This window comes from Galleria mellonella, unplaced genomic scaffold (assembly GCF_026898425.1).
Source record: "Galleria mellonella isolate WM207_F2 unplaced genomic scaffold, CSIRO_AGI_GalMel_v1 utg312, whole genome shotgun sequence".
In the NCBI taxonomy this organism is placed as follows: Eukaryota; Metazoa; Arthropoda; class Insecta; order Lepidoptera; family Pyralidae; genus Galleria; species Galleria mellonella.
In genome coordinates, this window is record NW_026442074.1 from 488,686 (window position 1) to 560,774 (window position 72,089).

Here is a 72,089-nt window from a genome sequence, read left to right on the forward strand (position 1 = left end):
ACACTTTACAGAAGAATAACACCTTAATCCTCAGGAATGGCCATGGTACTGCTCATGTCTATAAGCGACAGTTACCATTTTCCATCAGGTGGGCCGTCAGCTTGTTTGTAATTCTAAGTTGTATAAGAAAAAATTAAACTTGGAATAAAAACATCTCAATGACCTATTTAATTATACCAATATTTAACTAATTATTAAAGGAACGATGGAAGAAGGATTACGAAAGAGATGTATCAAGCACGAATGAATGGAAATCTCGGTAGGGGTCTCACTAGACGGTATAATAGACGATAGAATAGGATCGCCCCTTCCTTTCCCGTGGGTGTAGTAGAAGGCCACTAAAAGAGCTTATGGTGTAGGGATGGGTAACAGCGTCCCTCTTGAAACATCACCAAAAACTAAATTACAGTTGCCAACCCACATACCAAGCGTGGCAACGACTGGCAAAACCCCCATGGGGAGGCTATGTTCAATAGTGGACAATTGACGACTGATACAAAAAAAACAAAGCCGATGTTTTTATTTTGTTAGTAATTGTTAGTAATAAATAAATGCCTATTCAAGTAAAGCACACATCCGTGCTATCGCCGCAAACTCAACAAAATCATAAAGCCTCCATGACTGCTGACGCAAAATCAAAAGAGGTCAACATTTTCGATTGCAAAACTGACAAGTGAGGTTCGAGCGAGTTACAAACCAAATAGTGTGTGTCCCAAATTGTTAGACTTAGCGGGGGGAAATAGATTAAAATAAATATTAACTTTTATATCATCACCGTCATCGTCATCTCAGCCATTATCTGGCCCTTGCTGAATATAGAACTCCTCCATAAACTGCCATAATGAAAGGCCCTGTGCCACCTGTATCCAATGACAAACTGGACAAATATTTATATATAACACAAGGGGCAAACAAGCATGTAGTTCACCAGATGGTAAGTGACCACCGCCGCCCATGATCACCCACAACACCAACGGCATTGCAGGTGTACTGCCGGCCTTTTAAAAAGGAATATGCTTTTATATGGTTATGTTGTCGTATCGATTCGGAAATACTGCTACTGGAAGTTGATTCCAAAGAGTGATTGTGCGTGGAAGAAAGTGAGAGGAGAGCCTATATAGAGGAGGCCTATGTCCAACAATGGACGGATAATGGGTGAAATGATGATGATGATGATGACGGTAAACGACTACCGCAGCACAGAAATACTTATAACGTTCGGTTTGAATTGTCTCAATGAAATTACAAAGTACAGAAGTATAACATCTTAGTTTTTAAAAATGGCTACGCTGGGTATCATGAGCGACACGGTATACTCTGTTATATCCATGGCACTATTCGTCTAAATATGACGGTTACCACTTTCCATCAGGCGGGCCGTCTACTTGTTTGCCATTCTAAGTTGCGTAAAAAAATCGGAGTAACCTGCTCATTCTTGAACCTTATGACATACTTGTCAATAGTACCTAGTAATTTCATAGTACAATAAATAAGATTGTCTGTCGTACATATATAGTTAACTTTGTACAGTATTTTTATTATAAAGTTTCAAGAATAGAACGGAATGTAACAGAATAAAACGGAATAAAAGAAAAAAAAAATTGAGTTCTAGTCAGGCTTCGCACGGGTAGACAGACTTGTTGAAAGCTTTAGTTAAAAAAAATTGATTGAATAGTTGTTGGTTTTATACATTACAAACAAACTAATAAACAGTCAAGTCTTATTAGTGTACATCTACCAGAGGGAGACTTTGTACAAAAGTCGTCTGCTTGGCTACCTCTGTCCCATTCGTGTTTCAACCGTAAAGCAGTTGTGTTCGCATGGCTGTGTTTCGGTTTGAAGGGTGGGATATGGCGTGAATTTACTGGGTACAGAAGAATAACACCTGAGTCCTCAGGAATGGCGCATCGAGGGTGTCATGGGTGAAACAGTATACTTTGTTATATATCCATGGTACTCTGCTCATGTCTATAGACGACGATTACCACTTTCCATAGGCGGGCCGTCAGATTGTTTGCCATTCTAAGTTGTAAAAAAAAGTTACAAAAAAACCTAATAAACAATCAAGTCTTTTATTATTAGTGTACATCTAAGAGAAATCATGTTTCAAGTGTAATTTTAAGTTCTAAGAGTTAAAATGTATATACAAACACGAAAATGCCTCATACGCCACGCTTTATATCAAAGTCTTGGATATACATAACATAATGTTAAAAACATCAAGTCCTCTTATTTTACAACGACTAAATAAAAATCCAAATACAACCAGCGCTCTCCTTCATTTTTAAACTCTGTTAAAAATAATATACCACCTTCCATCGAATTTCCGCATCTCCCTGATATAGTTTCGTTTCTTTGCGTAATCTTGAGAAAGAGGCAAAGATTACAGCCTCTGACGCGTGTAAGTTCCTGCCCATAACAAGATTCTCTCCGGTTTACCGTAACGCGTTATTGAAAGCTTACCCACCTTTGATGTTGCGCCTGCCAATTTCCTTGTCGTGGCTATTTCCTGCTCTGGAAGTATTGTATTATACATATTTTCAAGAATAGGAACACGTGTGTTAATGACAATAGTTGTGAACCGAAAGGTCTGCCCGCAAAAACGTCAATAGCCTTTTAGAAACTTTAAAAAGCTAAAACCAGCAAGATCTTTCAATAAATCTCAGAGATTCAAGCGAAAAATGGAGGATCCATTAATTAAATATAAAAAAACCAAAAGCAATATAGTGAATTGGGACCAGTAGTGGGAGTTTTGCAATAAATCTCAACAGATCTTTAAAATCAGGAGCAATATTAAGACTCCCCGAAACTCTCCCTACCCCAGCTTCCAGGATCACGGTGTCAATGGACTGTCAACTTCGCCACTGTGAGCTCCAATCCATATGCTGTTCGTATCTATAATTTACTACTTTCCATAAGGCGGGCCATCAGCTTGTTTCACCATTATCATCATTTTAGCCATTCTCCGTCCACTGTTGGACATAAGCCTCCCCCATAGACTATCATAAATAACTGTCCAGAGGCACCTACATACACTGACTCCCTGCAATGAATTTCAGGTCGTAACTCCATCTAGTGGGGGGTCGTCCTACACTTTGCCCGTACGCGGTCGCCACTCAAGAGCCTTTCTTCCACATCGGTTGTCGGTTCTTCAAGCTATGTGACCAGTCTATTGCCACTTCAGCCTGTTTGCTACTGTTAAGTTACATAAAAAAAATGTCCAATTCGATATTGGACGTGTATACAGTTATGGAACTACTAGCAATGTCCGTACAGACGTAAATATTTATAGAAATGTACATATTAATTTTCGTATCGTCTTTCGCAAACAGGGTCCCATGGTCGTATTTACTGAGCTCAGCGAGCCGCGTCTCAGGGCGTACCGTGCAATATGATATTAAATTTGTTTCATACCAGTCTGTTTCATACTGAACGAGCGTAACGATTTGATATTAAAAAGCGTTTTATATTGGAATGCGAATGGAGAAAAAAAAATTACTCACTTCAGCCCGCAAATTCGTATATTTTGGTGTGTAGATTTTGGAGGTAGGCCTCCAAAATCTACGCACCTACCTACCTATAACCACTTCTAGATAATATACTAAGACTCTTTATTCTTTATACACAAAACAACTTTAAACTCATTATAAAAAATTATATCTCTAATAAGAGATTTGTTGCAGAAAATTAATATTTCAGTAATATTTTTAATAAGTTTTTTTATACTATATACTTAGAATGGCAAACAAGCTGACGGCCCACCTGCCTGTCTGCCTGTCGCCTATAGACATGAGCAGTGCCATGGATATAACAGAGTATACTGTTTCGCCCATGATACCCCCCATGCGTTGCCATTCTGAAAGGATATACTTATTACAAATTAGTCCCATAAGAATTTTATCAAAATCGACTTAGTTGTCTAATAACTGGGTTTGCTATAAATATAGCCAAAATTGTTTCAATAATTTCATTATATGTATAGATACATAAAAAAGCACGAACATGTAAAATTTACTAAACTTACCTACATCTATAATTATTTTTCTCAAATTTTCTATCAAATCAAAAACTCAAAAGAATCAAAATTCGTTTTAATAAATAAATAAAATTTCTTCATTTGTATGTTACAAATGACAAAAGCCTATTCTCATTTGGTACGCTTGGCTTAACAGTTCAATTTATAAAATTCGAATATTAAAAATTATTCCTAATTTACAAATCGATTGCAACAATAAATACTAGCATAAAACACTGCAATGAACGTACGGACAAAGTCACACCGTATAGTTTCCTTTCTATATTTTTTTGGTATGGAAGCCTAAAACTAACTTTCTTCCGTCCACTGTGAACCAGCCTCACGTATTTATTTTATTTTTATAAAGAATCAAATTACAGAGCTGGTTGATATAATGACGTGTACCCCGTGTGTGTGTTCCATTAGAAGGACTCCGGTAAATTACAAACGGGTACATTATTTTAGAAATAAATTTCTGACGATACGAAATCTACCTTTGATGTTTTCAGTATTCCGTTGGTATTATTAGATTTTTGTAGCGACTCCGGAAAGGAGGTGTTTCAATTGAAAAACCTGAATATATAAAATACAATTAAATTTTTAAATTATATTTCTAGCGCCAAATACCTACCGTCTTTTGTTTTTTCTCCTCTACCCAAAGGTTGTCTAGGAGAGATGGCTTTAGCGATGAAACTGCTTTTTGTACTGCAAAAATGTAATATATATTTATCATTGTATTATTCTTTAAGTGGTACAATAGACAGTAAATAAATAAATAGTGGTATTCAACTGTTTTTTGGTACCTATACCGCACGATGACGCACAAAAAAACGAGTCAACCGATTTTGATAATCTAGGCTGAATATATTTGAATTTAGAACGCGGAATGGAGATTATTTTGGTGTCAAAACTTTTTTTTTATACAACTTAGAATGGCAAACAAGCTGACGGCCCACCTGATGGAAAGTGGTAACCGTCGCCTATACACATGAGCAATACCATGGACATAACAGAGTATACTGTTTCGCCCATGATGATACCCCCCATGCGTTGCCATTCTTGAGGACTCAGGTATTATTCCTCTGTACCCTGTAAATTCACGCCATATTCCACCCTTCAAACCTAAACACAGCCATGAAAACACAACTGCATCACGGTTGAAACACAAATGGGACAGAGTTACTCAAGTAAACGACTTTTGTACAAACTCTCTCTCTGGTAATATCAAAACTAAACTAGTACCAGAGGGAGACTTTGTACAAAAGTCGATTGCTTTGATATTATCTTTCTCTTTTTTTTCAAAATTCTTTTTTATCTGACAGGATATACTGTAAGTATAAATAAAAAAGAATCATTCAAACTGGTTTAAAGACGACGGAGTTATGGTTACTAACATAAAAAAATACATCCAAACTCAGTACCTCCTTCGTTTTAAAATCGGTTGAAAACAATCACATCACCAGTAATGTGATGATAATTCACATAAATGTTTTTCTATAGAACTACCTCCTTATAATAAAACAACACAAAGATAGGTAAATGTACTGAAATAAATTACGCGCAGTCCATAAATTGAAATTTAACGGCATCGGAAAATAATTTGGACAGTAATTAATTCACCGAGTCCATTAACATTCTGGGCGCATCTGTGAATTGTCCAAACAAACACGTTAATGCAATCGCCAATTTAATGGACCAAATAATGATAATGAGAACAAAAGAGTTTCTCGCTTTGAATTATTTTAATAGATTAATAGATAGATAGATAGATACTTATGGTATTTTTAAAATACAATCGGGACTTAAAAATACAGGTACGTAGGTACTATTTGCTTGTAAAAGCTTTTTCTTCACGTAAAGTCTTTTTTTATACCATTGAGTTTGAATGAACGAATGAATGAATGAATATTTATTTGCAAGAAATATGGTAAATGTATAGATAGATAAAATAATATGAAGTCCACATATTTCGCCGCAATTAGGCATGCAATATTTTAAATACTTAAATATTAAATTAACAATTGTTATAAAAAAAACAATATGTCAATTACAATTTCATGTCAATAAATGTACTTCATCTCATTTGATATTTGTACGTATTAGTAGGTCTGTGATTAGTGTCCACAATGTTATTATAATATTAATTAATTACTCATTTCACATTTAATTTAAAAAAAAATCATTAATTAAATAGAAACAATGGTCAATTAGCCATTTTTGTAATTGGGATTTAAAATAATGAAGTGGTAATTTTTTTAAGTACTGGGGTAATTTAAATTTTAATAGACAAAATAGCAGTTGCTTTGATATAGAGAAGTTTAATATAAATAAGCATACGGTCCACCTGATGGTAAGCGGTTACCTATGAACCTATGTAGCCTATGAACGCCTGCAATACTAGGGGTATTGCCATCTCTAAAGAAACCTTTTTGAAGAACCCCATGCTGTAGTCTCTTGGAAAGATCACGACAGGGAGCTTATTCCATAACCTGAGTGTTGGGGGAAGGGATTGTTAGTAATAGGGTCTAATTTCTCTATAACTAGCAACACCCTATCAGGTCGACCTCCACGCGATTTCCCCTGGAAACTATTGTGATTAATTCTAGTGGAATTTGTCACGATTGGCTTACGGACCTGCTTTCATCCTCACCTATCATCCTTCACTGGTGCCCAACCAGCGTACACCGATAGCGCAGGCGGGGTTACTATTTCATAACCACTCATTAAAAAAAAATAACCTGAGTGTTCTTAGGAGAAAACATTTTTTAAACCGCATTTTACGCTTTATTATTATTAGCAAAGGCATCCCTTTAACTGTAAAAACACGAAAGGCCCTCTTAAGTATCTTAAACCTCTCGCAAAGTGCTGAAACACCCTCCGTGACGGATGAAATTCGAGAAATGTTAATTCTTAATTTGATCCGATAATAGGTATGGATAAAACTTTCCTATCGAAATATCCATTCCTGCGAATTCTGAACTTGGGTCGAATTACAAGTACGGTCAGCAACTAAAGTCGATGGCCACGTACTTATTTCCAAATACTCTAAATATCGTTGCGGAAACAAAAGCAAGACACCAAATCAAATCAAATCAAATTATATTTATTCGCTTGCTACATGGTACAACAAGAAGTTACGTACATATATAGGCACATAACATGCAGCACCCCGCGGAGGTATGCAAATGTTAAACTGTGTTTAGTCTCCACATTATATTACAATTATAAAGCCCAAACATTTTCCAATTTACCAGAGGGAGACTTTGTACAAAAGTCGATTGCTTGGGTACCTCTGTCCCATTCGTGTTTCAACCGTGAAGCAGTTGTGTTTGCATGGCTGTGTTTCGGTTTGAAGGGTGGAATATGGCGTGAATTTACTGGGTACAGAGGAATAACACCTGAGTCCTCAGGAATGGCAATGCATGGGGGATATCATGGGCGAAACAGTATACTCTGTTACGTCCATGGTACTACTCATGTCTATAGGCGACGGTTACCACTTTCCATCAGATGAGCCGTCAGCTTGTTTGCCATTCTTAGTTTTATAAAAAAAAAAAAAAAAATAAGAGAAATACAAAAATTTATGTCAAATTATCATATAAAATTATGGTTTATATTTTAAGTAATTTTTAATACATTACATCTTTTATTACATTTTATATAAAATATTAAATAGTTAAAATATAAAATAGTTAAAATTAGCCTAATATTAAAGACGAGTAATAATATAGCAATATATATATATTGGTCCAATAATGTATATTTTAAAAGACTGTTATACAAAGAATAATATTAGTTAACAGACTTTTAACATATTCGAAAATAGATACCCGACCGATATGGGCGATATCGAAGTGGGCGATAACGTTTTTTCCACTATCAATGTCCGAAGGAATCCAATATATGTAGGGATGTATTAAAACATTACTGCAGCGGCCAGCAACTGAGGTATTGATTGACGAATGCACAAAGATGTAATGTATTAAAAAACGATACGTGAGTCCATCAATGCCTAGTTGTGGCCAAGGCTTGTATAGTACTTTCCTCAAACAATGCGCGGAAATCAAATACACAATTTTACTTTTAAGTTCAGTGACGAATAACGAACAATAATAATTTTTTACGCGCCATAATGTTCCTTTGTTTTTTTTTTTTCAAATAACAGCTTTCTATTTGCAAGCCAGTTCGAAATTTAAATAAAACCTTGTATTAATTTCCTTGGTAGCCATATTTCGAAGGAAAAGGTCATTCTATTTTTAAATTACAGAACAGATATGAGTTTACATAGTAATTTATCTGGCCAGTACGGCAATTTTGATTTATCTCGAAGAAGATTGTCAAAATAATGCTCACATTTCATTATTGCATATATCACATCTCCATATTTAGAAATAATAGGCTCTTCAACGTGCCTCCAATCAAACTGTTTATAATTACTCCTCTCCATCCAAAGGTTGCCTGGAAGAGAGCGCTCTTAGCGATAAGGTCGCCCATTGTTGTCTCATTGTGATTATTTCTTGTAATTGTTTGTATCTATAATAAGTTTACTATTGTAATCTTTTGGAGGAAACAATAAAGAGTATCTATCTATCTATCTATATAGATATCGGATCGGTATCCATATTATGCCTATCGAATATGTGCATATGATGTATTACATATGGAACTTTGTATAAAAAAGTTTTGAAAATTGTTTATAAAAACTAACATCTACAAACTTATTTTAACCGTTTTGACGTTTTTTTTTTTTTCATATTGGGAATTTAGTGTAAAAGAAAGAAACAAAACAGTTAAATAGTTAAACAGTAAAACAAATAAAAAGGTCTGATGAGAGATTTGACGTTTTTATTAATAAAAAAGGTAATGTGTTCTTTTGATGCTGACCGTATTATTTATTTAAATTATATATATATATAATAATTGCGTTAATTATGCGATAATGTTCTAAGAGAGTCGCTGCTGCCCATTCCTTGCCCTCCCTTAGTCGCTTCTTACGACACCCACGGGAAAGCAAGAGCTGGTCCATTCTATGCTGGGACCACACGACTAATTCTTTCGTGTAACCATTAAAAATATAATGAATAAGGGCAGGTGTACTCTATAGCAAACATCCAAACTGACGCCTAATGAAAAGATTATGTTCAGAATAATTAATGGTGTTATCGAGTGAAATGTTTTTAAGTTATTGAAAATGATAAATGGACGTGACTTGCGATAATCAAGCTCCAACTTAAGAACAAAGGCCAGTGAGTTTGGTAACTTGGAATTTATTAGTCACTAGATGGCCCGGTAAACTTCGTATCACTTACAACGCCATCTGTTGAAACTAATCCGGAATTATCGATTTTTCCGTTGCACTTTAGGGTATTTCTAGCTTTCTTTTTATTTCGAAGTACCCTAGTGTTGTAATTAACAAAACATGAAAGGTATAAGCGACATATACGGTACTGCTCATGTCTATAGGCGACAGTTACCACATTCCATCAGGTTCGGAACCGATACGACAACATAACCTTCAAGATAAGAGCATATTCCTTTTTAAAAGGCTGGTAGCACACCTGCAATGCCGTTATTGTTATGGGTGATCATGGGCGGCGGTAGTCACTTACCATCAGGTGAGCCGCATACTCGTGTTGTAAAAAAAAAGCTTGTTTGTCATTCAAAGTTACATTAAAATAAAAAAAAAAATCAGTGAAACATTTTTTAACTTTAGCGAAACATTTAAGCATTGTCCTTCGCAAAAAGAATAATCAAAATCTGTTTTAGATATCGCGTGGAGGTCTACCTGATAGAATAGAATAGAAAATATTTATTGCCAGAAAAACACAATTACAAAATTAAAAACAAAACTATTACATTATATAAGAAGTGTCTCACATTAGGCAAAAGGAACTGGCTCAGCTGATGCTGCGAGTGTCCCAGCACAATGTCTACAGCTGCATAGCGCTGGTTCTCAGACAGGCCCTCTCTTAACAAAAATACAACATAAATACAAATTAAAAGTGCCCGTAACCGGCGAGCGTGTATGAAAAGATTGATGAATGTGGATGAAGCGAAAGAGGTTTGTTTAAATCGAAGCATTTGGCATTCCATTGTTTCTGCCTACCCTAATGGGAGACAGGCGTGACAGATATGTATGTATGTAATACAAACCGGTGCAACTGCATTTGCCTGTTACAAGAATTATTTCTTAAACACCATCTACACTAATATTATAAAGAGGAAAGATTTGTATTTTTGTGTGTATGTTTGTAATGAATAAACTCAAGAACTACTTTGTTGATTTCAAAAATTCTTTCACCATTAGAAAGCTACATTCACCCTGAGTAACATAGGCTATATTTATTGCTAGAAAAGATTAGGGATCCTTACTAAAACTTTAGTAACGTAACTTAAGGTATGAAAAAATGCTACAAAATATCTTTGGTCCATTGCGCTGCGGAAACTATTGGTGATAGAACAAAAGTATGTTCTACAATATTGAAGAAAATATCAATAACTATAGAAAACTTCGCGGTACTATATGTCCAACTATTATCGTTAAGTCACAATAACCACTTTTTAAAATGTAAAAATGTCCACCCGTGCGAAGCCAGGACGGGCCGCTAGTACTAGATAAAAAGGAAAGAAAAGTCATCGGTTGGACTCACATTTGGCACATACATAGAGTACATTGCTAGCAATGGTATTGTTAATCCCAAAAAAAGTTGACATAATTATTAATAATATAAATGCATATGGCAAGACTTGACATAAATTTGTTATTGACATAACATATGGAATGTAATTTGTATTTAATTAATAACAATAATGTAATTGTTAATTTTATTTGACGATACTGAATATGTACTTACACACATTTATTGATTTGACTTGATAATTGTTTGAGAATTGTTTTTTTCTTTTTTTATTATTCTTTAATCTTAATAATCTCTAAGTTAAATTTGTATCCTTATTTAAGCAATAAATTAGATTTGCATGCCTACAAAAAATTGTAAGGCAATTAAACAGATGCCAAAAAGTTTTGTCACATGGCCCTTATAATGTCAAATGTCTGTTTAAAGCAAATAAATATTTAATTTAATTTAATTTCATTTCATTTCAAGCCCCAATACTAACAATTCTCCCCCCTCCCCCTCAAGTAACAGGTAATTAACAGAATAACTTGTGAAACTAGCTGGACAAAGGCCGATCACGTTTGGCTAACATGAAACAAAGTAACAAAAACTTATGTGGGTATAATCCATCTTGTTACGTGTTTATTAAGAACTAGGTTTGGTACGATGGATAACAGATCTAACTTTTACCTTACCTTATTATCATCTCTCATACGTTTAACTTTACCATCGACTTCAAAAATAATACGGTTTTCAAATCGGTTATATTTCTTTTTTTTTTTTTATGTCAATTACCTCGTAACTCCATCCTAAATAAATAAATACAAACAAATTGAAAAGTCGCTAGAAAAAAATACAGATCCCTATAAAATTTCCAACAATATAAGAGGGAGACTTTGTACAATATTCGATTGCTTGGCCACCTCTGTCCCATTCGTGTTTCTACCGTGAAACAGTTGTGTTTACATGGCTGTGTTTCGGTTTTAAGGGTGGGATATGCAAAATTTCAAAATTGACAATTATTTTTAGTCGGCGTCAAAATGCCTCTTTCCTCTGCATTCTCTTTTCTTCTTCTTCTATACTTCTCGACCATACTTTATTTTTCTATATCATTCGATACTAAACTTATTAATTTTGAAGAGATCCTCTTCTGAATGTTGAAATAGCGAATTTGTTCCCAATATTTGTTTGGCGGTAATAAATTAATTTAACTGAGTAAATTGACAGGCCGATGGGCTATTCAGATGTCTTAATTGGCCGATTTAGTTTACGAATTTGAGTTACGTTAAATTGCTGTTGGACGATAAATCGTCGTTAGATTGACGATTTGTTTAGTTAAGCGCTGAATTCGACACTTTTCATAGTATCGTCGTTTGTACAATGTTTCTGTACATATTTCCATTGGACTTTCGACTTAAGAAGGAATGTATTTTTATATATAGGTAGTATTATATATAGGTATTTTTTTATACAACTTAGAATGGCAAACAAGTTGACGGCCCACCTGATGGAAAGTGGTAACCATCGCCTATAGACTTGAGCAGTACTATGAACATAACAGAGTGTACTGTTTCGCCCATGATACCCCCCATGCGTTGCCATTCCTGACGACTCAGGTGTTATTCCTCTGTACCCTGTAAATTCACGCCATATCCAACCCTTCAAACCGAAATACAGCAAACACAACTGCTTCACGGTAGAAACACGAATGGGACAGGTGTGCGCAATTACTTAAATATTTGTATAATGTAATGGGTTAGCAACAGTTGTAGAATTGGTGGGATTTCATTCAACACGTAAAATAATAATAATATTTATTAAATCCAAAAATACGTTACAATTATACATTTGTTCCCAAGACTTCACACTAGAATGGAGGGAAACTTTGTACAAAAGTCGATTGCTTGGGTACCTCTGTCCCATTCGTGTTTCTACCGTGAAGCAGTTGTGTTTGTATGGCTGTGTTTCAGTTTGAAGGGTGGGATATGGCGTGAATTTACAGGGTACAGAGGAATAACACCTGATAACATTATGTCCTATATAAAGTCTTGGTCCCTCTTCTATTTATAAAATTTATTAACTAATATATAAACTTTTTAAATATGTATAAAATCTCATTGAATACATTTTAAAATAATGTAGATGTGGGATGTAGGGGGCGCGCTGTTCGTAATGCTGTTTGTTAGCATTAGGGGGCGAAGTGCGCTTTCACGGAACGTAACCCCTGAAAGTGCTCTTACCCTAATGGTGGAATATCTTGTAGATATTTCTTATCAAACACAAGTTTTACTTCCATTTTTTTTTACTTATCCTCTGACTTATTGATTCAGATTACAAAACAAGTGAACTATATTTGCTACTAGCCTTTTTTTCCATTTTTTTTTTGTGTAATTTGGTGGTATTTTCACAGTCATCCTTTAGATAAACAGACGTATAATATATGTATTTTTATAATTCATAATCAAAATTACATTTATTGTTTGTCTATACAAAATATTTATGATGTAGATAGATATCTCACCAGAGGGAGACTGTACAAAAGTCGATTGCTTGGGTACCTCTGTCCCATTCGGGTTTCTACCGTGAAACAGTTGTGTTTGCATGGCTGTGTTTCGGTTTGAAGGGTGGGATATGGTGTGAATTTACTGGGTACAGAGGAATAACACCTGAATCCTCGGGAATGGCAACGCATGGGGGTATCATGGGCGAAACAGTATACTCTGTTATGTCCATGGTACTGCTCGTGTCTATAGGCAACGGTTACCACTTTCTATCAGGTGGGCCGTTAGCTTGTTTGCCATTCTAAGTTGTATAAAAAAAAATATAAATATATTGCACGTGCACATTTCAGATATATTGTAGTAATGGAAGCGAGACACTAGTTTATTACAGATACAGATCTTTTATTCATAATTTTCAAAATTACAATTCCAGTTTTTATTAATTATGTCATTCCCATTGCAAGTTAATCGTATTAATCTTAGTATATTTATGTAATATTTTATTTAACTGTATATTTGTTTATGTATTAATAGTTGTAGCACTTCAGCTGCCCGCTAACGAAATGCTTTCTCACTGTACTGGGATGACTGGAAGAGATCTCTGTCAGAGATAAGTCCACTCTTGCTCACAACATTTATAAATAGATTATTTTATATGTAACTTACAAGTGTGAAATAAAGAATGTATATATATATATATATATATATATATATATATATACAGTATAGTCAGTTTGTTTGCTATTCTAAGTTGCATAAAAAAATATCTCTCGCCCCTCAAACAACAAATTGTGTGAACGATACATTTTTAGAATTAGTATTTTTATATACTTTAAATATTAGCTATTCTAACCTTAGTGAAGTTTAGCAATTTACGAACGTAAACTAATGGACTAAATACAATTAAAAAAAAATTTGAATTGTATTAACTGTAAGTTTTGACTGTAAATGTACTGTTATTTTAATTTATATTTTTTGTAATAGTATTATGTAGTATCTATACTGTACAATGTATTTTATGCTTTGGATAAATAATGAAATGAAATATTGAATATAGGAAACCCATTGAGTTTCTCTTGTCAAAAATAATTCCAAGAAAAACACTGGATTCGATAAAATCAAGAGCTTCATTATTCGATTTTACAAATTGGATTTCGTTGCCGGATTATGTAGCTCACCGCTAAGTATTCTCCTTTAAAAACAAATTGAAATTGAATTATGGATGCCATAATGTGATTTGGAACTGTCAAATATTATGTTTGACAGCTCCAGTTACAGGATAAACGAGATTGTAACTGTATCTAATATTGTAAAACGTACTTAGTTTTTGCTCGGCAAATAAAGGATTATTTGTTCCAAGAAAAGCGACTTAATTTTTTTTTTTATGGAATCTAGAATGGCAAATAAGCTGACGGCTCACCTAATAGAAAGTGGTAACTGTCAATGAAAGTTGTTTTGATTACAAAACTAAACTACTAAAGCGATTTCCTTATCAGACAAAAAAAGGGTTTTCTAAATTCGGTTAAAACTGACGGAATTATGACGTAACAAACACAAAAAAAATGCAACCGAATTTAAAACATCCTTATTTTGGAAATCACATAAACATGACTTCTTTTATTACAAATACTAGCGACCCTCCCCGGCTTCGTACGGGTGCAATACTGATATTAAGTAGCGCCGTCAGCCCCCCATTACATTACGACATCACATTAGAAACCTCTAAAATTATCAGTGATCCTCTACTACATTATGCATGTATTATACATATAAACCTTCCTCTTGAATCGCTCTATCTCTTAAAAAAAAACACATCAAAATCCGTCGCGTAGTTTTAAAGATCTAAGCATACATAAGAACAGATAGACGGGAATCGACTTTCTTTTATACTATGTAGTGATGATTCATAATTTATAGAAAAATATGCGGGCAAATATTTTCATTTAGAATACAGTATCGTTGATCTGCTAGATTTAAATCTGTAACCGTTTTTTGCCTCTGTATAGGAAAATGACAACTCCATCACCATTTATTTATTATCATTCATTTATTCATTCATTAACGAAATATATACGAGATCAACGGGGGGAAAGGGATTGTTAGCAATGGAGTTTGACAGCCCCATTGCTAGCAATATGCCCTATTAGGTCAACCTCCACGTGGTTCCCCCTGGAAACCATCGTAAACAATTCTTGTTGAAATCGTCACGATGGGCTAACTGAGCTGCTTTATCCTTATTTATCATCCTTCACTGGTGCTCCGCCGGTGTATATCGATAGTGCGGGTGGGGTTACCATTCCATTATCATCCATAAAAAAAATACGAGATCAACATAGATGAAGATCGATTACAAAAGTAATCCGATATTTACAATTTTGTTTTTTCTTAATATACTTTTAAAACGACTTCAGAGAGAAGTCAATTCGAGTTTATTTTTTTTGTTTCTTACCTCATAATAGACAAATTATAAGAAATATTGAGGGCAGAAGAGAAAAAATGTTGGGGCACTTGATACAACAGCACGAACTTATGAACATTATAATAGAAGGTTAGCTAGAAGGAAGAAGGGGAAGAGAGAGACCGAGACATAGTTACATCAGGCAGATCAAGGAAGGAGCTGGTGTCGTGTCGTATCAAGAGGTGAAGAGACTCGCAGAAAATCGTAGTTAGTGGCAAGAGCTCCACCGACAAGAGCGCAGCTCTTAAATTGGGTAGATAGATACCATAACTCTATCCGTTCTAAGTCTATTTGGAAAATTCTTTTTTTATATTTTATTTTATTTTATCTTTATTTGGTCTCCTAGCAATTGTTACACTGATAAAATTTCATATTAAAATTACTATCTATTTATACTTAGTGTACAATCATTTTAAAGGAAACACAGCATGCTAATTGTATGAAATAATGTACTTTTTTTTTCACAACACAGGAGGCAAACGAGCACGCGGCTCACCTGATGGTAAGTGACTACCGCCGCCCATGGTCACCCACAACACCTACGGCATTACAGGTGTGCCGCCGGCCTTTTAAAAAGGAATATGCTCTTTTCTTGAAGGTTATGTTGTCGTATCGGTTCGGAAATACTGCTGCTGGAAGTTGATTCCAAAGAGTGGTTGTTCGTGGGAGAAAGTGCCTTGAAAAACGCACTTAGAAATTTTATTAAAATTAAAACTAATTGAAAGTCAAAGTAACTGATATTGCCATAACTGAAGTTGTTTTTTTAATGGATCAATCTCAAATTGTCGAATTTATATTCTTGCACAATATATTTTGGAAACATTAAGCACTAGTCAGTAACCCACAACGAGAGTATGTTCAATCTGTTATTTTTAACCAGAGAATTGTTAAAATTTACGTATTGTTGTTTTCCACTGATCACGAGTTAGTTATAACACATTTTTTTAATTAAATTCAACATTAAAATGTAATTTGTATTGTATATATTTAATGTAAAATCCGTGTTTCGGTTAGCACGTTTTGCAATTCACAAATTGCAATGTTTCGTTTGCATCAGCGCCCTCTAGCATGTAATTTAAACACGTAGTTTGTTCTCACCAATTTTTGCATTGTAGACACATCATTTTGTTCCCATTAGTCGCCTACCAACAAGCTGAAGAAGGAGCTGGTTTTTACCATTCATTTTGAAATCGGGTTTATTACCGTATTATCATCTCAATTTACTGACTTTTGAAACTGCAGTTTTTCTTTTCTTTTAAAAAAACGGCTTATTGTCAAAATCTACATGTAAATTCACAATATTTACAATGTAGTCAAATTTACAATCCCTTTCCCCCTACACTACATGTTTATTTATTTATTTATTTTTATTTATTTATTTATTTTGTGATACATAGGTAACAATGGATGGTAAAACAATATAAGACCTCTATGATCAACCCCATCAATCGAGGTATACAAACATGTATGGGGGAAAGGGATTGTTAGTAATGGATTCTAATAGCCCCATTGCTGCTAGCAAAAGGGGCTATTTTTTATTTTTTTATAGCCCCATCGTTGCTAGCAATGGAGCTATTTTTCTACTTTTTCATCTATGTATTTCATCTATTTCCACGCCATGTCCCTTACGTGGTATTTACAGATCTCATTTACATTCTCAACTCGTCTCATGCATCCGCACTAGGTTAATTGAAGCGAGCAAACCGTTTTGCAATCATTAACAATACAATATAAGAGTGACACAGTCGGAACAAGACCTTACATTTTAATCCCGTAGAACGGCAGGTGAAGGCACGCTTCTCAAATATTAGGAAACTAGCTGGGATCAGATTTGTATGAATAATTCATGCGGCCCGTTTGTCTGTTAAGACGAGAGTTGAATTTACAAATATATTTCACGTGACAGATATTTCATGTTAGCTCTACCTGTGACTTTGTTTGGATGAAACAAATACAAATAGCTTTATTTCGTTTGAAAATTGGTAAAAAGAGTCGTGCATAATATTGAAAATATTGTTCACAATTTTCACCAGAATCTGACGTACATAACTGATTAATTTTTTTTTATGCAACTTGGAATGGAAAGCATACTGACGGCCCACCTGATGGAAAGTGGTAATTGTCGCCTATGACATGAGCAATACCATAGACATAACAGAGTATGCTGTTTCGCCCATGATACCCCGCATGCGTTGCCATTCCTGAAAACTCAGGTGTTATTCCTCTGTACTCTGTAAATCCACTGTCATATCCCACCCTTCAAACCAAAACACAGCCATGCAAACACAACTGCTTCACGTTTGAAACACGAATAGGACAGAGGTGGCCAAGCAAACGACTTTTGTACAAAGTCTCTCTCTGGTAAATATATATAAACGACTTTATCATGATAAAGATAATATGGGGCTGAACCCCATCGATTGCAAAAAGAATGATTAAAATCGCAAAACAGAAAATACAAGAGAATTGAAAATGCCTTCTTGCTCGAAAGATAATTCTAGCGATAAGGCTGTTCGTTGTTTACACAGTGTGCTGCTTGCTTTGCTGCTTTTTCTGGTGTTATTTTTTTTTTTGTTGTTTTTGCTAAAACGGTAATCTTTTACACGGATCAATGCTGAGCATCTATCTGTGCCATTCTGGAAAATCCTAAGAAAAGATTTCCCAGAAGCGAGGAATACTAATACAGGGAATCCTCGTTCGTTCCGTTATATTCCATTAGTTATTATTATTATTATTGCGGAAATGCCGCAAGTGTCATGAGGACCTTTGGGTCGGGTACGGATCATGAATGGGACTGTTTTTTTTTTAATAGGTGATAATGGATTGGTAACCCCGCCTGCGCTATCGGGATACGCTGGCGGGGCACCAGTGAAGGGTGATAGTTGAGGATGAAGCAGGTCAGTTGAGACAACAAGAAATGTTCACAATGGATTCCAGGGGGAACCACGTAGAGGTCGACCTAATAGGGCATATTGCAATATGCCCTATTAGGTAATGCATAAGCAATGGGGCTGTCAAACTCCATTGCTAACAATCCTTTTCCACCCAAAATGGGACTGATCATTAATTTTTTTTTAATGTATTAAAAGTATGTAAAATTCAAAACAATATATATTCTATTATAATACAGTTTCAGTTTAAATTGTAAAGAAGACAAAATTAAGTTTGTTAAGTAATTAGTCTACTTAGACTTTGCTCTATTGTAAAATCTCTCTTGGTGCAAGTTTACAATCGATTAGTTTAATAGTACATAATACTTAGGGTAGATTTACACTGAAAGAATATAAAACAATAGATAAACGCTGAATTTGTTTAAATTTACACAAAACAAGTGCATGATACATGATAAGATTGCGTTCCACAAAAGATCGACTTCAACTGTGGGAATTTATTTATATTAAAAACAAACCACTAAACTGATTTTGATGAAACTTCTATGGGGCCAATTTGTAAGTATATCCTTTCAGAAAGAAATTTCCAAGCCGGCTTCCAATTGCGGACTTATGAGGTGACAAACATAAAAAATATGTACCGAATTGAGACTTGCTTTTTTTGAAGTCGGTTGAAAACAATAACGAAAATAATAATAGAGGGAGACTTTGTACAAAAGTCGATTGCTTGGGCACCTCTGTCCCATTCGTGTTTCAACCGTGAAGCAGTTGTGTTTCGGTTTGAAGGGTGCGATATGACAATGAATTTACTGGATACAGAAGAATAACACCTGAGTCCTCAGGAATGCCAACGCATGGGGGGTATCACGGGCGAAACAGTATACTCTGTTAGTTCCATGGTACTGCTCGTGTCTATAGGCGACGGTTACCACTTTCCATAAGGTCGGCCGTCAGCCTGTTTGCTATTGTAAGTTGTATATAAAAAAAAAACATAAAAATCAACAAAGAAAATGTCTGAAAAACGTACGTAATAGTGAATAAATGGCAAGATTTGGTCTCTTTTTTTATTATATCCATGCGAAGCTGGGACGGACAGCTAATATATTATATATTTTCTAATATACCTCTCAATATCTATTGTGATATTACCTACGTTCAATAAAGCTGTACAGTAAAGAGACAATAAAATAGTGAAAGCAAACATCCCGAGGCAAGGTCAGGAAAAATTATTTACAACGGAAATTCAAATATTCCTTTGATGTATATTTGTAACTATGATAAATTGTTAGATTAGGTACATTATTAATATAATTTCGAACATTTATAATATTATTAATAAGTAAAAATGAAAAAAAAAAAATTCATAGAATTCTGCCACTCAGTAGCATAAATGAAAACACTAACTTATATATATATATATATATATATAATAGCGATTAATGCTCTTTGCCACACTCTGCATGTTCTACCGCTTGTACAACGGATTGTGCTCAGAGGAATTATTCAATCTGATGCCCACGGCCGCTTTCTACCGTCGTACAGACACATCGTACGACAGGGAGTTCATCCTCATGTTCTACAGCCTCAATGGTCGCATACAACGCGGTTTTAGAGATGTTTTCTCCCAATCAGGTTATGGAATGAGCTCCCTGCCGAGGTTTTCCCAAGAGACTACAGGATAGCGTTCTTCGAAAAAGGGGTAAAGAGGTTTCTTCAGGGTCGGCGACGCGCGTAATACGCCTGGTATTGTAAGCCTTCATAGGCTATGGTGACCGCTTACCATCACGTGGGCCGTATGCTCGATTGCCACCTCAGTGGTATAAAAAAAATAGCTAAGAACAAGGAATTACATAGGAGTGATAAAATGAACATATCAAACATTTTTATACACTAGCCTGCAATAAATTGAGAAAAATAGCAACTGATGGTGTATCTTTCGTCTTCTTTTTCCTAATTATATTTGTATAAGAAGAAAAGAGGCAACCATATGATTTATAGTTTTTATTTTATCATTCCTTCTATGTAATTCCTTATGCTTAGTTCTATACTATGTCAGTAAAAAAAAACACTTTCCTTAATGTACGTGTCGAACGTCCAAACGTCTATAGTCTTAGTAAGGTTACTTATTTTTTTTTAATTTATTTATTAGGCGCACACAACAGAAGTTTACAAATACAAACTTAAATTATAACATGCGAGTACATTAATATATTATTCAGGTAAACTTGCCACGACATGTGCACACAGCGTGATCCAACAATAAATGCGACTGCAACAAAGCCATGCGGTTGCAACTATTAGTGAAAAAATTAAACATAAAAAAGAAATATAAACATAAAGAAAGTTAAATAAAAAATAAAACAAAAGAAAGAAAGAAATTTCTTTCTTTTGTTTTGTTATATATAAAAGTTATATAAGAAATATCTAAATATTACATTATTTTATACAATTGTCAGCGATATTGATTATAACCGAGTCCAAATATGTCAAGGTCATTCTGATGAGCGTCATTACATTATCGATTTCAAGGCGCATTTTTTAAAGCAGTCACTTAATGAAATTAATATAAATTTTAATGATTGTTTAATAAAGAAATTTTAAAATATAAAGAACATCTATAAGAATGGAGTTTCACCTGAGAAAACATGAGAGCCTGCGTCGAAAATCTAAAATTAAAACCGGGGTGATCTCACTTGAATTTGGGTCCCGTGAACCTTTATTTAAATCTTGAGCAATACACACGAGCAATTTTTTAACTTTGGGATATAAAAAGAGATATACAAAAGACCTTTGCGTTCTATAGAAAGAGACCTATGTTCGACTAAGATTAAGATTTAATGGGTCAGTAATAATGCTGATCTATTTATGGCAGCGTTTCCCTTTTTTGTGCCATGTCCCACTTGAACATTTCCAAAATGTTTATGCCTCTATACATCATTTTTCCCGACAAAGTTTACTTGACGACTCTAATCGCCCAATGGATGTTTTGATGATGTCAAACAAAATTATACCTAATATATATTTAAAGCATATTTTTAATTTACTTTTTTTGTTAAATTTGTCACCGATATCTACTCGTAGCATTGCATTTAAATGGCCCGGAGGAAGAGGATTAAAATCACTTCGAGATCGCCATTTTTTATTGCCCCTCCCTTAACTATCTAATTGCCCCCCTGTGGGGCGTGGGTCACACGTTGGAAAACACCTGTATCATAAGTCTCAAATTGGTGTATCAATTTTAAAGCGCATAATTTGAAGGCTATTTTATCATCATCGTGTTTCATCGTCATCATCATCATTTCAAACTTTAACTGTCCACTGCTGAACATAAGCCTCCCTCTTGGAAGGGTTTTGCCAGTATGTGCCATGCTTGGCTAACGCAGTTAGGCTTTAGAGGTGTTTTAAGAGGGACGCTGCTGCCTAACCCTCGCCCTCCCTTAGTCGGTTCTTACGACATCCAAGGGAAAGGAAGGAAGGCCTGTTCTATGCCGGGACCATACGACCATAAACCATGTTTTTTTTTGGTTATACTTATTTTAATCTTTATAGAAATAAAAGCTTCAACTACTTACATTAACATTGGTTAGTCCATTAGTATTGTTTTGTTTAATTCCGCTACCATTAGCATGCATGCGACTGCTAACATTCGAGGATTGACTTCTATTATTATTGGTAGAAGTACTACCACCTTCCATGTTAGTCGTCGATCTCTCTTTCTCTTGACCGTTTGATATCTAAACTGCGACATGGTCAACGTTATACTCCGAATAGCTATCTAATAATATATATAATAGTACATAAGTATATGTATAATAGTACATATACGTGTGTATATTTTATTTTTATTTTATTTTATTTTATTTATTTATAGGATTACCAACATAAGATACAGCTACAATAAAGCTAAATTTTAATACAATACACTGGCAGATCAGATCTAACTGTTCTTACATTTATAGGCATGCCTTGTGTTTGACAAACATTAAAATATAATTAAATTATTAAATGAGTAAAGATATTAACAATACGAATAATAATATAATATAAATAATGGAAATTGTATTCAAATTATTATAAAATATAAATAAATATAATGTAATGGGGAGGTATATCAACACTTTAATTTAGTCATGAATACAGTATCTATATAATATATAATAGTATATAAGTGTATATAATAAGTAAGGATATATATTTACATTATTACATATATCACATCTCCATATTTAAAAATAATAGGGTCTTCATCGTGCCTCCGATCAAACTGTTTATAATTACTCCTCTCCATCCAAAGGTTGCCTGGAAGAGATCGCTCTTAGCGATAAGGTCGCCCATTGTTTTCTCATTGTGATTATTTCCTGTAATTGTTTGTATCTATAATAAGTTTACTATTGTAATCTTTTGGAGGAAACAATAAAGAGTATCTATCTATCTATCTATCAACTGATGATCAACTTAATCATCATCATCGTTTTAGCCATTATTCATCCATTGCTGAACATAGGCCTTCTCCATAGACTACCATAAGGAACGATCCTGAGCCACTTGCAACCATTGTCATCGACTTAATCCATTGATGAAAATTGAATAAATAGATCGAAGACAAATAAGACCTTTGGGTCCAGGGACCATTTTTCTTTCTCTTTAACCCTTCTTTGCATAATGGTGGAAATTTTATAATGGAAATTTCCATTATATTCAATGCCCAAAAATTATATAAAAGTACAATTTCGCTTTAATTTGATCGTGTCTAAATACCTTTTTAAAATCTATTGCAGAAAAAAAAACATAGCTGTCAAATTTATTTTTTTAACAAATTTTCTTTTAATTTTGTACATGAATTATATCACCTTGATTTATATCACCAATAAAAAAATCATGCAAAAAAAGGGTTAATTCACGATTATGGGGATCTGAAAATATTAATAAACTTTCTATTCCACTTCCATCCACTGAAAATCCACAAAAATGGGCGATTTGGAATTACCTAAAACGCGTGAAACAAATTTCGTTGCATTACAATCGCTCGTCTACCAGCGCCTCCTTTTAAATTAATGTCGACAGCGCAGGGTTAATTAAGCTATCCTTTATTATAATCGCGGGCCCGGTGGGCCCTCGCTTGGCGGCGTCTAAGATCCCGGCGAGAGGGTTAATTCGCAAAAATTCTATATAAACTTATATTAATCGCGTCACATAAAAAGGGTCACCTGTACCGACATAATGAATACAGGGTTAATAGAAATTTAACTAAGTCAGACGTAGATTAATATATTTCTTTTTTTAATAACACCTGACTTTTCAATTTAAAATGCGTTTACAGGGAAATAACCTTATAATAGAGTCTTCAGTTTGATTTATAAATACAGTATCACACACACACACACACACGCACGCATGCACGCACGCACGCACGCACGCACGCACACACACACACACGCACACACGCAAGCACGCACGCACGCACGCACGCACGCACTCACACACTTTTTTTTTTAAGTTAACATGTATGTAGGCTACTGTATTTAAATTATCAATTTTTTTAATTATTGTAGTTTATTAGTATTGTAGTTGGTTGCTAGATATGACAAAATGTCTTCGTTGATGTAACTAGCTACCATACGTTTTAAATGTCTGCTTTAGAATCCTGCAATGAGGAGGACAGCGTTGATATTCGCGACACAGTTTTATACTTCTGCGGATATCATCGTTTTTCAATAATATTGTAACCAATGTTTTTGTTCCAAATAAAGAATAAAGAATTAAAAAGTTCTTTTTCTTCCTTACACGTAATCTTATGTGAATGGGAGATAGTTAAGAAGATATTTTATTTATTTTTAAAATGTTTAATTATACAGAAAGATTGACTAACTTGCATGACAAGCTCAATCTATTGTAATATCTCTGCTCCAGGTCGACCTCCACATGAACCCCCAGAAAATCGTCGTTGGCGATTCTTGTAGCATTCATCACAATGGTCTAATTGGCCTACCCTTATTAATTTATAGGATACTAGCTTTCGCCCGCGGCTTCGCCCGCGTGGATCTTGGTTATCGCAATATGCAATTTTTGGAAATAACTCGATAGATTCATTTGAATAAGGATTAATACTGGAGTATGAAAATACCACCCAGACGGCGAGCAGCGTGGTTATCGTAATTTTAAATCGTAATTTTAGAATGAAAAGTGTTTATTGTGACCTAACCGTAATAGTTAGACATATGCTATCGCGGACTTATTTGTAAATCCCAATTACTACTTTAAAAGCTTTTGAATGGTGAAAGAATTTTTAAAAACGGTCCAGTAGTTTTTGAGCCTATTCATTACAACCAAACAAACAAAGTTTTCCTCTTTATAATATTAGTGTAGATATCGATAGTGCAGGCGTCGTTACCATTCCATTGTCACAATTTAACAAAATAACAAAAATCTTAATTAGAAGACGAGGAGAACAGACAGAGACAATAATACCTCTCAGGTGAGTCATCCCATCCATCCAGATGGTTGGGATGACTTTAGTTTATGGAGGGTTGTAAGGTGGTGAAAATCTGAGACATATAGTATCCTCAGGTAAATATGACATAATGATAATGCAAGAAACGAAATACTTCCAAGAGCCTACAGCATGGGGTTCTTCAAAAGGGGGGTAAAGAGGTTTCTTTAGGGTCGGCAACGCGCGCGTAATACCTCTGGTATTGCAGGTATTCATAGCCTACGGTAACCGCTGACCATCAGGTGGGCCGTATGCTTGTTTGCTACCTCAGTGGTATAAAAAAAAAACTTCAAGCAAAACCTTATATTCTAAACTGAGCATTTCTTTTTACAAGCACCAAAACGCAAACCAAGCCGTCACTAGAGGGAGCAGTTTATTGAATATGAACAGTACAGAGTAGGAAGAGTATCCAGAGACAAATCCAGTCCAATATAAACAGGGCAAAATGTATTGGGCGCAACACAATTGGTGTGCCCATTCGATGGGACCCACTAATTCGATTACAGACACTCGAGAGGGACTCAACGGCGGTGGTCTTTAACCGCACGAGTTAATGCTGAATTACGATACTATTCCGAGATATAAACGATAATAGAACGATAGTAGAACGATAATAGAATTATAATAGAGTAATAATAAAAACAAGGGGGAAAAGGGATTGTTAGTAATGGAAACTGAGAATCCTATTGCTAGCAATATACCCAACCAGGTCGACCTCCTCGCGGTTCCCCCTGGGAACTATCATGGTTAATTACTGATGAATTCATCATGATGGGCTAACTGGCCTGTTTTCATTCTCATCTATCACCCTTCACTGGTGCTCCGCCAGCGTATCCCGTTAGCGCAGGCGGGGTTACCGTACCATTTTCATCCATCAAAAAAAAACCATGATGATAGTTTCCAGGGGGAACCACGAGGAAGTTGACCTGATTGGGTATGAGCAATGGGATTTTTAGTCTCCATTACTAACAATCCCTTTCCCCCCAAAAAAGAGTACTAATATTATATATAACCTCAGAACAGAACTTCGACTTCATTTGTGTTAATGTATATTTAAATGCAAACAGCGCACCATGCCTGCCGTGAGTTAGCACTTGTTTAGCTGTCATACATATTTTATAACCATTAATACGGCCCTCAAAAGTACGCAAATCATGAATGGACGTAACATGTCGACTTTATTCCATTGCAATAAGAGTTATTTTACTGGCCCACAAATAACTGCATGTACAGCTTGTGTCGTAGAAGGAAACAAGCGTCAAACAAACGTCAAAGCTAATGTATCACTTACATGTGTACTTTAACTTAAAACAAACCTACTTACTACTGCAAGAACAGATATATTGTATAGATCGTTGAAACCAATCCATTTTGTTTGATATTCATCTCAAAATAATCATTTCAAAATAAGACAGTGACTCCAAACAATGTGATGTAGATAATTCATCTATGTGTCTAGGCAATCATTACCATTTTACATATTTGCTATTCTAAGTTTTATATATATATATATATATATATATATATATATATATATATATATATATATATATATATATATATATATATATATATATATATATATATATATATATATATATATATATATATATATTACCAGAGAGGGACCCTGTATAAAAGTAGTTTGCTTGGGTACCTTTATCCTATTCTTATCCTTTATATATATATATATTCCCCGTTTGTCAACAAATGTTTACGAGAACCTCAAGAGTTATCATTTTTTTTTCATTTAAGAGTTTCCTCTTGTCGGTGCAACTAATACATGCATCTTCTACCAAATGTTAAAATTTTGCTAACCTGTTAACATAGAAAATGGTATTAGAAAAACTTATATTACTCATAATAACCTACCCTTTACACATTAATCAAGCAATCAAGCTGACGACCCGCCTGATGGTGTGGTAACCGTCGCCTGTAGACACGAATAGTACCATGGACGTCTCTATCTTTTCATTTAAGAGTTTCCTCTTGTCGGTGCAACTAATTCATGCATTCTCTTCCAGCCAGTTCTATCCCAGGCCATATCCTTGATCTCCCTATACGACGTGACACCTAGTGTTTCCTTTATCTGTCCCATGTAGTTATTCCTCGGTCTTCCTCTTCCTCTTTTGCCCTCTATTTTTCCTTCTACTATGCTTATCATACTTTTAATTATTTTTTTTTTATTTTGTTTTTTCAGGTGATCAGAAAATGGTAAACGCTCTTTATTTGTACACTATTGTTTTCTTCTTTAATTTATTTTGTTCTTGCTTTGTGTATTACTATGTGAGTCGTATGATTCTTTGAATTAATTATTTCTTTTTTATTTAAGTCACGTAGCAAATTGTATTTTTTTATACATTTCAGAATGGCAAACAAGCTGACGGCCCACCTGATGGAAAGCGGTAACCGTCGCCTATAGACATGAGCAGTACCATGGACATAACAGAGTATACTGTTTCGTCCATGATACCCCCCATGCGTTGCCATTCCTGAGAACTCAGGTATTATTCCTCTGTACCCTGTAAATTCACACCATAGCCCTTCAAACCGAAACACAGCCATGCAAACACAACTGCTTCACGGTTGAAACACGAATAGGACAGAGGTACCCAAGCAATCGACTTTTGTACAAAGTCTCCCTCTGATCATACATCATTGCATTCAACTGTATTATACTAGTTTTTGTCTACGATTTCGCTCACGTGCGGTATTCGATTTCTCGCCAATTTTGTTTCGCTATCTTTAATAAGAAAATATCATTTGACTTGAGCCGTTAATTGGTCCACCGTTCTCGTTTGTCAGCATGTGTACACGGGCTCGCCACGTAAGTGCGCGGCTTACGTCGGGTCACGTTATGCGTTAAGTGTTATATCGTACCCGACTCGCCCTTATCTACCCTCCCCCGACAACCCTGATACGATCGTCTCGAGACCCCGGACCACTATGCATCGATGGCACTTGTTTATACATACTACACGTAATGTCGGAGGTCCTTCAGAAAATGATATCCGTTCATAGGTCGAAATAGTATAATCATTGGTATAGGACATTTCTTGCCATTCGCCTATTGATAGATAGATAGATAGATAGATAATTTATTTGCATTACTTACAGCACACAAATTACAATACAAACATACACATAATACACAGTAAAAGAGATAAAAGAATGAAAAACTAAAAAAGCATTATATATATAAAAAAAACAAACAAAAAAATTCCTTTTTTTCATGCGTGTGCCATAGTAACACAAAATGGTCACAACTCAGTTTATTGCTTTACCCTTAAAAGAGCAAGAAATAATCACAGTGAGAAAACAATGGGCGACCTTATCGCTAAAAGCGATCTCTTCCAGGCCTTCCTTGACCAGTAGTGGTTTTACCATTTCCTCTCTTACTCTCTGTAGTAAGAGTTAGCGATATGATCTGACAAGAGGAGGGAGACTTTGTACAAAAGTCGATTGCTTGGGTACCTCTGTCCCATTCGTGTTTCAACCGTGAAGCAGTTGTGTTTGCATGGCTGTGTTTCGGCACAGACAATATAATACTATATTGAAGGGTGGGATATGGCGTGAATTTACTGGGCACGGAGGAATAACATCTGAGTCCTCAGGAATGGAATGGGGGGTATCATGGGCGAAACAGTATACTCTGTTATGTCTATGGTACTGCTCATGTCTATAGGCGACGGTTACCACTTTCCATCAGGTGGGCCGTCAGCTTGTTTGCCATTCTAATGTATAAAAAAAAAAACATGAGAGTACGAAAACAACTCCATTCTAAAAGAGAGTATCGTGGCTTAATTGTGTACATAAGTCGGAAGGTAAGACTAGGAATGTTTTGAGTTCGATCCAGAAAACAAGAAATCGTGTGTGTGAATTTAAATTTCCGACAATTTAATGCACCGGTAATGAAAAACGATTGCGAAGCAAAAATTGATGAAATTTATCAAACAACAATTTCGTCAATCTATAATATATATTATATATTAGATACACGCATATACACACATACATACACGCACACACACCCATAATTCCCAGGTTAAATTGTAATAAATTATCACTTCCTATAAATAATATATTTATTACATTGAATTCATTTGTTATATTAACAAATTTTACTTAGTCGAATCTCCACATATGTATCGTAGATTAGGTTGTATAGTAGGTTAAATTATAATAAATTATCTCTTCCTATAAATTATATTTATTACATTGAATTCACTTGTTATATTACAAGTACTTAGTAAGTCTCAGGCACCTGTCTCTATTCTTATTTTATTTATAATTTGATTACTTTAATATAAACGTGTCTCATTGTATTTCACTGATTTATTTGAGCACCTCAATTCCATTCGTCTTTCTATCATGATGCAGCTGCACGTGCATAGCTTAGGATATGGCATTGAAATTACATAGCATGGATGCATAACACTCTAACCCTGTAGGAAAGGGATTGCTGATAATGGAGTCTAACAGCCCCATTTGTTATTATGTCAGCCATTACCTGTTTACTGCTGAACAAGGCCTCCTCTATAAGGGGGGCAGTAGTTGCCACGGTTGGCAAGCGGGTTGACAACCGTAGTTAAGTTTAGGTGACGTTCTAAGAGGTGCTGCTGTTATTATATAAGAAATCTTCATCATTTAGTTGCAAATTCTGTATTTTCTGTATTTAGAATAAACTAGCGGCCCGTCCCAGCGTCGCACGCGTGGACATTTTTACATTTTAAAAAGTGGCCATTAAGGCTGCACACGCGACGGAAGCTTCAAAATGGAGTGACTTCTCCCGTTTTCCCAACATTTCCCTTCACTGCTCTGCTCCTATTAATCGTAGCGTGATGAAAAGTATACTATAACCTGCCCAGGAGTATGAAGAATAATTGTACCAAGTTTCGATAAAATCCGTCGAGTAGTTTTTGTTTCTATAACGAACATACAGACAGACAGACAAAAATTTTACTGATTGCATTTTTGGCATCAGTATCGATCATTAATCACCCGCTGCTAGTTATTTTGGACATATATTTCATGTACAGAATTGACCTCTCTACAGATTTATAATAAGTATAGATATAGATAAACCATACCAGCACATTGTCCATTTCACGATAAGGGCACGGTAAATTAACTAACATACTCTGATGAAGTGGCCAACCCTTTTATTACCCCACGCAGCTAAAACAATCAGCAGAAAACAAAACAACAATAAAAAAGGACTGAAAACATTAGCTTTCTGGTTTAACTGTTCATTCAATTCGCTTCCATTTCACACTTCCCTGGAAGCTTATATGAGTTTTGTTTACGCATTCACGCCTCTCGTGCCCACAGGGACCGGCAGTATACGTATTTGGCGTTGATCACGGCAGCTGTGTAAGTATAACCTCAGTTTAATTATCTATGTTCAAGACAGGTCCCTCGCGGTGTAGGCAGTTCACGTATCGGTTTAATAACTTCATTAATAATTCGTGAATTTGCCTCCGTGCACGTACTGTAAGCTTCTGCGCACTACGCACAGTCATGTGCGTGAAATTATTTCACGATCATTTCACGGACGGTAAATTTAAAAATTAACTCTTGTGTTTAATATATTCCGTTGATACGCACGGAATGTTTTGCATCTTCTTTCGTTATGTGTACGACAAAGGCTTGAAGCAATCTCTTTGCATTTTTCCAACCATAATTTTCATCATCATTTCCCATCACGTGAACTCGAGGCAAATTGCGAGACCTTTTAACGTTAAAAAAGAACTTCATGAAATTATCTCGGTTCCTTCTGGGTCAATGTCTAGATTACTTATTAGTTGTAAACAAAGTGTTAAGACGAGGTGACCTGTGCAACTATTTGACAATTAGATTTTTTTATGCAACTTAAAAAGGCGAACAAGCTGACGGCCCACCTGATGGAGGGTGGTAACCATCGCCTATAGACATAAGCAGTACCATGCACAACAGAGTATACTGTTTCACCCATGATACCCCCCATGCGTTGCTATTCCTGAGGACTCAGGTATTATTCCTTTGTACCCTGCAAATTCACGCCATATGCCACCCTTCAAACCGAAATACAGCCATGCAAACACAACTGCTTCACGGTAGAAACACACATGGGACAGAGGTGTCCAAGCAAACGGTTTTTGTACAGTCTCCCTCTAGTATATAAAAGCGTTCTAGTATGACAACCTTATTCACGTATTTTTCGGAATCATTCCCATAAGATCGAATAACGATCTCTAAATGTTGGAATCTTTAGTGCATACAGATTTCTGAGAGCGACACCAGTTCTTACTAAACACTGGTCATTTCTCTTAAAAGAAGTAGGATAAGTATATTATCCAAATGTACCTTCTCATAAAAAGATTACCCGGAAAAGAAAGTTGAAATTTTAAACATAGAATACTCATTAAAACAGGTTATTGCCACGTTTTTATGTATTTTTTTATTTTTTTTTTTCTTTGATATAGAATCAGAAGTCTAAATTTTCTTAATTTTTTTTTTAATTTAAAGCTATTTTAAAATTTCACTTTTTTTTTAAATAGCTATATCGATTCTCAAATAACGTGTTGCGGATGGCTTTCTTAACATTTGAGCTTTATTACTGACAATGTTGCTTTAGTTTTTAATAGTATTGTTTAATTTTTTGTTCCCTTTACTTGCATTATACATTTGTGCAAATTTTAATGGCTGTTAAATTATTATTTATGTGTCATTACGTATTGTTAAACCGTCTGTTTGTTTTAAATAAATAAATATGTGGATTACCTTCTATTTCACATGCCTATAAACACGCCTTTATTACAACCGTCGTACAATTTCGTATACAAATAATATTTTTATTCGGATATGAAGAGGCCTTACTCGAGAAGCCACTAAAGACATCGTTGGAAATAAAAAAAAATCCAATTTTTATAATAGAATAAAGTCATTGGATGTGCAGAATTTGCAGCGCCGCGCCGCCGTCGCCGCCGCCGCCGCCTACGCCAAGGAAATTAGGTTGGAACATCAAGGGACCAAGTGGAAAATACTGTTAATGCAGCGCCGCCGAGGAAATGGTCGGATTACGACCGACACAAATGGATTTCTTTTATCGATCCTCTTTTATTGATTCTTATCAGTTTCAAAACGAAAACGTATAAAATATATATATATATATATATATATATATATATATATATATATATATATATATATAGCATTAAGTCCGCCATGTACACATATTTGTACTAATGAATAAATAAATAATAATAATAATAATAATAATAATAATAAACTCTTTATTGCGCACAGTAAAGATGTATACAAGGAGTATTTATACAGAACGTGCATATACAAAAGGCGGCCTTATCGCTACAAGCAATCTCTTACAGACAACCTGGCATAAAGAATGGATAAGTACAGAGAGAGAGCGCAAATCAGACACAGTAAATGCATAAAAGGAATCAGACAAAGTGCAAAAAATTCTAAATATAAAAATAAGATTACATAACCTAAATAAACATACATATATAATAAAAATAATAATACATAAACATACATATATAATATAAATAATAATACATAAACATACATATATATAATATAAATAATAATACATAAACATAAATATACTAAATAGATCAAGATAAATCACACATAGTAAACGTCAAAGCAAATTAGAGAGATAGGAAATGAGATTTTACCTGCCTCTTGAACGAGGCAAGAGATTGCGCTGATCTAATAGAAAGATATCTAAATAAATACATAAAATGTATTATTATAATTTGCCAGAGGAAGACTTTCTACCCGTAACCGGCGTATACGTAGTGTGTATGAAAAAATTGATGAATGTGGAGGAAGCGAAAGAGGTTTGTTTGAATCGAAGCCTTTGGCGTTCCATTGTTTCTGCCTACCCTAATGGGAGACAGGCGTGACAGATATGTTTGTATGTAGGAAGACTTTCTCCAAAATTAAATTCGCACGGATTTTAAGCAAAAACAAAATCACTAAGTGCGGAGATATAATAGACCTTAGGAATAACGTCTTAGTTATATATATATATATATATATATATATATGTGTTAGTATATATATATATATATATATGTGTGTGTGTAATATGTGGAGGGGGGGGGAGAAAAGATTGTTAGTAATGGGGTTAAGTAGCCCAATTGCTAGCAATATACTATATCAGGTCGACCTCCTCGTGGTTCCCCCTGAAAACCATCGTGATTGATTTATGGTTAGATTCATCACGGTGGGCTAACCGACCTGCTTCATTCTCACCTATCATCCTTCACTGGTGCCCCGCCGGTGTATACCGATAGCGCAGATACTATTACATTATCATCCATGAAAAAAAATTAATATAATATTCATATATATATATATATATATATATATATATATATATATCACGCCATATCGCACCCTTTAAACCGAAACACAGCCATGCAAACACAACTGCTTCACGATTGAAACACGAATGGGACAGAAGTACCCAAGCAATCGACTTTCGTACAAAGTCTCCCTTTGGTATATAATGCTTATTACTTACCTTCAGATGGGCCATTATCTTGTTTACCATTTTAAGTACCATAAACCATTGTACATAAGGAAGCATAAACATTTCTTTTTAATCATTAAAAATGCAATGGTAACCCCGCTTGTGTTACACACTGGCGGGGCACAGTGATGTGAAAGTGAAAAAAAATATACTTGTACATTTTTCCCGTAGAAATTTTATCAAAATCGGTTCAGTATTTTAAATTTTTAACAAAATTAATTGTTTCGTTAAAATTGAAGCAGTTATGTTTGCATATCTGTGTTTCGGTTTGAAGGGCAGTAAATTTACAGGGTACAGAGGAATAACATCTGAGTCCTCAGGAATGGCAACGCATGGCGGGTATCATGGGCGAAACAGTATACTCTGTTATGTCCATGGTACTGCTCATGTCTATAGGCGACGGTTACCACTCTCCATCAGGTGGGCCGTCAGCTTGTTTGCCATTCTAAGTTGTATAAAAAAAAATTATCGGTTTTTTGTGGGACACAATCTTTAATTATTGTCGAATGAAATAGTAATTGTTAAAAAATAAAACACATCATGTACATGGACTAAATGGTTTAATTAAGTACATATACAACATTACAATCCCTCTTCGTAAAGTTTATACATTATTTAACAATGATAACCTAATAAAAATAGGGGGGAAAGGGATTGTTAGTAATGGAGACTGAGAATCCCATTGCTAGCAATATACCCGACCAAGTCGACTTCTCGCGGTTCCCCCTGGAAACTATCATGGTTAATTCCAGATGAATTCATCATGACGGGCTAACTGGCCTGTTTTCATTCTCATCTATCACCCTTCACCGGTGCCCCGCCAGCGTATCCCGTTAGCGCAGGCGGGGTTACCATACCTAATCACCCATCAAAAAAAATACCTGATAAGAATAACACTTGTAATTCTTAACATCGAAAGAGATTCTCCTTTTAATCATTGTTTGCATCTATCTATCTATCCTATTTAAGAGCTGCGCTCTTGTTGATGGAGCACTTGCCACTCGAACACCTTTGCACCTACTCCAACATAATAATTTTTGGCACATTTGCATTCTAATTCTAACAAAATTTTCTTAATTATTTTCAAATGGTTTAAATTTACACATTAGTAGTTGTGAAAAAAAAATATGCGTAATTAAATGAATAAACATTTTCAATTTAATTTAATTTTTTTATGTCATACACATGGATACCATTTTGAGTATTTTTTTTTTACGTTTAAACCCATTGTTTTGCTCTTTACGTTGAAAATATCAATGACATAATTATAGGTAATGGTATATAATTCATTTTATATATTTTGCAATGTGGATATTCTCAAATACTGATCAGAATATATGACACTCTCTTATTGATAATTTAGTAATCAGAAATCAAATAAATAATATTTACATATATTATATTTACATTGATTTGGAATGCTCAATGGAATATATTTCATATTAAATGTAGAATTTAAATTACATAATTTTATTATGGAGTGAATTGGAATTCTCTTACTATATATTAAATAATCAAACACATAATCATATGCACCATTTTATATCTTCTATGTAACTTTCAGTACGTTGTAAATTGTATTCATATAAATCTCATAATCGTAAGGTCTATTTTGTATACACCTATTATGTTACAGTTAGAATACTAATCAAAATATGACATTCCGTTATTGAATATTGAATTATTAATCTCATAATCATAAGGTTTATTTTGTATACACCTATTATGTTAGAGTTAGAATACTAATCAGAATATGACATTCCGTTATTGAATATTGTATTGTCAATCTCATAATCATAAGGTCTATTTTGTATACACCTATTATGTTAGAGTTAGAATACTGATCAGAACATAACATTTAGTTATTGAATTTTGAATTATCAATCTCATAATCATAAGGTCTATTTTGTATTCACCTATTATTTTATAGTTAGAATGCTAATCAGAATAAGACATTCCGTTATTGAATATTGAATTATCAATCTCATAATCGTAAGGTCTATTTTGTATACACCTATTATTTTATAGTTAGAATACTAATCAGAATATGACATTCCGTTATTGAATATTGAATTATCAATTACATAATCATAAGGTTTATTTTGTATACACCTATTATGTTAGAGTTAGAATACTAATCAGAATATGACATTCCATTATTGAATATTGAATTATTAATCTCGTAATCGTAATTTTTATTATTATTCCCTTGTTAAATTTAATCATCAATAAAATAATCATGTAGTTAAATTTCGTATTTATACACCTGTTATGTTAAAGTTGCAATACTGATCTAAATATGACAGTCTCTTATTGAATATTGAATTATAAATCTCATAATCATAAAGTTTATTTTGTTTACACCTATTATCTTAGAATACTGTTCAAAATATGACATTCCGTTATTGAATATTGAATTATTAATGTCATAATCAGACGGTCTATTTTGTATCCGGCGTGCTTGTAAGCGGCGTCATCTCCACGGCGGGTGGTGCCGAAGGTAGCGGAGGTGGTGGCAACAGTAACACCATCCCCCCTCTAGGTTTACCAGCTCTCATGTATCCACGTTTAGCTGCTATCACCAGCAACAGGATTGCCGATATGGAAAACGATAATACCTGGAAAAATTAATTGGTCTTGTAATTACTAAATAATTTACTAACTGTATTACTTTGTATAGTTTCCATCGCTTATCTCAATTCGCTTAATGTCACTAATATAATAAAATTGTAATTGCACGGTGTCTGTGTATTAAAGAAGTTTAAACATATATATATATATATATATATATATATATATATATATATATATATATATATATTAAAATAATCATATCAGCCTTTAACTGTCCACTGCAGAACATAAGCCTCCCTGTTAAAGGGTTTTGGCAGCAGTTACCACGCGTAGCAGGCGAATTGACAACCGCAGTTACCCTTTACAGATATTTTAAGTGAGACGCTGCTGCCCGACACCTACGGGAAAGGAAGGGGTCGCCTATTCTATGCCGGAACCACTCGGTAATATTCATAATTAGGGGGGAAAAGGGATTGTTAGTATTGGAAACTGAGAATCCCATTGCTAGCTGCTCTCGGTTCCCCTTGGAAACTATCATGATTAATTCCTGATGAATTAAACATGATGGGCTAACTGAACCTGCTTACATTCTCATCGATCACCCTTCACTGGTGCTCCGCCGGCGTATCCCGTTAGCGCAGGCGGGGTTACCATACAATTTTCACCCATCAAAAAAAAATATTCATAATTATATAGGTATCTACATATTTGTGTTTCAAATGCACAACGTAATAAACAGATGTTGTAATTCAATACATTCTGATAGTGGAACTAATAACATTAGGTAACCAGACACCATAATTATCATTAGTGGATGGCATAGTATATTTCCGGGCAAAGTCCATAAACTAATATAACATTGCACAATAAGAAATACTTCTAATAATTATGATTAATGAGATTATTAAAATTGATATTTTTATTTTTATATTGATATACTAGCGGCCCGTCCCGGCGTCGCACGGGTAGACTTTTTTACGTTTTAAAAAGTGGCCATAATAATAAGGCTGCGCACGCGACGGTAGCTTAAAAATGGAGTAGCTTCTCCCGTTTTCCCAACATTTCCCTTCACTGCTCTGCTCCTATTGATCGTAGCGTGATGAAAAGTATACTATAACCTGCCCAGGAGTATGAAGAATAATTGTACCAAGTTTCGTTAAAATCCGTCGAGTAGTTTTTGTTTCTATAACGAACATACAAAAAGACAGACAAAAATTTTACTGATTACATTTTTGGCATCAGTATCGATCACTAATCACCCGCTGATAGTTATTTTGGAAATATATTCCATGTACAGAATTGACCTCTCTACAGATTTATTATAAGTATAGATTATTTTTTTATAATTACGAGTCACATTATTTTTTATAAAACTAATGAAATGATAACTGAGTCGTTAAGTACATTTAGATGCGTTTGTCAATTCAATTAACATACCTACATATCAACAATTTACATCTACATCTACACGAATATTATAAAGAGGAAAGATTTGTATTTTTGTGTGTATGTTTGTAATGAATAAACTCAAAAACTACTTTGCCGATTTCAAAAATTCTTTCACCATTAGAAAACTACATTCACCCTGAGTAACATAGGCTATATTTATTGCTAGAAAAGATTAGGGATCATTACTAAAACTTTAGTAACGTAACTCAAGGTGTAAAAAAAATGCTATAAAATATCTTTCGTCGCGTGAGCTGAGGAAACTATTGGTGATAGAACAAAATTATGTACTACATATACTATATGTCCAACTATTATCGTTATGTCACAATAACCACTTTTTAATCTTAAATGTTGTAAAAATGTCCACCCGTGCGAAGCCGGGACGGGCCGCTAGTCAATGATAAAGTTAAAAAGAATCCTGAAACGTCATAAAACATAACCTTAATTCATTTATCACTAACCAGTTCTGAGAAAATGGTGAATAAACCTTTGTTTTCACCATACATTTTTATTGCGTTTTTGATTTTTTTATATAGAACCTAATAGATAGGAAATTTATAAGGCAAACAATACAATAATGACTTCTGGGTGTTTTTACAATTTACTTGAAAGTAGGTTCGTAATCTAAACATCCCACACTACACTTATAAGTACTTTATTTATAATAAATTTATAAAAACTTACCGCTGAAATGGCGAAAACAGTCAAAACTTCATGGGAAACAAACATTTTGCTATTTATCACGTCTAATATGAATGACAGATGAATATAAAAAATGTAAACAGTAGACAAAGAGAGAGCTCTCGCAAGTGTGCAAGAGAGAAACGGTCGCTTTACCTAACCGCGCAACGTGCGACTGATACGGACAGCATAAGGCCGTCTACATACAATGCTACACAAAATGGCCCTTGATTCTAACTAATATTATAAACTAGCTATATCCCAGGGTTTCGCCCACATAAATCAATATATATGTAATCCTTTACACTTCAAATGTAACCCCCATGTGTATCAAATTTTAATCAAATCTGTTCTTTTTTTTTATACAACTTAGAATGGCAAACAAGCTGACGGCTCACCTGATAGAAAGAACTCAGATGTTATTCCTCTGTACCCTGTAAACTCACGCCATATCCCACCCTTCAAACCGAAACACAGCCATGCAAACACAACTGCTTCACGGTAGAAATACGAATGGGACGGAGGTACCCAAGCAATCGATTTTTGTAGAAAGTCTCCCTCTGTAAATTCAATATTACGTGAAACAGTAACAGACTTACATCATTCCACCCTTACAAACTTTTGCATTTATAAAAGATCTAATTTCTTTGTTACCTTTTGGCATCTTACAGCTCAACAGTAAAGTATACAGATAATATTTAGATGGAAAAAGGCATAGACAGATTTTGTGCAAAATTATTTCATTCTATTCTTATGAATTTTGGCTGAGCGTAAGTGCTGTCATTACCTGGATTCATTTATTTCATAATAATAATAAGAAAAAAGTGCCACACAATTGCATCAACCGCCTAGTCCTCAAACTAGAAACATCTGACCGTACTAACTAGATTTTTTTTTATCAGCAGAGATTTAGTTAGATATTTAAATTGCATCTCCTGTAATTACAGTGTTATATCTCAAACTGATATATAAATTAGCAGGAATAGCTGCTTCACGTGTTTGATTTTCTGATGCCACTGAATAATGTAGTTAAATTCAAATATCTAATAATGGAATCAAATGGGATGGAGAAGAATGCAAAATTCCTTCTGAGATCTTGAGGTTAAAATCTTTGTCTATTTATTCAGTTTTCGTCTATTGTATTAGTACTTTATAAGCCAAATCAACTTAAATTAGTTAAAGGAAAGGGAGGGGGTAACAAGAACTATTGGTCCTATTGCAAGTAGCATATATCTTCTCAGACTAGCCTTCATGCGGTCGGTGTTTAATTCTTGATAAATACATCATGTTAGTCTAATTTACCTAACTTCATCCTCATCTAGATTCACTCCAATAATACCTTGCCAGCATATATCGTTAACGCAGGCAGTTTTACCATTCTATTGTCATCTATTAAAAAAGTTGTTCCGTTTGCGTTGGCCCTAAATAACATACTGTCTGCCATACTCGGAAAGCAGGTGAGTGACGTACCTACTGATATTCGGAACGGCAACGTCGCGTCACGTTGTCATGCTACCTGCGGTCCGGTTTTGCAAGCGCGCGCGCACACCTGTCATTCGATTGTCTCGCTCTAGATGCTGTGTTGCTAGCATTAATTTTTTATCATAATTTTTGTGTTGCCAGAACTAAAATAGATTTTATATTTTGTTGAAATTAAATAGTATCACAATAATGTATCGCGTATTTTAAGTAAGTACTAATTATATATATGCATAGTCTGTTTCAATGTAATTTAAAGAAAATATAAACAAATAAATGGCCCTACCATTTGTTAAGAAAATCTATCGCTGTCCAATAGTAGTCAAAAATCAATTAATAAATTAAATATTTTGATTCGTTACTTTAAGAGGTGTTTCTCTAATAATTAAAAAAAAAACAGAATTACTTTTTCGTTAAGACTATATTTAAAAAAAAAACTAGCTCAGTAGATGTTGCGAGTATCCCAGTACAAAAATCCAAAAATTAATATTTGATTAATATTAAAAAATAGATATAAACTACATCAAAATGGGTGATGACCTTTTTTCCGCCATCAATGTCCAGATAATCCCATATATATATATATATATATATATATATATATATATATATATATATATATATATATATATATATATATATATATATATATATATATATATATATATATATATATATATCGGAACAGTATCCATATTCCTAATGCCTAGTGTACTTTACACATGAAATACGTCACAGATATAGCAAGTAATAAATGAAAGATTATATTTATATAAATGAAATATAAATTATATTTGCTGGTAATATGTTTATTTTTTAATAAAAATAATTATACATTCTTTTTTCTGTCATTGTAATACAATCTGGAGAGTCGGGCGCTGACCGCTATTCCTTCCCAGGTCTCAAAGTTGATCTGGTCAATGTACTCTGGTGGTACTTGGAATCCCCTCCCGTATCCTGGCAGCTCCAAGGTATAAGAGAAAGGTATACCTACGGCCTGATAAAAAAATTTAATTATTTATTATAGAACATTGTTTTTTTTATATATAAAAATATCTTTACAATTAAATAAAAAAATATTGATATATATTAATTATATACAAAATTTTATAAATCATAAATCATCCTGATTAGTTATTGATGAATGCGTCATGATGGACCAACTGACCTACTTTATCTTTACTTATCATCACACACTGGTGCCTCGCCAGTGTACCATATACCGACAACGCAGGCGGGGTTCACCATTACCATTTCATTATCATCCATCCATATATATATATATATATATATATATATATATATATATATATATGTTCGTATTCTTATTTTGCATCTCCTTTCCTTATATACGGCTTCAAATATTAATATTAATAATATATATTTATTATCTCTATTGCCGTGTGGTCCCGGCATAGAATAAGCTATCTATTCCCGTGGATCTCAAGATAGGACAATAATATGTTTCTTCTTCTCTCTCTCAAGAAAGAGAGAAGAAGAAACTTAGTATTGTCAAGAGATGGATAGCAGCATTCCTCTTTAAACATCACCAAAAGTCAAATGGCAGTTGCCAACCCGCTTGCTAAGCCTGGCATATATGAGCATAATCCCCCAATAGTAAACTGCCATAAGGAAGAGCTCCATTCCTTATGACAATCTATGCGAGAGGCCTATGTTTCGCAGTGGACAAATAACAGCTAATATTGGGGGAAAAAGAATAGTAATGCGGACTACCAGTCCCATTGCAAACAATTTATAAACAAATTGCAAACGGTCTTATAATAATGTTCAGCGTGGTGGTGCTCATCAGGATGGTGAAAAGCTTGATATATTTGGTCAGAAGTTCAGTAATTTTCGTCACGACGTTTACGTATTATTTTCCTCTGTAATTAGTAGATAGTTTCTTTTGTTGTAACATATATATGAACGTAATATGTACACCGTGGTATGTGTGTTTCTGTGTGTGTGTGCGCGCGCGCGTGCGTGTTTGTGTGTGTGTGTGTGTGTGTGTGTGTCTGTGTTTGTATGTGTGTATATATATATATATATATATATATATATATATATATATATATATATATATATATATATATATATATATATATATATATATATATATATATATATATTATCCATTTTTTGTTGTTTAAATTATATTGTGTTTACAGACTTTAGCTGTGTGTTTATGTTTTGATCATGCCGTGTACGCAAAGTTTTGGAGGATTAGCTTGAACAAAACATAATTGTACTGTATAAATTAATGTAACTATGTTAATTCTCTGTAATGTGTACCTATTGAAATAAAAATAAAAAAATAAAAATTTCCGCCCTCCACGTGATCCCACCTGGAAACCACAATGCTGAATTCCAGATGTATTCATCACGATTGGCTAACCTCCCTTTTTTTCTTACCTGTAATCCCTCATTGGTACCTCGTCAGTGTATACCGTTACTATGCCATTATGACCTTTTTATTATTTAAGCCAATAATTGATAAGTAGAGCCATACCTGACCATAATCCTGAGCGCTGCCAGAGGTAGAATAAAGAACCATGCCACTATTCCCTACTCTATAGAATCCTGCTTCAGGTAATTTGAGAGAATCTATCTTGGCGCCCATAGTAGCTCCCACGTGGTATAACTGCAAACAGTATTCAGTTTAAAATATATTATGCTTAAAAACTAATAAATGGAAATATTTAAGAATATAGTTATAAAACAATGAGACTAAGCTTATAAAAAGAGATATCAGTATGATTGTTCAAAGAATAACACTTTATGACCACGACACTTTAATATCAAATGAAATCAAAAGCAAAAGATCTAAAATAATAGACATAGCCAGAAGGATAAGCAAGCTGAAGTGGCGATGGACTAGTCGCACAGCTCGAAGAACTGACTGATGGGGAAGAAAGGTTTTTAAACGGTGACCCTTCTACCTAGCTCAAATGCATTGCAGTGGATGCAGATGGCTCAGGACCGTTCCTTATAATAGTCTATAATTGGAGACCAAAGTCCAACAATGGACAGATAATGGCTAAGATGAGATGACGATATGTTTTGGAATGCAATTAAAAATACAATAAATGTATATAATAAAATAAAAAAATACCTGTGCAGAATTTGCTGGAAGCGTAAGATTTCCATAACCGTACAATATGTAATAGCCGTGACTGTGGATGTTTAAGTATATTTGAATACGGTCCACGTATTCAAGCATGATGTCGCGGACGATTCGCGTCTCTGGCTCAGAGAAGGCGGCATGGCTGGGATACGTGTCACTGCAAGGATTACTCGATACTCCCAACGTGTTGAAGGAGACGTCGAAGTTTCTGTTTGCGTCCACTCCGTAGCAGGTCGTGTTGACTTGCGGGTAGTACGAACGAGTTCTTCGCCACAAACGTGTCTAAAAACATATGTTTTTTTTATTTTTATGTAACTTGGATTGGCAAACAAGTTAACGGCCCACCTAGAGAAAAGTGATAATTCGACCGAAGACATAAAATAGTACCACGAACATCAAAGAGTATACTGTTGGCAGTATACAAGCATGGGCTTGAAGCTTCTCATACATTACCACTGCAAACAGCTATATAAATACAACTGTTATACGAGGTCTGTCCGGAAAGTTCGTATAAAAGTGTTCTGGAATGCGAGAAAGAGGAGTGGGGAGGCCAGGTAAGCGCAGGACCCCTTCCTTATGTCCCTAACAATGCTTCAGTTCTGGTCTGACCGCCGTGCGGTGCGAACTGGCTTGTCACGCCATCTGTGAAATTACCTCTTAACGAAACCCCGTCGGCATGGAGCCCGCTTCCGTTGAAGAGCAGCGCGTCGTAATCAAGTTTCTCTCGAAACTCGGCAAGAATGGCCGTGAAATTTTTGCCGATCTAATTCGATAAGACATCCGGGGAACCACGAACAAAAAAATCAAGAAAATCCCGCTCAAATGTCAAGACAATGTTGATTGTTTTTTTCGATGTTCGGGGGATTGTCCATCAAGAATTCGTCCCTCCAGGCCAGACAGTTGATGGAAAATTCTACGTCGATGTGCTCAGACGCCTCAAAGCTCGTGTGGCACGAGTTCGTCCAGAATTGGCGCGAGAGGGGCGTTGGATTCTTCACCACGACAATGCCCCTGCCCACACCTCTCTTGTTGTCCGTGAGTTTTTGAGTAAAAATTCCATTACGGTGACCGAACACCCCCCTATTCGCCGGATTTGGCCCCGTGTGACTTCTTCTTGTTCCCAAAAACCAAATTGGTACTTCGGGGGCGGCATTTGGGGGACATAAATGAGATAAAAAAAGCTACGACGGGGCAGCTGAGAAACCTACAACCAGAGGACTTTCAAGGAGCCTTCTCACAGTGGAAACGGCGTTGGCACAAGTGCATTATTTCACAGGGGGAGTACTTTGAAGGGGATAAAATTGATTTACCTGAATAATTGTAAAATAAAATTTTTAAAAAACTTTTATACGTACTTTCCGGACAAACCTCGTTAAGAATACCTATGCAAACGATTTTTATATAAAGTTTCCCTATGGTAAGAAATTCCGTTATGTAGGTACCATTTACATATGCTTCTAAATTTTCTTTAGCAAAGGATACAAAATCATTAAAAAATAAAAAAAGTTATTATTTTGTCTGTACTGTTTTGCGAACTTTCTTTTAGCAAACATCACCTTTCTTACTTTCCTTTTTTTCTATACTCTTTTTTATTTTCTTTTTCTTTATTATAATGTCTCTGTGGCCTGTAATTTTACAGTTACATCTCATTCTTAAACCAGACTTTTCTCATCCATTTGCTTTTCTATTTATTCTTCTAGAGGTTTCATTTCCAAATTATCATGTTAGTAAGTGTATTTTAATATTTATTTAATTCTAATTTTGAAACATCAAATAAAGCATCAAAATTAACCACTATCAAATTAAGACTTACATTTGTATGTGTGTATTCGAAACCATCAGGATTCACCACAGGTAATACGATCCAATCGATGCCCTCTCTCAGATCCCTGTCCTCATCTCGTAAGTTCTCCACCAGTCGATATATGGAGAACAGCGCCACTGGAGTCGTGACCCATTCTCGGGCGTGGATCGTCGCGTCCAGGAAATAAATTGGTTTACTACTATCTGTGAAGTTGGTTGTTGATATCTATAACAATTTGATAATCATTCATTATGCTACAACTACCTACATTTTACTCTGCGTACTGGTCACGCTTCTCACTGTACAACTGTGAACCGCGCCCATGAATAAGGGTTCCTATAGAGTTCGAATCTAGTCGGGCATCCCCGAATTTAAAACGTGAGTTAAGCCGACATAAATAATTACAATACAGTATGATTCGTGGTAGTTAATAGAATGGAACTATTTTCAAAAAAACCTTATAGCCAGTGTCTCCTGAAATGCCGTGAGGATTTTAACATACCTCCAAATCTGTTCAGGCATTAGGAAATTATGATGATATGAAGAAACTCATTTGGGAAATTGTATAATAAATAATATCAAGTATTTATGTGAACACATTATGAGTGCAGAGTGGTTTTATAACAATGTCAGAATAGGTATTACTTTATAATAAGATTTTCAACCAATTGTGTTTGTGACTTCAAAAGAAGTATTTGGTAAAAAATACAACCTTTACTCAAAAGAAGTAAAGGTTGTATTTTTTATGTTTGTTACTTCATAATTTTGAAGGTTTTAATGTTTTAATATAACTTTTAATGTAATAATGGTGCAGAGTTCGTTCCATACTTTGATTTTATCACGATTGAAGCCAATGTATTATTTGTGGAACCAAATCTATTTTAACGTGTTTTTACATTTTACATTACATTCCGTTTTATGCATGTGTTGTACTCGTAATTTTAAACTTAATTGTAATTGTAGGAACAAAACTACAAAGGTGCCTGCCTAGCATCAACAGTAGTTTCAAAGTCGCCACCTATTTTCTATATTTATTTATCATATTTGGAAAACACAACAGATAACAATAAAAAAATTACATAGTTAATTATAAACATACAAGACAAAACTAATATCCTAAAACGTGTTCACAAAACATGAATGAGATGCAGTTTAATTGAAGTTAACTATGACAAGTGTTAAAAAAAACAAACACGAGTAACTGTACAGCTTTTGCTGGAATAATACATTCTAGATTTAATTACCTTAACGTATTTAATGGTACGGTTTTCGAAGCTCAGTCCAGCGTCAACTAAAGTCACCAAATCGGGATATGCCTCTGCAATACTTTCCAAATAGTCGTTCACCTGAAACGTAAATCAAAGAAATATATATTTCTATACTAGCTGACTCGGTAAACGTTGTTTTACCATATACATTATTTCTAGTTATATATTATATAATAGTCATTATTACTATACATGAAAATATATCGTAGTACAACCATTATATTCGATTGTCATCTTGCAACCATATAGCGGAATTTAAAAATTGCGATTAAACAACAGGAGTTGATCGTAAAAGCGTGAAAATTATAATTTGTATGTATTTTTCAATGCTAAATCATAATAAAATAAAAATTTAAAAAAATTGTCAAAAAAATAAAAAAATATATCTAGAGGTGGGTCATTCTTATCATTGAGGGGTATGAAAAATAGATATTGGCCAATTCTCAAATCTACCTAATATGCACACAAAATTTCATAAAAATCGGTAAAGCCGTTTCGGAGGAGTTTGGTAACAAACACCGTGACACGAGAATTTTATATATTAGATGTATAAATATAAAAATGAACGTTTGTGAAAACTTTTGTTAATGAGCTAATTTTAAATGACTGTACAAATTTACATGTAATTTAGTACAATGATGTAGCATAATCTAGATATACGTGTTTTTTTGAAGTAGTTATTTATTTATTTATTTTATCGTATGTGAATATAAATGGCAAATCAAGTAGTAAGTCAATTTTATAATTTAAAATTATCAATTAAATACTTGCCTCACCATGACGTGGATAATTTTCAAACACCTTCCTCTGGCGGCTTCTTCTCCACAAATCCATTTTCGCGTCAAATTCCTCAAATTCTCTAGAACATAGGTACTATAATATACAAACATGCCGCAGTCATTTATTATTAAAATAGGGTAAATTAGCGTGTACGTAAAATTGATAAATACTTCCCCAATATATAAATAAAAACTACTATTGACTAATAATAATACTAAAAATAAACTCACTTGGGTATGTCTTCAATATCAACAGAGTGCGGTATTTCATTTTTGTCTAATTGGTTTAAAAATTCATCTTTATTTTGCGGTGAAACCATAACGATGGAGTCCACATCTCCGGGGAAGCCGTGCTGCCACACGTCTAAGTCTAGCTTCAGCTCCAAGTCGTGAAGTATATCCTGGTCTGATCTGTCCCGGAGTGATACTTTATGGGTTGTGTAGCTGTAAACACAGCAATTGCTAATTAATTGTCTTCATCATTATTATTATATTTTTTTATCTACAAAATGTGGGGGAAAAGGGATTGTTAGGAATAGGTCCCCATTACTAACAATCCCTTTCCCCCTGACTCACCAACGAATATGTTAAATATTAACCATCCAATATTAAATATGGCAATGAAGAATCCGATTGAAATTAATGTAACTAGGTAATATAATAGGTAGACATCTGACCGGTATGGGCGATATCGGAATGGGTGATGAACTTTTCCCCACTATCAATGTCCAAATAATCCCAATATATATATATATATATATATATATATATATATATATATATATATATATATATATATATATATATATATATATATATATATATATATATATTGAAGCGGTACTAAAACGAGGCCTATAAAATCAAAGACAGCTAAATCCAAGTCTGTCAAAAGTTCAGGGAACTACAAAAACTAACATTTTGTCAAGGATATGGAACGATATTCTATATTTTAAACCAGATTCAAGAAAATTAGAATATTAGTAATAATTTGAAATCAAATTAATAGAACTTTTAATTAAGAGAAATATTTGAGTACAGAGTTAAAATAAAATCGATCTTATGGCACTTAGCTGCCTTAGATTTTATAGTCCTCTATAATGCATGTCACTTCCTTTCAAATTGAGAATATAACGCGAAAGACTAAAACAAAAAGACTTCAATAGCTAAAATTGGGAGGAAAGGGATTGTTAGTAATGGAGACTAAGAATCCCATTGCTAGCAATATACCCAACCAAGTCGACCTCCTCGCGGTTCCCCCTGGAAACTATCATGGTTAATTCTTGATGAATTCATCATGATGGGCTAACTGGCCTGTTTTCATTCTCATCTATCACCCTTCACTGGTGCACCGCCAGCGTATCCCGTTAGCGCAGGCGGGGTTACCATTCATTACATATTGGACCTTTTTACATATAAGGGAATATCTTTATACGTAATTTTATTATATAAGATATGAAAGAATTACCCAGAATAAATGTCATGTTTTCCCGCGCTGACTGCTCCGAGACACAGCGCAATCACGATCGGGAGTAAATTCCTCGCAGCCATGTTTACTCTTCATAAGATACGACCATTATAAACGTACACCCAGATGTTATATTTTATCGTCTAATACTTAATATATATACATATATATATCTTATCATAATCGTTCAATATTACAAAAAATGAATCGTCTGCAAGATAATATTTATCGATTTACAGATTTTCCGTTTAATGACCGTGATTTAAAATTTTTAATTCTGAAACGTAATACGAATCAAATTTGTTAATGTTATCGGCTAATGGTGGACACTAATTCCAATTACACGACCTTGTAATTAATATAAATTGTACTATAAGATATTATATATGATGTTCGAGAAAAAATACAATGTGTTTATGACAGTTTTTTATGGGACTCCCAAAAGAAAAACTCTCAATTTGAACTGTATTTACGACTGACTTCAAAAAGAACAAGGTTCTCAATTTGAGCGTATTTTTTTTATGTTTGATACCCTACAATTCTTTCAATTGAAAACCAATTTGAAAAAATATTTTTTTAATCTGAAAGGATAACCAGAGGGACTGCACAAAAGTCAATTGCTTGGATACCTCTGTCCCATTCGTGTTTCAACCGTGAAGCAGTTGTGTTGGCATGGCTGTGTTTCGGTTTGAAGGGTGGGATATGGCGTGAATTTACTGGGTACAGAGGAATAACACCTGAGTCCTCAGGAATGGTAACGCATGGGGGGTATCATGAGCGAAACAGTATACTCTGTTATGGCCATGGTACTGCTCATGTCTATAGGCGACGGTTACCACTTTCCATCAGGTGGGCCGTCAGCTTGTTTGCCATTCTAAGTTGTATAAAATATATATATATATATAGTACTTACAGATTGGTCTCATAGAAATTTGATCATATTCACAGTCCAGTAAATTATTTTTAAGTTATGCAATTTTTACAATTTTTTTTTTTTGTGTAATACAATATTAATTGATGTATTTTCTGCTATTACCAATTCTAAACCTGTTTTGGTTATTTTACCTGAGGAAAAACTGTAAACAGTCGTCTACATGGGTAAGACTGTCCCACTACTATATCTGCCGTACTGGCATAGCTGTGTTTTGGTTTAAAAGTAAAATACGACTGTAAAATGACAAAGTATGAAAATAGAGATCGGCCGCGTGGTCCCGGCATAGAATAGACCACCCCATGCTTTCCCGTGGGTGTCGTAAGAGGCGACTAAGGGAGGCCGAGGGATAGGCAGCGGCGTCGCTCCTAAACATCTCTAAAGCCTGACTGCGGTTGCCAATCCGCCTGCCAAGCGTGGCTAAACCCCCCAAGGGGGAGACTTATGTTCAATAGTGGACGATGATAAGTGGACGATGATTTGATGATGAAGATGTAGGTATAAAATCTTAATCCTCAGGAATAGCAATGCATGAGATGTACCATGAGCGTCACAGTATAATTAGTGGTGAACGACCACGATCAATCAATATTTTACTACTATATCACAATGATAACGCTAACATTTTGCAGAAATTTTTAATCAAACTAATTAATATAATTAATAGCTACGTACCTATGTAATAATATTAAAAACTATATCGCAAAATCAACCATTATAAAACACATACCTAATGATAAGAAGTTGTAGTTTTTTTTTTTTATTGGATCGACGGAGCTCAGTGAGGGTTTTTTTTTATAACACAAGTGGCAAACGAGCATGCGGCTCACCTGATGGTAAGTGACTACTGCCGCCCATGATTACCCGCAACACCAGAGGCATCGCAGGTGTGCCGTCGGCCTCTTAAAAGGAATATGTTCTTTTTTTGAAAGTTATGATGACGTATCGGTTCGAAAATACTGCTGATGGAAGTTGGTTCCAAAGAGTGGTTGTGAAAAAGAAAGTCCTTGAAAAACACACATAAAGGACTGCCACTCATCCAAATAGTTGGGATGGAACTTTAGTTTGTTACAGGACGTACGGTTGCGAAAATTAGCAGCAGATTTTAATTCGAACATGATGATAGGTGAGGATGAAGCACATCAGTTTGCCCATCGTGACGAATAAATACTACGAGAAATCAATCACGATGGTTTCCAGCAGGAACCGCGTGGAGGTCGACCTGATAAGGTATATTACTAGCAATAAAGATGCTTATATCAATTATTAACAATCCCTTCTCCCCCAAAATTGTAAAGTTACAATGCGATTATGGATAAAAGTAACATGACATTATAAATTATATTAGTTTGTGAACCAACAATAGAAAAGTTTTGGGGAAAGGATTGCTTGTATTGCGGACTGTCAGTTCTATTGCTAGCAATATATCCTGTCAGGTCGACCTCCACGTGGTCCCCCTGGAAGCCATCATGCTAAATTCCATGTGTATTAATTACGAAGGACTAACTAAATTGCCTTTTCATTCAAAGCTATCATTCCTCCCTGGTGCCCCGCTAACGTTTACCATTAGCGCAGACTAATTACCATACGAGTTACCATTCCATTAAAAAAATAGAAAAGGTTTTTTTATGCAACTTAGAATGGCAAACAAGCTGATGGCCCACTTGATGGAAAGTGGTAACCGTCGCCTATAAATATGAGCAGTACCATGGACATAACAGAGTATACTGTTTCGCCCATGAACAAAATAAAATTGTTGAATATTAAATTAAAATTTTTAATGTTAGTAGGTTCGATTCTGGGACGCCATTTCTCTAAATTTATTTATTAATTAAACCTAATATTTTATTCGATAATATCGTAAAATTATTATTTTATAAAACTAATGTAAATTTATAATAATTTTGACCTAAATCTATTAGACATTTACTTCATATTGGTCTACATATGCAATAAAAATGTTGCTACTATTTCAAATTGAATTTTAATTTTAGTTTAAGAAATATATATTTATTAGTAACTGACGCCAGCCACTTTATGTGCGTAGTACAAAATTTTATATTCCTAAGAAATAATTGATTATCCATACAAAATCTCATCCCTTATTTCACTCCTTTCAAGTTTTAATTTAGCAACAAAAAGTAACTTATGCCCATTTAAAAGATGAATATCATTGAAGATATGTTGTGAAGCTGCGGTGACAATATGTGCTTCTTTAAATTTATCTCTCAGTGTTTCACGAATTCTCATGGAATAAATCGCGTAAATTACACGTTTTTAAAATACAAATATGCTTTGGATGTCGGCTGCTTTACCCCATAATAATATTCCATAGGACAGTATACTTTTTTTTTATACAACTTAGAATGGCAAACAAGCTGACGGCCCACCTGATGGAAAATGGTAACCGTCGCCTATAAACATGAGCAGTATCATGAACATAACAGAGTATACTGTTTCGCCCATGATACTCTCCCTCCCCATGCGTTGCCATTCCTGAGGACTCATATGTTACTCCTCTGTACCCTGTAAATTCACGCCGTATCCCACAACTGCTTCACGGTAGAAACACGAATGGGTCAGAGGTACGCAAGCAATCGACTTTTGTACAAAGTCTCTCTCTGGTACTATGGACATAACTGAAATAAACTAATCTGGCAGTCTCAATATTAGTATACTGTTAAACCCTGCGTACAGCATACACCGCAAAACTTAATTTAGTTGCAAGGTTTTGGATGTAAGGGCTAACTAAGTTTTATTATCAAGAGTGATTCCAAGAAAGGCAGTTGGACGTTTTAACTAAAATATATACTACACTCACTATTATACTCCTAACTACTTAACTCATGGCCGTAGCTAGAGGGAGGGTGTCGAGGGGCAATGCCCTATCTTAAAACGAAATACCCCAAGAAAATTAACCAGATTCGCTTAATTATGGCTTCTGCCCTACCAAAAACTTATTTTTCCCTACCTTAAACATGGGTACCTACAGCCTTGACTTAACTACATACGACCACTCTCTGTTATGTCCACGGTACTGCTCATGTCTATAGGCGACGATTACCACTTTCCATCAGGTGGGCCGTTAGCTTGTTTGCCATTCTAAGTTGTATAAAAAAGAAAACATATCTTCACATGTTCAACCATTACTTGCTTCTGCAGTAGTGACAATCACGGATCATGATGTTTTTGTTCGAAGTGGAGAGGTATGCCAAAACATAACAGAGTTTCTTGCGGGTTCTTCCCAGCAGATAACAACATCTGAACCCAGCAGTACAATAATAAAACATTGACGATTTAAAAGAGCTTGTAAACAAAACTATTTGAGTAGAGATCGTTTCTATTTTAATTTATACTATAACCATACATATACAGTTGTGCATAGGAAGTAGCTACTTCACAGCAGAAATTTCAGGATAAAGGTATCCAGTAGTATATTTATTTCAGAGAATACATATGGGGTTTTTCAAAAAGGGTGTATTAAGGAATCTTCAGGGTCGGCAACATGCATATGACTACAGTGACCGTTTACCATTAGACAAGCTGTAAACTTGTTTACCACCTACGTAGGAAAGATATTAAAAGGCAATATGTGTGACATAAAAGAATAAAAAAATAAACAATACAAAATTTGAAAACCTTATCCCTTTTTATTGGTGATTGAAAATTAATTTTATTTCAACTATAACAAAGCATAAAATTAAATACTAATTTTGAATTGTTAAATTAACAAAGTATTAATTACTTATTAAAATTACAAAGTTTGCTTTCATACATTAGTTTTTGTTCTAGCCTCGTAATATAGTTTGGAGAGTCGAGCGCTGGCTGCAATCCCTTCCCAGGTTTCAAAGTTGATCTGGTTGATATACTCTGGTGGTACTTGATGTCCGAATCCATATCCTGGCAGCTCCAAGGTATATGAAAAAGGTATACCTACGGCCTAATAAAAAACAATCAATTAAAATTACCTGCAACTTTTTTAATAGTGGCCTAGGTCCTACTCTGTACCAAATAATACATTTATACCAAGTCCTGGTTATACAGACGAAATCGCAGGTAAAATCTAGTTTATGGTATTATAAGTAACTAATATTCTGACACTAGTTAGAATACAAAGACATTTTCTTTTTGTTACATAAACACCTTTGCAAGAACCATTTTATCAAACACTTTTTACAAACCAATCTAGGATCAAGAGGCGTTGATATTTTTCTTATATTTCTCCCAGTCTTTTCGTAACATTATAAAATTAAAAATCCAATATTTACATTTAATTATTTTTCGAGTAAAGGAGAAAAAATACAAACTTCGTTGTTTTTTTTTTTTTATCTAAAAAGCGATTAATAGAATAATGCAAAACATGGATAGATGGAGTATTCGAAATAAAACCTCTATACCAAACCAAATAAGCAATGTAGAAATAACAAATTATATCCTCTACTTAAGGAGAAAACTCATGCCTACTAGTAAGTCATTAGTTGTACATCAGTAAGGGTCCTTAAATAAATCATCATCATTATCACCATTTCAGCCTGTATCTATTTACGGATAGGTATAGTCCTTCTCCAATGCCTTCCAACATATGCAAATGAACTGAGGGTCATACATAGTCCCTTTCATTGGAGAGTTTATGACCATAAATCAAGTAGATAAATCATACCTGACCATAATCTTGAGCGCTACCAGAAGAGGTATAAAGAAGCATCGCACTGTTTCCTACTCTATAGAATCCTGCCTCAGGTAATTTGTGAGCATCTATGGCAGCTCCCATAGTTGATCCAACGTGGAATATCTGGAAACAACCCTTAGTTATTCCATTATATGATGTATGATCTAAATTATTTTTTTATTTCGTTTCCAAATCTATCGTGTATTATATTATTACTGCATTATGAGTAGCTGACCATACCACCATGGTACGATCTTACTACATAGTCGTTCTTCGGACGTAAACCATGATTATTCCATTATTCCACCATATGATTGATTTCGGTACATTAACACCATTAAATGATTTGGAAACTCTTAGAATAAGACCAAGATTAACAGACCACAAAGAATTAATTTTTGTTACCAGGTTATTATTATTATTTATTATCAGGTATTGATTTCAAGTGTACTAACCTGTATAGAATTTTCCGGTAAAGTAAGATTTCCATAACCATACAATATTAAATAACCTTGACTGTGAACATTCAAATATAACTGAATACGATCCAAATATTCAAACATTATATCCCGAACTATTCTCGTCTCTGGATCGGAGAAAGCTAAATGACCAGGGTACGTATTACCACAGGGATCGCTCGATATCCCCACAGTGTTAAAATTGACATCAAAGTTCCTGTTTGCGTCAACTCCGTAGCAAGTCTCATTGATTTCTGGATAGTATGACCTAGTTCTACGCCATAGGCGCTCCTGAAACAGATTCATTCATTTATTTACACAGTGGATAAAATTATATAAACGCAATATTGTTAGACTAGACCAGAGGGAGCCTTTGTACAAAAGTCGTCTGATTGGCTACCTCTGTCTCATTCGTGTTTCTGCCTTGAAACAATTGTGTTTGCATGGTTATGTTTCGGTTTGCAAGGTGTGATATAGCAATTGAATTACAAGGTGCAGGGGCATAACACCATAGTCCTCAAGAATGGCAACGCATGAGGAGTATCGTGGGCGACACAATATACTCAGTTATATCCATGGTACTGTTCATGTCTATACATGACGATTAGCACCTTTCATCAGGTGGACCATCTGATTGTTTGACATTCTAAGTTGCATAAAAAAAGGCAGTTCTTGTGTCTAAAATGAAAGATTTTACAAGATTCAAAACAAGAAGTTTGTAAATTCTTTTGGAATAAGTACATTTTCAATTCAGAATTAATTTTCACAGTTCTTAACACAATTGATAATTTACTCCCTCTTGGTTCTATTTAAATTACATGACGATTAAAGCTGTCGTTTTTCTTTGCTGAACAAAAAACTGTTGGTTGCGAAGTAAAATCTTTAACGTTTAATAAATATAAAGATTTAAAAAATCTTAATATCTTTATATAGTTAAACATCGGTATACTCATATGCATGTGTTCACGATAGTCATTTCTTTTTACAAGTAAAATGTACTTAATTTTCCATGTTTGTTTTATTACATCCATTATAAAATTAAATCTTACAGTTGTGTGAGTGTACTCATAACCATCAGGATTCACTATGGGCAGTATGATCCAGTCGATGTCCTCTCTCAGATCCCTGTCCTCATCTCGTAAGTCCTCCACCAGCCGATAAATGGAGTACAACGCCACTGGAGTCGTAACCCATTCTCGGGCGTGGATCGTCGCGTCCAGGAAATAAATTGGCTTACTGTTGTCCGTAAAATTTGTTGTTGATATCTGCAGTTATGTATTAATTAAGTTTACTAGATAGTTCAAGTATATATACAAATAAACCTATTATAAGATACACTGATTTTGAGAAGGTTTCAAATATATTTATGACAAGACTCTAAAATAATGTTTTTATTATATTTATATTATATCTAAAATCTGATGACATGGTGAATAATAAAATGAATATCTTAGAATATGTTATAATACTCATGACTCTTGTTAGCGGCGAAGATGATCTTTGAGATCAAAAAACAAAAATGCATGCATTGCTGTATCAACTTAAAAATTGCTAAAACTGTAGTTACTGTCAGCAAAATATAAGAGTTTTACTATAATTTACAATTACTATTTGAAAATACAGTATTGTCATATAGAAAATACATTTTAAAATATTGTTTTGTTGTAATCGCTTATCGTTATAAATATTTACAGAGCATACCTTGCATTCTATTTTGCATACTTCGTGGTTAGCATTCGAACCTATATTACATTATAATTGCCCATCTAACTTTTTGCATGTTTGACTCTATTTTCTTAAATACTATTTCTTTCCACTAAAAACTAATTACCTTACCTTAAGATACTTAATAGAACGATTTTCAAAACTTAATCCAGCATCGACTATAGTCACCAAATCGGGATACTGTTCTGCAATATTTATTAAGTACTCGTCCACCTAGCAACATAAAATAAAAAAAAAAATTAACCTGTTTGTCCATTTCTTGTCCAATTCATATTTATTTATAACATAAATAATATAATGAGACAATTATAAAAAAAAAACCACTTGCCTCAGAATAACGTGGGTAGTCTTCAAACACCTTTCTCTCCTTTCGGGTTTTTCTCCATGACTCCATTTTTGCGTCATGTTCCTCGAATGCTCTAGAAAATTCCATAATTTGGAAATATACGTTATATTTGATAACATTATGGCTCGAATAAAACTTATCACTAAAATATACCTATCGTCGACACAGCGATGATAAAAGGATCAACCAAATATAAAGAGTAAATTTACAAAAAGAATTAAAACTAAATATAAGTTGGTTTATAATTTTATGGAGAATAATAATGACAAAAGCTTACACATAGAAGAAAATTTAATATTATATTAAAATAACTATCTCAGCCTAAATAACGTTAAACTTACTTAGCAATATCTTCAAGGTGTACAGAGTGCGGTATTTCATTTTCGTCTAACTGATTTATAAAGTCATCCTTGTTTTGTGGAGAAACCATAACAATGGCATCCACGTTTCCAGGTAAGCCGTGCTGCCACACGTCTAAGTCTAGCTTTAACTCCAAGTCGTGAAGTATATCCTGGTCTGATCTGTCCCGGAGTGATACTTTATAGGTTGTGTAGCTGTAAAAATCCAAATAACATTATAATGTATGATTAATATAGTGATAGAACTCGGGTTATAACAAGAAACCGAAAAGACTGTAACTTTTGGAACGATTTAGACTGACTATATCTTAGATTATACAGATAGAGTGTCTCCATAGAAATGGTTCGAGAAAAACGGGTCAACTTTTTCATACAATTTTGCATGATAAATAGTTATGAGTGATTCCTTTATAACTCCTATATTTTTTTTTTTGGTCCTATAAATACTGCACCTTTGTAATGCGTAAAAACTTATTTTATTTATATATAATTAAATATAGATACATTGTGTGTGTGTAAGTATATAAAAAAAAGTCAAAAAATCGTTTTTGAGGCTCAATGCTCTATTTATGTAATCTAAGGACTATATATGTATATCGTGACCTTATTATGGATATAAATTTTGAAGGAGACACGGAAACAACGTGCTTTTTGATATCACAATTAGATATACCAGTTTTCTGGAGAATGCATGATATTATTTGTGAATTAAAGCATCAGATAATGTTGTTGTAATATTTAAATCCATCTTATAGCATTTCTAGTTTCAACAACATCGTTTTTAATTGTATATCAATATATTAAATTACCAAAAACATGTATACAACCTTGGTGTTCTTCAGGGCGCGATACTCAGCCCCACCTTTCTGACATTAAACAGTTTTAAAATCATCACTCTAAATACCGTTATCTGCTATATCTTATTATCTATACTATTATAAAAGATATAGAAAAGAATTACCCAGAATAAATATCATGTTTTCCCGCGCTAACTACTCCAAGACACAATGCAATCACAATCGGGAATATTTTCATCGCGGCCATGTTGACACTTCATCGGTACTTCAATAAATGTAAATATACCATACAAAATTCCAATATTTTATCAGTTATTTCTTATCATGTTAATCCAAAAATGAAATCATTTGTCTGCGAGATAAAGATTTTCAAGATCTGAAGTAGACTTTATATTTACCTACTTGTAACAAGCGAACTTGGGAATGTTGATGTTAAATGGTTTTTTTTTTTATTTACAACACAGGGGGCAAACGAGCATGCGGCTCACCTGGTGATAAGTGACTACCGCCACCCATGATCACCCACAACACTAACGGCATTGCAGGTGTGCTGCCGGCCGTTTAAAAAGGAATATGCTCTTTTCTTGAAGGTTATGTTGTCGTATCGGTTCTGAAATACTGCTGCTGGAAGTATGATTCCAAAGAGTGGTTGTGCGTGGAAGAAAGTGCCTTGAAAAACGCACGGTGGAGGACCGCCACTCGTCCAGATGGTTGGGATGAAATTTTAGTTTATGGCGGGTTGTACGATGGTGAAAATCTGCAGCATGTATCAATCCGAACAATTCCTCAGAGCACTCCCCATGATAAATTCGATAGAAGATGCACAGAGATGCAACATCTCTACGCAGTTTCAGTGGGTCGAGCCGGACAGTAAGGCGCCGATCGTCGACAATTGTCAATGAAAAAAAAATTAAAAGGCTATCGATCCGTTGGTTAGATCATTTCATGTTCTATGACTTTTATCTATACCAATGGGAGCTAGGTGTGCATGTTATATTTCCATGAAATTGACACAGATAAAATTCCGTAAAGTTAATGCACTCCTATCATTTATATATTGGTCAATTTATAATCAAAGTCCACGTGGATTATGTGTGTATAATAATTATGATACTTCATTACATAGTATAAAACAAAGTCACTGTCGCCGTCTGTCCGTCCCTATGTATGCTTAAATTTTTAAAACTACGCAACGGATTTTGAAGCGGTTTTTTTAATAGACAGTGATTCAAGACTTGTATTGCATGTGTTATACTTATAAACCTTCAGTTTATATGTATAATATATGCATAATATTGTAGAAAAACAATGATATATTTAGAGATTTCTAATGTCATGTCGTAAATAAAAACATTTTTTGCGCTTACATTGCAAACGATAGTTGAACCCCACAAGATACATCAAAATAATGTACTACAGTATTGTACGTCTTAAAACAGTCAATAAAAAAGTCCGCGATGGTATATGTCTATCTCTTAAGGTTAACCCCCAATAAGCATTTTTTATCCTTTACATTTTACGGGAAAAAATTGCTTATTTACGAAATGATTTAAAGCACTACAGCATTAATTTTTACCCAATTAAGTATCTTAAATACATTGTCCATTTAATATAGATCAATGTGGCCTTGTAACCATGTAATAATGTTGTAAACATGTAATTTAAATAAATATTTCCGAAAATATTACAGATTTAAAATGCAGGGACATAGCGGTGCGGCATTGTATCCGTGTGAAGCCGGGGCGGGTCGCTAGTACTCATATAAAGAGTAGCCAGTTTGTCTCTGTGTTTGTAATTTTTTGAAACTATTTATTTATTTACGCAATATAAAATGACATACAAGCTAACGGCCACGTGATTGAAACTGATAACTGTCGCCTATTAACCATGGACATCATGGAATACAGTGTGTTGTCCAAGAATGGTAATGCTTGAGTAATGGCCACGAACACTCACTTATTGCCATTCGTTAGACTAAAGGATTAAGTGACAGTACCGTGTAATTTTACTAAAAAATCTCACCTTTTCATCAGCTGCTTCGTTGCAGGCCTACGTAGAAAAACATTTTTTGAAACCACTGCGGTGGCAAACAAGACCCGTCTGATGGTAATCGGGGTTACTAAATCTTTGAACGAACACTAGAGATGTAACGCCTGCTTTGTCGATCCTTAAGATTCTTTAATATACACTTTTTAAAGAAACCCATAGTGTAGTCTCTAAGTAAAGCCTTGGCAGGAAAATCATCCCACAACTGGATTATTCGTGGGAGGAAACTTCTCTGAAACCGCACTGTGCGTGACCATTCTAGTTTCAAGGTGTGAGGATATATTTCCTGCTGATGGTGAACGGTACGATAGTGAAAGATGTAGATATCATATTTACCAGAGGGAGACTTTGTACAAAAGTCGATTGCTTGGTTACCTCTGTTCCATTCGTGTTCCAACCGTGAAGCAGTTGTGTTTGCATGGCTTTATTTCGGTTTGAAGGGTGGGATATGGCGTGAATTTACAGGGTACAGAGGAATAACATCTGAGTCTTCAGGAATGGCAACGCATAGGGGGTATCATGGGCGTAACAGTATACTCTGTTATGTCCATGGTACTGCTCATGTCTATAGGCAACGGTTACCACTTTCCATCAGGTGGGCCGTTAGCTTGTTTGCCATTCTAAGTTGAATAAAAAAAAAATATTGAAGAGTTCTTTAGAATACAGTTCGTTAAACCCAAGTAGATGACTTTTTCAAAAAGTCTTCCTTTGCTAACTATAATAGTATAGAATAGAACAATAAAACAGTAAAACTAAATAATTAAAAATATTTTTATTCAAGTGTATCCTGTGTGGTCTCGGCATAGAATAAGCCACCCCTTCTTTTCCCGTGGATGTAGAATGCGAGTAAGTGAGGGCGAGGGTTGAACATCAGCGTCCATTTTAATACATATCCAAAACCTAGTTGCGGTTGCCAATCCGTCTGCGAAGCGTGACAAGTACTGGCATAACCTCCCTAGGAAGGGTTTTATTCTGCAGTGGACAATTAAAAGATGATATGATGATGATGATGAAACATAATTATAAGCATTTTAGAATAGTCATTTTTTTATCTACCGTCCAATTCGTAATGCAATTTCAGTTACGAACATCAAGCAAGAAACTCAGCTGTGGCCTTTTGTTCAAAAACTAAATTTAAAAAAAAATGCGAGTGAATAACAATCACAATGAACATAGCAATATTATACAATTAATTACAATATTCTTGAACGAACCAGTTTTACTAAACTATAACAAGTAAAAACAAACAAACAACAACAAAATAACTTGATAAAAATAACAAACAAAAAATTAACCCGACTATAAGGCAGTCTACTGTTGACCTAGATTTGTGATAGATAACAAATCAAAAAAACAATTAATTGATTGAATATTTTGTTTCGTCACTAGTCTTATTCGAGAAGTACAATATTTCTTTAATAAATTCAACAAACGGTTACCTTTTCATTAATTACCAGAGGGAGACTTTTTACAAAGGTCGTTTGCTTGGGCACCTCTGTACCATTCGTGTTTCAACCGTAAAGCAGATGTTTTTTTTAATGGGTGATAATGAAATGGTAACCCCACCCGCGCTAACGGTATACACCGGCGGGGCACCAGTGAAGGATGATAGGTGAGAATGAAGCAGGTCAGTTAGCCCATCGTGACGAATTCAATAAGAATTGTTCATGATGGCTTCCAGGGGGAACCACGTGGAGGTCGACCTAATAGGGAAATTGCTAACAATGGGTCGTCGAAAGCTGTCGAACTCCATTGCTAACAATACCTTTCCCCCCAACAGTTGTGTTTGCTTGCAGTATACTGTTTCGCCCATGATACTCACCATGCGTTACCATTCCTGAAGACTCAGGTGTTATTCCTCTGTACCCAGTAAATTCACGCCATATCCCACCCTTTAAACCGAAACACAGCCATGCAAACACAACTGTTTCACGGTTAAAACACGAATGGGACAGAGGTACCCAAGCAATCGACTTTTGTACAAAGTCTCCCTCTGGTAGAACGGTTGCCAATCCGCCTACCAAATATGGAAACTACTGGCAAAACCCTTTTTATGGAGCAAGGACCATGCTCAGCAGTGGACAATTAACAGCCGATATAATAACATAGTAACTGAAGTGGCAATGGGCTGGTCACATAGCTCGAAGAACCGACAACCGATGTGGAAAAAACGTTCTTGAGTGACGACCGCGTACGGGCAAACGCAGTGTAGGACAACCCCCCACTAAATGTAGCTCGGGCGGCTCGAATTATCGATAGTCAACACCTTACTGTCCGACTTGACCTTCCAGCAACAGTATTTCCGAACCGATACGACAACATAACCTTCAAGAAAAGAGTATATTCATTTTTAAAAGGCCGGCACTGAAACTGCGCAGAGATGTTGCATCTCTGTGCATCTTCTACCGAATTTATCATGGGGAGTGTTCTGAGGAATTGTTCGGATTGATACCTGCTGCTGATTTTCACCACCGTACAACCCGCCACATACTGAAGTTTCATCCCAATCATCTGGACGAGTGGCAGTCTTCCACCGTGCGTTTTTCAAGGCACTTTCTACCACGCACAACCATTCCATTCATGGAATCAACTTCCAGCAGCAGTATTTCCGAACCGATACGACAACATAACCTTCATATATATATATATATATATATATATATATATATATATATATATATATATATATATATAGTTAATATAAAGAGTATATTCATTTTTAAAAGGCCGGCAGCACACCTGCAATGCCGCTGGTGTTGTGGGTGATCATGGGCGGCGGTAGTCACTTACCATCAGGTGAGCTACATGCTCGTTTGCCCCCTGTGTTTATATATATTATAGATTTATTTATATATAAAGTGACGACCTGTACAAAAATCAAAGTTGTGTTTGCATGGCTGTGTTTCGGTTTAAAAAAAATGGGATATTGCAGTGAATTTACTGGGTACAGAGGAATAACACCTGAGTGTTCAACAATGGCAACGCATTAGGGTACCATGGGCGGAACAGTATACTCTGTTATGTCCACGGTACTGCTCATGTTACAGGCGACGGTTACCACTTTCCATCAGGTGGGCCGTCAGCTTGTTTGCCATTATTATAGTATAGTCATTATTATATAGCCAGTATGGATAAGTATGACTGCAAATTATTATGCACAGTTTATGTTGTTCTTTCAATTATATTTGTAAGAATTTAATAGAGTTTTTATTTTTCAATTAAACCGTTCTTTACGGCAGTCTATTTTCGCACACATGGGGGAGGCATATATATATATATATATATATATATATATATATATATATATATATATATATATATATATATATATATATATATATATATATATATATATATATATATATATAATATAATATAAAGTAAAAAGAATGTATAAATGCGATTAGTATTTCTAGAGAATAATGCGTACAAACAAACAAACCCTCTATTTATTATATCAGTTCGAAAAAGGCTGTCATATTTTTACTCAATCAACTCACGATGTCATAAAATCGATTATATAATAAGTCAATAATTGTATTAAATCTATTGACGCCATTGATTGATTAATCCATAATCTTCTCTTATATAATACTAATTTATATTTATATTGTTTTAATCATTAATAAATTCTTATCTTACAGATATTTCAATGTGAAGTCACGTGTAATGTTTGTATGACGCATACGAATGCTTGAACTTCTTTGCGTCTATTTTTAAAAGACTTCCCAAAGGAGCAGCTTTGCAATTCGTCCATTTTTTGTATATATCACAAGAATAGAATAGAATACTGTATTTGTTTTGAATAGGTTGTAAGGATTTAGTGAAACCAGCCCGATGTTAGACGATAACTATTTTAATAATATAATTAAACTACCTTCAAACTAACTATACATGCCATCTTTACCTATTTAAAAAAGAAGACACAATGGCTTGTTTACATCTCCAACCAAAATACATTTATTATTTACCAGAGGGAGACTGTACAAAAGTCGATTGCTTGTGTACCTCTGTCCCATTCGTGTTTCAACCGTGAAGCAGTTGTGTTTGCATGGCTGTGTTTCGATTTGAAGGGTGGGATATGGCGTGAATTTACAGGGTACAGAGGAATAACACCTGAGTCCTAAGGAATAACAACGCATGGGGGGATATCATGGGCGAAACAGTATACTCTGTTATGTCCATAGTACTGCTCGTGTCTATAGGCGACGGTTACCACTTTCCATCAAGTGGCCGTCAGCTTGTTTGCCATTCTAAGTTGTATAAAAAAAAAATAAAAAAAAAATTAGAGGGTTAGATGTTTTTGTTTTTGAAATGATTCATAATGGTCGCCATTTTGGTTAACACGTGACGTGAATATTTATTCCTAAGCAACGTGTATAAATTTACATTATTTAAAAAAAAAGTTTCAAATTTAAATTAAAAAACTCGAATGGATTTGGGAAATTTTTAATCCAATTACTTGCAGCATTGAAAAAATCGCGTTTTGTTTTGATTAAAAAAAATTAACATTTTGTTAGGCGTTTGGCTGTTTAATTAGCCGACGAAATTTTGATACGTTTTTTATACTCGTTCCTCCATCTATATTATCTAAGTCTATGACATAAATCATACGCGCCGCCCTAAATTATTCATAATTCATTTCAACAAAACACTATCACGTCCATTTAGATGACGAACAGCTCTCATAGAGGGAGCCACAAATCACACGCACGCCGGATACTAACTTGAATTTGTAGTGTTCATATTCCAATTGGCACAGGATTAGAAAAAAAAAAAATGTTAACAGCGAGTATTTTTATGCAACTTAGAATGGAACCCATGTCCACTTTCCATCGGGTGGGCCGTCAGCTTGATTGCCATTCTAAGTTGTATGAAAACAAAACTTGTTAAATTACAAATCGAAACATTTTAATCACTATTCCAAAGTTATAAGTAAAGTTACATAACTACAGACGCCTTTATGGGCACCGTCAACCATGTAATGTAAACGTCCGCTTCGACCGCACAGTCTGATACGACCCTTCCACGTCTACAGAGGTTAATAATGATATAGATGAACGAAAATATGAAGCGTTTCAACTTTTACTTGATAAATTCTCAATTGTCCATAAAATTAGCTGAGAGCAATCCCAGTTCTGTGACTACATTCGGATTACCTCCGGATAGCGACATTTATCATCTGTGAGTTCCACAGATGTAGGTAGATATAGATGACGCAAGTGTCCCTCTATAACAACCCATTTTAGGGTGAAATTGATTTGACATTTAGAAACGAGCAATTGGAAACAAGCAATCAGTAGTTCTGAGGGTGATGTGATAAAATATACCGTGACACCCATGGTATCTACAATGTGTTACACTTTCTAAAGACTAGGTTATCATTATACTCAATTCCCATACAATTCGTTGCAATAAATAAACAGCGTCCCTCTTAAAATATCATCAAAAGCCAAATTACGGCTAAAAACCCGCCTGCTAGGGGGGAGAAGGGATTGTTAGTAATAAGGTTCAGTAGTCCCATTGCTAGCAATATACCCTGTCAGGTCGACCTCCTCGTGGTTCCATTTGGAAACCATCGTGATTGATTTATTGTTAAATTCGTCATGGTGGGCTAATTGATCTGCTTCATCCTTACCTATCATCCCTCACTGGTGCCCCGCGGTGCATAACTGTTATGTTAAAATAAACTGTACCTAATACACACCCATAAAAACACTATAGCTAGATGCAAAAATCACGCACGCGACAGAGATACCCATGTAGATCACTATTATCCTAATCTCGTGGGGAAAGGGATGGTTAGTAATGGGATCTAAGAACACTATTGCAGGAGGGAGGGGAAGAGATTATTATTAATGTAAACTATCAGTTTCATTGCTAGCAATATGCTACGCGAAATCGACCTCCACGTAGTCCCCCCTGGAAAACATCGTGCTGAATTCCAGGTGTATTTATTACGATAAGCTAAGTGACCTGCCTTTGCATTCTCACCTATTATCCCTCATTGGCGCCCCGCCATCGTATACCGTTAGCGCAAGTGGGGTTGCCATTCCATTATCATTCATAAAAAAGGCAACCCTATCGCTAACGATGTAACTTACCACCTCGACCTTCATTTGGTTCCTTCTGGAAACCAGCGTGTTTAATTTTAATTGAATTCGTTAGGGGCTGACTGACCTGTTTTCATCCTCACCTGTCGTCTGTCGGGGGGAAAAGGGATTGTTAGTAATGGAGACTAAGAATCCCATTGCTAGCAATATATCCAACCAGGTCGACCTCCTCGCGGTTCCCCCTGGAAACTATCATGATTAATTCCTTATGAATTCATCATGATGGGCTAACTGGCCTGTTTTCATCCTCATCGATCACCCTTCACTGGTGCCCCGCCAGCGTATGCCATTAGCGCAGGCGGGGTTACCACTCCATTTTCATCCAATAAAAAAAAACCTGTCGTCTATCACTGGTGCCCTGTTAACGTACATCGATAGTGTAAGCAAGGTAGTCACTGCATTCTCGCCTACTAAAAGAAAATCCCTCTGCGACATCTATAATATTTGAAGTCATGTCCATAGCGACGTTATAATATACTTCAGCTTCATTATATTTTTGAGGGAACTTTCAAATTGTACTCTGAACACTTTAAATCAGGATTTGTTATCCCTCTTTAGCGTATCATTAATTTCATATATCCATCTCTTTCTCTCGTCGCCCGTCGAAATTGGTCCAATTTGAAAAGTTTACTCGCTTTGTGATTGCTTTGATTTTTGCGAGCTGGTTTTGAAATTATGTCTCAAATAAAAGTTTATTTTCATTTATATTCATATACTAGCTACGCCCTCGACATCGTTCGCCTAAACTTCGGCCGTTTTGTTTATCTAAAGGAACGCAATATCAGGATAAGATGTCGATTACAAAATATCCCGAGAATAGAAAGGACATATTATTTCTGATATAAAAATATCTTAGTTAGCATTATCTTAGTAGTTTTACCATATTTTCTACACAGACAGTCAAACATTTAAAGCTTTTATTTCACTAGATATTTCAATTGGACCAGAATGGGGCCTATAGTCTCCTATAGACACAATTTAATATTTTCTATTTCACATTTTTATATCTGTGCCTACGTCGGCGGCCATTTTGACATTAATTAAAAAATAAAATAGTTAAATGTAATATTTAAGTTTTTTTTTTTTATAAAACTTAAAATAGCAGACAAACTGACGACCAATATAATGGAAAATACTAACCGTCGCCTATAGTCTTGAACAGTACCATGGCCATAACAGAGTATACTGTGTCGCTCATGACACCCTTCTTATATTGTCATTCCTAAGAATTAAGGTATTATGCCTCTGTACCCAGTAATTTCACTGTTATACAGCCATGCAAGCGAAATTGCTTCAGGGCAGAAACATGGATGGGACAGAGGCGCCCACGTACATGACTTTAATATATTTTTTTTTTATACAACTTAGAATGGCAAACAAGATGACGGCCCACCTGATGGAAAGTGATAACCGTCGCCTATAGACATGAGCAGTACCATGCACATAACAGAGTATACTGTTTCGCCCATGATACCCCCCATGCGTTGCCTTTCCTGAGGACTCAGGAGTTATTCCTCTATACCCTGTAAATTTACTGCCATATCCCTTCAAACCGAAACACAGCCATGCAAACACAACTGCTTCACGGTAGAAACACGAATGGAACAGAGGCACCCAAGCAATTGACTTTTGTACAAAATCTCCCTCTGATAAAGGAAGAGGGTTTTAGGGATGGGAATGGAATGGTAACCCCGCCTGCGCTATCGGTTTACGCTAGCGGGCACTAGTGAGGCCATTGTGACGGTTCCAACAAGAATTAATCACGATGGAAGCGCGTGGAGGTCGATTCGACAGGGTATATTGCTAGAAATGGGAATTAACGTTCCTATTGCTATATCATGGGCGAAACAGTATACTCTGTTATGTCCATGGCACTGCTCATGTCTATAGGCGACGGTTACCACTTTCCGTCAGGTGGACCGTCATCTTGTTTGCCATTGTAAGTTGTATAAAAACAAAAGACATAAATCCAACTTGCTACAGAGAATTTCCATATCACAAATTCTGTTTGTCACAAGGAAATATATATAATATAAAAAACAGATGAGCCCTATTCCTCAAACTCGCACAGCGAGGCCAATAAACACTGCGCCTGTATTGGTAAAACTCAATTTGTCGAGCCATTAGCTCGTGCACATGAATTACTCGGGATCGATTGCGGCACGTTCACGACCTTACGCGACCGTTATGGACATTCGTACACTACGCTGCAATTTTAATTAATTATTTAATTTATTTACTTAAAAAAAACCGACAGCGCTTTACTAATAAAATAAAAAAACATTTTATAACAGAATATTATGGGCAATAACAGGTTTTTCTTATTTAAATTATGAAAAATATATAGTTGACAATTGTTAAAGGAAAAGTAAAAAAAAAATAAACGAATCGAGCAATCGTTGAAGTCACAATAATATTTATACACAATTTATCTATACTTATAATAACTCTGTAGAGAGGTCAATTCTGTACATGAAATATATTTACAAAATAACTATCAGGCGGTGATTAGTGATCGATACTGATGCCAAAAATGCAATCAGTAAATTTTTTGTCTGTCTGCCTGTCAACAAAAACTACTCGATGGATTTTAACGAAACTTGGTAGGTACAGTTATTCTCCATACTCCTGGGCAGCTTATAGTATACTTTTCATCACGCTACGATCAATAGGAGCAGAGCAGTGAAGGGAAATGTTGGAAAAACGGGAGAAGTTACTCCATTTTTAATCTTCCGTCGCGTGTGCAGCCTTAATGGCGTCTTTTTAAAATGTAAAAATGTCTACCCGTGCGACGCCGGGACGGGCAACTAGTATTATAATATTTATATACATACGCAACAGATATATACATTCAATAATAAAAATATACATACGCACAAATGCACAAATATACACATATACGCATACATACATACATACATACATATATATATATAGGCACAGTATTTGTCAATAAAAATGTATGGATTTGATACTTATAATACATACAGGTTAATAATTAGAGAGTAGGGAATGGCAAAATATTATTACATATGAAGGGGGCCGCGCCAGGAAAATTTTTGAAAAACACTCGTTTAACACAAAAATAAACCAATATTTTATTGCACGAATGTACACATACAAAAGATGAAAGTAATAATAATATCATGATACATTAACGTGGAATCAAAATCTATTATTCTACATTCTTTTAATACCAGAGGGAGACTTTGTACAAAAGTCATTTCCTTGAGCACCTCTGTCCCCATCGTGTTTCAACCGTGAAGCAGTTATGTTTGCATAGCTGTGTTTCGGTTTGAAGGGTGGGATATAACAGTGAATTTACAGGGTACAGAGGAATAACACCTGAGTCCTCCAAAATGTAACGCATGGGAGGTATCATGGGCGAAACAGTATACTCTGTTATGTCCATGGTACTGCTCATGTCTATAGACGACGGTTACCACTTTCCATCAGGTGGACCGTCAGCTTGTTTGCCAATGTAAGTTAAATAAAAAGAATTTGCCATAACAGCATTTACAATTACTAAAAGAATTATCAAAATCGATTTAGAATTAGCGAGGACATCGTTTGAAATATCTCCAATATAAAAATCGGTAAAAAAACTTTTAAGTTAAACGGTTTTATTTTATGTGCACTGAAAACTACAAAATAAATAAATAGTTACTTACCTATCAACCTACGTAGGTGATCTCGGTCATTAATATCTCTGATGGTAGTGGTTGTCATAACATGAACCATGTCAGCGGCCGAAAGGCAGTTCATGAGAGAACACTAACACCAGGGTTTGCTTGGTAGGTAAACTAAGCAGCCCGCACTATAACAAGTAGGTATTTTGACCTTCTAGTTCAGAAATATTTTAGTACTAGGCAGAATAGCTTTTAGGCATATTAGACTAAAATAAAAACGTGGGGCCCATTAACTATTTCTGTATTACTTTCTACTATACTAAGTGTGGATTGCATCGACTTATTATAATCGTCATCATCATCATCCTAGCGGTTTATCCTGGTCGCATCCGAAACCTCATAGCTCCGGAGTCCAGGGTCCGCTGAATCGACTTACTATAATCGTAACTGGAGGTTTTGACCATCAATAACCAGCCGTTACGGCTTCACCAGCGAACGCCGAGCTCATGATCTACCAAAGTATAAGATATGCTCTGCTATAGGTATGATTTCAGAGGGGCCCCACGTTTTTATTTTAGTCTAATATGCCTAAAAGCTATTCTGCCTAGTACTAAAATATTTCTGAACTAGAAGGTCAAAATACCTACTTGTTATAGTGCGGGCTGCTTAGTTTACCTACCAAGCAAACCCTGGTGTTAGTGTTCTCTCATGAACTGCCTTTCGGCCGCTGACATGGTTCATGTTATGACAACCACTACCATCAGAGATATTAATGACCGAGATCACCTACGTAGGTTGATAGGTAAGTAACTATTTATTTATTTTGTAGTTTTCAGTGCACATAAAATAAAACCGTTTAACTTAAAAGTTTTTTTACCGATTTTTATTTTCTTGTTTTTAGTATTTAGTGAAATTGTTTACCGAATATTCCTCATTCTATTTAATTCATTCAGTGCATCATTATTATATGGTTTCTTACCTGATAATTTAGTACAATCTAATTCCTCAATACATAGCCCTTCCAGAGACTTGACTCGACTTAGAGCCACGTATGCTTGTCCTTCCTCAAACCATTTTGAGCTCTAATATACTACTGCATGGTCGACGGTGCTGCCCTGCATTTTATGGACGGTGAATGCTCATGACAAAACTAAGGGCAACATCCTTTTTTCAGCCGTACCATAATTGAATTTTGCTGGAAACTGTATGGCTTTAGGGTAAATAACGTGCATGCCGTCTGTGCCAAAGTCAATTAAAACTGATGATATATCTGTTTCGTACATTTGGGTTCGACGGAACTGAGGCCAAAAAGGTGTCTGAGTGTCAAGTGTCTGAGAGTCTAGTGTCAGAGTGTCTTGTATCCGAGTGTCCAGTGTCTGAGTGTCTAGTGTCTAGTGTTTAGTATCTGAGTGTCGAGTGTCGAGTGTCTGAGTGTCTAGTGTCTAGTGTCTAGTGTTTAGTGTCTGAGTGTCGAGTGTCGAGTGTCGAGTGTCGAGTGTCGAGTGTCGAGTGTCGAGTGTCGAGTGTCTAGTGTCTAGTGTCTGAGTGTCTAGTGTCTGAGTGTCTAGTGTCTGAGTGTCTGAGTGTCTGAGTGTCTGAGTGTCTAGTGTCGAGTGTCTGAGTGTCTAGTGTCTGAGTGTCTGAGTGTCTGAGTGTCGAGTGTCGAGTGTCGAGTGTCGAGTGTCGAGTGTCGAGTGTCGAGTGTCGAGTGTCGAGTGTCGAGTGTCGAGTGTCAGAGTGTTTAGTGTCTGGGTGTCTGAGTGTCAAGTGTCTGAGAGTCTAGTGTCTGAGTGTCTTGTATCCGAGGGTCTAGTGTCTGAGTGTCTAGTGTCTGGGTGTCTGAGTGTCTAGTGTCTAAGTGTCGAGTGTCGAGTGTCGAGTGTCAAGTGTCAAGTGTCGAGTGTTGAGTGTCGAGTGTCTAGTGTCTGAGTGTCTAACGTCTGGGTGTCTGAGTGTCAAGTGTCTGAGAGTCTAGTGTCTGAGTGTCTTGTATCCGAGTGTCTAGTGTCTGAGTGTCTAGTGTCTGGGTGTCTGAGTGTCTAGTGTCTAAGTGTCGAGTGTCGAGTGTCGAGTGTCGAGTGTCGAGTGTCAAGTGTCGAGTGTCGAGTGACGTCGAGTGTCGAGTGTCTGAGTGTCTAGTGTCTGGGAGTCTGAGTGTCAAGTGTCTGAGAGTCTAGTGTCTGAGTGTCTTATATCCGAGTGTCGGAGTGTCTAGTGTCTAGTGTTTAGTATTTGAGTGTCGAGTGTCGAGTGTCGAGTGTCTAGTGTCTGAGTGTCGAGTGTCTGAGTGTCTAGTGTCTAGTGTTTAGTGTCTGATTGTCGAGTGTCGAGTGTCGGGTGTCGGGTGTCGAGTGTCGAGTGTCGAGTGTCGAGTGTCGAGTGTCGAGTGTCGAGTGTCGAGTGTCGAGTGTCGAGTGTCGAGTGACTTCGAGTGTCGAGTGTCTGAGTGTCTAGTGTCTGGTGTTTAGTGTCTGAGTGTCGAGTGTCGAGTGTCAGAGTGTCTAGTGTCTGGGTGTCTGAGTGTCAAGTGTCTGAGAGTCTAGTGTCTGAGTGTCTTGTATCCGAGTGTCCAGTGTCTGAGTGTCTAGTGTCTGGATGTCTGAGTGTCTAGTGTCTAGTGTTTAGTATCTGAGTGTCGAGTGTCGAGTGTCTAGTGTCTGAGTGACGAGTGTCTGAGTGTCTAGTGTCTGAGTGTCTTATATCCGAGTGTCTGAGTGTCTAGTGTCTAGTGTCTAGTGTTTAGTGTCGAGTGTCGAGTGTCGAGTGTCGAGTGTCGAGTGTCGGGTGTCGAGTGTCGAGTGTCGAGTGTCGAGTGTCGAGTGTCGAGTGTCGGGTGTCGAGTGTCGAGTGACGTCGAGTGTCGAGTGTCTGAGTGT

At 35.2% G+C, this 72,089-nt stretch overlaps 1 protein-coding gene and 1 long non-coding RNA gene across 4 annotated transcripts; both read right to left on the reverse strand.

The window, feature by feature from the left end:
• Window positions 1-34,057: 34,057 nt before the first annotated feature.
• Window positions 34,058-38,404, reverse strand: LOC128200938 (uncharacterized). The gene is made up of 2 exons (XR_008252971.1): window positions 38,222-38,404; window positions 34,058-36,132 (listed from the first exon to the last, which is right to left on the reverse strand). It is a non-coding gene; the product is annotated as an uncharacterized LOC128200938 (long non-coding RNA).
• Window positions 38,405-40,485: 2,081 nt separating this feature from the next.
• Window positions 40,486-57,743, reverse strand: LOC113514532 (carboxypeptidase B-like). Of its 3 annotated transcripts, none has more exons than XM_052895999.1 (8): window positions 57,590-57,739; window positions 46,904-47,116; window positions 46,665-46,752; window positions 45,870-45,971; window positions 44,635-44,850; window positions 42,810-43,103; window positions 42,207-42,338; window positions 40,486-40,694 (listed from the first exon to the last, which is right to left on the reverse strand). In XM_052895999.1, the coding sequence occupies exons 1-8, from the start codon at window positions 57,670-57,672 to the stop codon at window positions 40,527-40,529; spliced, it is 1,296 nt and encodes a 431-aa protein (XP_052751959.1). In that variant the 5' UTR covers window positions 57,673-57,739; the 3' UTR covers window positions 40,486-40,526. The 3 variants fall into 3 exon arrangements, with proteins under 3 accessions (XP_052751959.1, XP_026763553.2, XP_026754425.2); XM_026907752.3 differs by lacking the exon at window positions 57,590-57,739 and adding an exon at window positions 48,141-48,296; XM_026898624.3 differs by lacking the exons at window positions 40,486-40,694; window positions 42,207-42,338; window positions 42,810-43,103; ... (2 more) ...; window positions 46,665-46,752; window positions 46,904-47,116 and adding exons at window positions 52,702-53,011; window positions 53,732-53,863; window positions 54,196-54,489; ... (2 more) ...; window positions 56,252-56,342; window positions 56,611-56,823 and having other exon boundaries at window positions 57,590-57,743.
• Window positions 57,744-72,089: the final 14,346 nt, after the last annotated feature.

Coding starts and splice junctions, on each gene's coding strand:
- LOC113514532 (XM_026898624.3), bottom strand. CDS start 57,672: ATGGCCGCGATGAAAATATTCCCGATTGTGATTGCATTGTGTCTTGGA. Junction 56,343..56,610: donor CACCTTGAAGATATTGCTAA/GTAAGTTTAACG, acceptor GGAATTTTCTAG/AGCATTCGAGGAACATGACG. Junction 55,464..56,034: donor GTTCTATTAAGTATCTTAAG/GTAAGGTAATTA, acceptor ACATAACTGCAG/ATATCAACAACAAATTTTAC.